This window comes from Sminthopsis crassicaudata, chromosome 4, assembly GCF_048593235.1.
Source record: "Sminthopsis crassicaudata isolate SCR6 chromosome 4, ASM4859323v1, whole genome shotgun sequence".
Classification (NCBI taxonomy): domain Eukaryota; kingdom Metazoa; phylum Chordata; class Mammalia; order Dasyuromorphia; family Dasyuridae; genus Sminthopsis; species Sminthopsis crassicaudata.
The window spans coordinates 411,121,967-411,194,055 of record NC_133620.1 but is presented as its reverse complement, the minus strand read 5'-3'; positions in this window follow the sequence as shown (position 1 = coordinate 411,194,055).

Below are 72,089 nucleotides of genomic sequence, written 5' to 3'. Positions count from 1 at the left end.
GATTTTGACTCCAATGAACAAAATCCAGGAATATATTGGACAGCAGCTGTGACAGCTGACCGACCTATGCTTACTATTTATATAAACGGAATACCATTTGAAGGATTGGTAGACACGGGTGCAGATCGTACAGTTATTAGAGGTGCCAATTGGCCCGTTCACTGGCCAAAGATTAAAGCAGACACCTATATGTCTGGGGTGGGAGGATCAATAGCAGCAGAAGTTAGTGCTAGACCTTTGAGATGGGTATTTGAAGGAGAAACAGGAGCTTTTACTCCTTTTGTGGTTGAAAAAATCCCCATCAATCTGTGGGGAAGAGACATTTTACAGCAGATAGGATTACAAATAAGCACTTCGGCTTTTTAGGCAGGGCTGCTGTTGAAGGCCTACCTGCACTTTCACCAGTTCCTATTCAGTGGAAGACTGATTCACCAGTGTGGGTAGAACAGTGGCCCTTAAGAAGTGATAAAATTCAGGCCTTATTAGACATAGTGCAAGAACAACTTGACCAAGGACACTTGCGGCCTTCTCTAAGTCCTTGGAATTCCCCAGTATTTGTGGTGAAAAAGAAATCTGGAAAATGGAGGATGATAACTGATTTAAGAAGAGTAAATGAACAGATGGAAACTATGGGAACTCTTCAGCCTGGACTTCCATCTCCTACTCAGTTGCCAAGAGAATGGCCTCTATGGGTTATAGACATTAAGGATTGTTTCTATTCTATTCCTCTAGATAAGGAGGATATGAAAAGATTTGCTTTTTCAGTGCCTAGTGTTAATTTGGCTGAGCCTTATAAAAGATATGAATGGACAGTTTTGCCACAGGGAATGAAAAACAGCCCTACTATGTGCCAAATGTATGTTGCAGCTGCTCTTGCTCCAGTAAGAAAAGCCTTTCCAAAAGTAATATTGTTACATTATATGGATGATATTTTGGGATGTGCACCTGAGGAACAAATGTTAGAGGCATGTCTACAAAGGACCATGGAAACATTAAAGTACTACAAACTGCATATAGCTACAGAAAAAATTCAAAGACATGCTCCTTTTCAATATTTAGGATATGAAGTATATCCTAAGGTGCTTACAGTACAAAACCTCTCCTTAAGAACAGAGAAGCTAAACACCTTAAATGACTTCCAGAAATTGATAGGAGATATCCAATGGATGCGTCCCGTGCTAGGCTTGACTACCTGTCAATTGCAACCATTATATGACATTTTAAGGGGAGACAGTGCTTTAAATTCACCACGCCAGCTTACAAAAGAAGCACAAAAGGCTTTGAGAGAAGTTGAACTGGCTTTATCCAATGTGGTTGAAAGAGTCACTCAAAAACCCTTGGAAATATCAGTTTTTGCTACAAAAGAGGCACCCACAGCAGTCCTTCATCAAGGAGACAGAGTGATTGAGTGGGTGAACCTCCCAGCACAACCAGAACAAAGCCTTACACCTTACCCAGTGCTTGTGGCTAGGATTTTATTAAAGGCTATTAAGAGAGTAACACAATTATCTGGGATAAGTCCTGAAAAAATATACACATTCTATACTAACGCACAAATTAATGTATGCTGTGAGACCATCCCAGAATGGCAAATTTTATTGGCCACCGCTCCAAATTTTGCACATGGATCTCCATTAAAGATTACCCGGCTACTACATAATTGGCGATGGATTTTTGAAGAAAAGGTTTCTAAGGTTCCTCTTAAAGGACCAACAATCTTTACAGATGCCTCCAAAGAAAATATTTGTGCCATATACTCTCATGATTTAACCATAAAGAGAGTAATCAGGACTCCTTTTCAATCCACTCAACAGAATGAATTATTTGCTATCATGCTAGCTCTCACTTATTACCCAGGAGACGTAAATATAATTACTGATTCAGCCTATTCAGTAGGTGTAGTACAAAGAATTGCCACAGCCCAAATAAAATTTGCAGCCTCCAATATTTATCAGCTCTTTAAGGAACTTCAAGAGCAAGTGAGAAAACATCCAGGCAAGATTTATATCTTGCATGTCCACTCACATAGTGGACTTCCAGGTCCCATTTTTGATGGAAATTCAAAGGCAGATAGCCTTCTAACCATGTTAGCCAGTAGTCCTTTATTTCAGGAAGCACAAGAATCTCATTCTAAATATCATCAGGCTGCTCGAGCTTTACGTTTACAATTTGGAATCACAAGAGAGGAAGCTAGGAGCATAGTAAAAAGCTGTACAGCTTGTCTTCCTTTCCACGCTCCTACACTCCCTCCAGGGAAGAATCCTCGTGGTTTGAGACCCAATGAAATCTGGCAAATGGATGTGACCCATTATAAATCTTTTGGTCGTCTATCTTTTATTCATGTCGTGGTAGACACCTTTTCAGGATTCACATTTGCAATGCCAGCAGCAAAAGAGACAGCCCGAGTGGTCACTGAATTCCTTATACAAGCTTTTGCAATTATGGGTGTGCCACAAGCAATAAAAACAGACAATGGACCTGCATATACGTCCAAACATTTTACACACTTTTGTGCACAGTATAAGATTTTACATACCACGGGCATACCCTTTAATCCTCAAGGGCAGGCAATAGTAGAGAGAAGAAACAGAGATATTAAGACACTCCTCCAAAAACAAAAGAAAGGGGGAGCCACAGGTAGCCCTAGGGAACTTCTAAATTTAGTTCTCTATACCATTAATTTTCTAATTTTTGACAAAGATGCACTGGCTCCAGCAGACAGGTTTTATAACCCACCAGAAGGGCAGTGTCCAGTGAGAGCATCTCCACTGTCCTTAGATAATCGCCAGGTGATGTGGAGAGATCCAGAAAGTGGTGAATGGAAGGGACCAGATAGGTTAACTGCCTGGGGGAGAGGGTTTGCTTGTATTTCTTCAGCAGGAGAAGGAATCAGATGGGTGCCAACGAGTCATATTCGCCTTGTCCATCAGAGAGAGACAGAAAAAGAGAAAGACCTCAAAATAAAGGAGAAGATCTAAGAAACATCTGACACTGAAAGAGCATGGATAATAAGAAGACTGTTAAAGAACTTTAAAACCAGCAGGAATCATTGGACTTCCTCACACAAGATGAGACTAATGGACAATGGACTTATGGACATTTATAAATTTTCAATTTATGATTATGTTATATACTTCTAGCATGTGTTATGTTACTATGTTACTATATGCTTATGTAATTTATGTAATTATCTGTAATACTTCCCATATTGATGGATTTATGTTTCAAGGTCATTTATGTAATTATCTGTAATACTTCCCATATTGATGGATTTATGTTTCAAGGTCATGACTGTCCTATGTTCTAAATCAAAAGAAAGGGGGAGATGTTAGGATTACTAAGTGAGAACTGAGGTTGTCTGGACAGTGACAAGGTGAGAATTCAGGTTTTCTGGACAATTACAAGGTGAGAACTCAGGTTGACTTGATAGAGGGGGCAAGCTCATTGGCTGGGGTGGTTCTTCCCAGAAGCCCTTGCATTATCCCACGCCCATTCTCTGGGAGAATAAAAGAGAGGACTCTCAGAGAAAGAAGAAGACTCTCTGCATTACATCAGGCCTGACGGAGCTCTCTGCAGGAAGGGAAGTCACTTCTCTGGACAAGAGTTAACAGCAACTGCCTGGAGACAACGGTTCGTTACAGGAAGAAGAATCTGTCTGAGAGATTTGAGTAGACACAGCAGATCTCTTCCCAGAGAGTGATCCGGCAGCTTCTAGAGACTACAGCTCGTTACAGCAGTCCCGCTCAAAGATGGCTCAAGCCACAGGGTCGACTTCTAACTGGACTGAAGAAACAGTGGGATTCAGCATCTTAGGTGAATAGCCTTTTTTGTGCCCACAGTACTTACTTCCTGGCATAAGGAAGGGTTAGAAAAAGTACCATCTGATTCACCCAACTTGTCTTGTTTGTTGTGGCAGGTGAAGATCCTATCTTGTGGTCAAAACACCAAAAACATACAATAACTTTTTCTAAGATGATTACATTCACCATCAGTACATGGAATGTGCACACACTATGTACAATACAAATTTGGCAAATGATGGCCAGCTTGCCAAAGTTGGAGCTAGATACATGTTTTTCTGAAGTGACTGCTGTGTTGAGGAGTGCTGTGAAGCTGGCATAGTTTTGTAATCAAAACTAAGTTATTTGAGAGGATTGGAGAAGATAGTAGAAAATTCCAGGCTCTCCAGATTTTTGCCTCAGATAAGACAAAACTGTGGCTCAGGGCAAGCAGAGAGAGGTTAAAAACAAGTAAGAGTGGCAAAAAACAGTGGTCCTCCTAGGACATTAGGAGATTAATAAAAAGATACCAAGACTGAGGTTTGATGCATATGAAGTGTAAACATCTCCATGTTAATTCTGCTGATATAGCAAGCAGTAAGTTCTGGGATTGGGGAGGTAGATTTGGTCCCAACTACAGGAATTTTCATCTGCCAGACAGCATGGGAAGTCCACATCTAGGGGAAATTAAAGGACCCTCACCTGATAAGGTGACCCATGTAGCCATGATGCTGAAACATGGGCCTAAGTGAGAAGGAAGTAATATACATGAGGTAAGTGCAGAAGCAGGTTGGGGGACATGGTACAAGAGAGAGGTAAAAGGGGTACTTAGCTCAGACAGTGTTGAGGAGTGCCAGTAAGAGAGTCTTAATCACAGCAGACCAGCAATTGAGACCCCCAGTCCTGGCTTAGTAGCAAAGCAGACCATTGGGGGAACTTCCAGTTCCAACACAGAAGGAAAATTTCCAATTTAGTAAATCAGGCAGAGCTACCTCAGGCTGTGAGCAAGGCACCAAACAAAAGAAGCTTTTGTTCTCAAAACCAAGGTTCAGAGCTGCACAAGAAGCTTGGACAGTGCCTCTGTACTCCAGGAGCAGAGTTCAACCATAAAAGTCACAAAGTAGGAGACAAAAAGAAAAAGAAAAAATGAGCAAGAAATAGAAAGGAACCTTAATCACAGAAAGCTATTATGATGACAGAGAACACTCAGATGAGGATGAAATGTCCACAGTAGAAATCTCAAAGAAGGATATGAATTGGTCTCAAGCACAAAGAAGCTGCCCATAAGTGCCCATAAAAGATCTTAAAAGTCAAATAAGAAAGAAGAAAAATTGAAAAAGAAACAAGAGATATAGCTTAGAAAAGGAAGTACAAAAATTGATTGAAGAAAAGAATTCCTTAAAAATTACATTTGGTCATCATTTCTAAAATATATAGAGAATTGGTTCTAATTTATAAGAACATAAGCCATTCTCTAACTGATAAATAGTCAAAGGATATGAACAGACAATTTTCAAATGAAGAAATTAAAGCCATTTCTAGTCATACCAAAAAAATGCTCTAAATCACTGTTGATTAAAAAATGCAAATTAAGACAACTCTCACATCTCTCAGATTTATTAAGATGACAGGAAAAGATAATGATAAATGTTGGAGATGTAGGAAAACTGGTTCACTAATACATCGATGGTATTGTAAACTGATGTACTCCATCTGGAGAGCCATTTGGAACAATGCTCAAAGTGCTATCAAACTGTACATACCCTCTGATCCAGCAGTGTCTGTACTGGGTCTGTATCCTAAAGAAATCATAAAAAAGATAAAAAGACCAAATATGAAAAAATGTAGCAACCCTTTTTGTAGTGGAAAGAAACTGGAAATTGAGTGGATGCTCTTCAGTTGGATAATGACTAAATAAATTATGGTATATGAATGTTATGGAATATTTTTGCTCTATAAGAAATCATGAGCAGAATGACTTCAAAAAGGCCTGGAGAGACTTACATTAAGTGATAGAAGATGAAGCGAGTAGAATCAAGCAATGAGAACACAGCACAAGATTATGTGATGATCAACTCTGATGAACTTGGCTCTTTTCAATAATGAGATGATTCAGGCCAAAGGCCAATTTCAATATACTTGTGATGGAGAGAACCATATGCACCCAGAGAAGGCACTACAGGTACTGAATGTGGACCACAACATTGTATTTTCTCTTTGTTTGTTGTTGTTTGCTTGCATTTTACTTTCTTTCTCATTGACGGAAGTTTCACAACAATGTTTCTTGGGGTTTTCCTTGTGGGATCTCCTTCCAGCAGTATTGATGGATTCTTTAAATCACCTGAATTGATTGTTCTAGTTCTAAATATTCTAATTCTAAAAGAACAATTAATTTCAATACTTTGTAAACGATTTAGAAAAAATAGGTAAAGGAATCCTGCCAAACTCCTTCAATGACACAAGTATGGTACTGATATCTAAACCAGGAAGAGCCAAAATAAAGAATGAAAATTACAGATGAAGTTCCCTAATGAATATTCATGCAAAAATTTTAAATAAAATATTAGCAAAGATATTACAGCAAGTTATTAATAAGATAATACACTATGACCAATTACACCTGGAACACAGGGTTTGTTCAATAACAGAAAAACCATTACCATAATTGACTGTATCAATAACAAAACCAGTAGAAATCATATGATAATCTCAATAGATGCAGAAAAAGCTTTTTATAAAATACTGCACCCCTTCTTATTAAAAACACTAGAGAGCATAGGGATAATTGGAACTTTCCTTAAAATAATAAATAGTATCTATCTAAAACCTAAAGGAAGCATTATTTGTAATGGAGAAAAGTTGTAAGCATTTCCAGTAAGATCAGGAGTGAAACAAGCATGCTCATTGTCACCACTATTATTCAACATTGTACCAGAAATGTTGGCTTGAGTAATAAGAAAAGAAAAAAAATTAAAGGAATTAAAATAGGCAATGAAGAAATAAAACTACCAGTCTTTGCAGATGATATGATGATATATTTAGAAAATCCTATAAAATCATCTAAAAACCTACTGGAAACAATTCACTGTTTTAGGAAAGTTGTAGAATATAAAATAAACCTATACAAGTCATCAGCATTTCTATATGTTACTGACAAAGCCCAGCAGTTAGAGATAGAAAGAGAAATTCCATTTAAAATTATTGTAGACAAAATAAAATACTTGGGGGTTTACCTGCTAAGACAAACTTAGGCACTATATAAACACAATTACAAAACACTTTTCACACAAATAAAACTGGATCTAAACAATTGGAAAAATATCAATTGCTCATGGGTAGGCCAAGCTAATATAATAAAAATTACAATTCTACTAAAATTGGTCTACTTGTTCAGTACCACACCAATCAAAATGCCAAAATATTATTTTATAGAACTAGAAAAATAATAACAAAATTCATTTAGAAGAACAAAACATCAAGAATATTAAGGGAATTAATGAAAAAAAATACAAACGATGGTGGCTTAGCAGTACCAAACCTAAAACTATATTATAAAGTAGCACTCATCAAAACCATTTGGAACTGGCCCAAAAAATAGAATTGTGCACCAATGGAATAGATTAGATACACATGACATACTATTAAAGCTTACAGAAATCTATTATTTGATAAACCCCCAGACTCTAGCTTCTGGAATAAAAACTCACTTTTTTACAAAATTGGTAGGAAAATTGGAAAATAATATGTCAGTAACTTGCCATACCAAAATAAGGTCAAAATGGATACATGATTTGGGCATAAAGGATGACACCATAAACAAATTAGGAGAGCAAGGAATTTACCTATCATATCTTTGGAGAAGGGAGGAATATATGACCAAAGAAAAACTAGATAACATTATGAAAGGCAAAATGGTCATCTTTGATTACATTAAATTAAAAAAAATTACACAAACAAAACCAACAGAAACAAGATTAAAAGAGAAGCTCAAAGCTGGGAAAATTTTATAGCCAGTGTTTCTGATCAAGATCTCATTTCTAAAATATATAAAGAACTTTGTCAAATTTATAATACAAGTCATTGCCCAATTGATAGATAGTCATAGGATATGACCAGACAATTTTCAGATGATGAAATTAAAGTCATATATTAAAAATTAAACAGTTTACATCCCTAGATGGGAAATGATATCTGTATTTCTTGAGACCTGTATCTGTTAGAGGCAATTAGAGGGGGCAGACAGGAAAAAAGGGTGTGAATATAAATGGACTCTGATGTGATGATTTCAAAGAAAAAATCATTGAGGAGTGGAAAAAGATTGTATTGGGAAAAGAGTAAAGGGAGGTAAAATGGGACAAATTAGATCACATGAAGAGGTACAAAAGACCTGTTACAATAGAGGGAAAGAAGGAAGGGGGATGAGTATTGTCTGAAGCCTGATGTTATCAGTTTTGGCTTAAAAAGGGAATAATATATTTTTCTTCCCAATAAGGAAGTAGAAGGATAAATGGGAAAAAGGAAGAGGCTAAATAGGAGGGAAAGCAGAAACAGTAGGAGAAAGAGGTTAGAGAAGGTAATAGTGGTATTAGGAGGGCAGATTAAGGGTAGGGTGGATAAAAAGAAAACACTACCAAAGAGAGTTAGGTGAAAAGAGAACAAAAATCTATATGGGGGAAAATAGGATGAGGTTAATATAAAGTTGATAATCATAATTGTGAATGAGAATGGGATGAACTCTTCCATAAAATGGAAGGGAATAGCAGAGTGGCTTAAAAAATCCTACAATATGTTGGTTACAAGAAATACATTTGAAACAGAGATCTATAGAGAGCAAGAGTAAAAGGCTGGAGCAGAATTTATTTTGCTTTAACCAAAGCAAAAGAAAGCAGGGGCATCAAATCTGATCTCAGATAAAGCAAAAGTGAAAATAGATCTAATTAAAAGACTTAAGGAAGGAAACTATATTTTATTAAAGAATACCATAGACAATGACATAGTATTGATACTAAATGTATATTTATCAAGGGGCACAGCACCCAAATTCTTAGAGAAGTTAAGCCAATAATAGGAATAAATAGCAAAACTATACTAGTGGGGGATCTCAACCTCCTCCTCTCATAATTAGATAAATCTAATCACTAAATAAACAAGAAAGAAATGAGGGAGGTTAATAAAATCTTAGAAAATTTAGATATGATAGACTGCTGAAAAAACTGAATAGGGACAGAAAGGAATATTTCTTTTTGCTCAACAGTACATGGTACCTACACAATAACTGACCATATATTAGGGAACAAAAACCTCACAGCTAAATACAAAAAGGCAGAAATAGTTTTCTTTTCAGACCATGGTGCAATAAAAATTATATTAAATAAAAGGGAAGGGAAAGATAGACTAAAAACCATTTTGAAATTAAATAATCTAATTCTAAAGAATGAATGAGTCAAGAAACAAATAATAAAAACAATCAATAATTTCATCCATTATGACAATAATGAGACAGCAAACCAAAACCTGTGGGATGCAGCCAAAGCAGTTCTTACAGGAAATTTTATATCTCTAAATAGTTATATGAATAAAATAGAAAAAGAGGAGATTAATGAATTGGGCATGCAACTAAAAAATCTAGAAAGAGAACAAATTTAAAACTCTTAATTAAATTCCAAATTAGAAATTCTGAAACTCAAAGGAGAGATTAATAAATGAAACTAAGAAAGCAATTGAACTAAGTAATAAATCTAAGAGTTGGTTTTATGAAAAAACTAAAAAGATAGATAAACCTTTGGTAATTTGATGAGAAAGAGGAAAGAAAACAACTCACCAGCATCAAAAATGAAAAAGCTGAACTTAACACCAATGACAAAGAAATTAAAGCAATAATTAGGAACTATTTTGCCTAGTGGCAGAACATCTGACAATCTTACGGGAATGGATGACTATTTACAAAAATATAAATTGCCCACATTTACAGAAGAGGAAATAAATTACTTAAATAGTCGCATCTTAGAAAAAGTAATAGAAAAAAACCATCAATGAATTTCCTAAGAAAAAAATCTGCAAGGCCAAATGGATTTACAAGTGAATTCTATGAGACATTTAAAGAACAATTAATTCCATAACTATGTAAACTATTTGGAAAAATGGATAAAGAACGAGTCTTGTTAAATTCCTTCTATGACTGATGGTACTGATATCTAAACCAGGAAGATCCAAAGCAGAGAAAGAAAATTACAAAACAATCTCCTTAATGAATATTGATGCAAACATTTTAAATAAAATATTAACAAAGATTACAACAATTTATCAACAAGATAATAATACACTATGACTAAGTAGAATTTATACTTCGAATGTAGGGCTGGTTCCATATCAAGAAAACTATTGCCATAATTGACTGTATCAATAACAAAACCAACAGAAATTATGTGATGAGCTCAATAGATGCAGAAAAAGCTTTTTGACAAAATTCCCATTTCCAATAAAACACTAGAAAGCATAGGAATAAAGAGAGTTTTTCTTAAAATGTTAAGCAGCATCTATCTAAAGCCATCATTAAGCATTATTTGTAAAACGATGCTGGATGCATTCCCAGTGACATTAGGGGTGAAACAAGGATGCCCCTTATTACCATGATTATTCAATATTGTACTAGAAATGTTAGCTTTAGTAATAAAAAAAGAAAAATTAATCAAAGGAATTAGAATAAGCAATGAAGAGATAAAACTATTGCTCTTGCAGATTATGTGATGGTATACTTAGAGTCCTAGGGAAATGTCCAATAAGCCACTTGAAACAATTCACAGCTTTGGCAAAGTTGCAGGATATAAAATAAACCCATACAAATCATCAACATTTCTATATATTACTGACAAAGCTCAGCAGCAAGGGATAGAAAGAGAAATTTCTATTTTAAATAACTCTATACAAAATAAAATATTTGGGTGTCTACCTGCCAAAACAAACATAGGAATTATATGAACACAATTACAAAACACTTTATACATAAATAAAGTTAGATCTAAACAACTGGAAATATATCAATTGCTCATGGGTAGGCTGAGCATTAGCTCATAATAAAAAAATGACAATTCTATCTTAAAAATGAAGTAAAGCAGAGGAATCAGGAGGGATAATAATTAAGAGATACACAAATACAGCAATGATCAAGATTAGAACTTAGAAGAAATCAGGGCTAGTAATCATTAATCTCAAAATTAAAACAGATTTCATAAAAATGTAGAGAAATTACATTATATGCTAGCCGTATCAATCAACATTGTTTTAAACTATTTCAAATAACTAGATAGTATAAAGTTGGGCTATTGCTATGATGTATGAAATGACAAGTTGATGGATTTAGAAAATTATAGAAAGACTTGGACTAATGAAGAATAATGCTATCTATCTTCAGAGAAACAGAGGATAAATAAGCATAATATGGCCTCACACAGATGAATATGAATGTACACATATATATGTGTATTATCATAGATATCTATATGTATGTATGTATAGACATAGCTTTGTATATATACATGTATGTGTATATATATATATATATGTATATATATATATATATATATATAACTACATTGTTGCTTAATTAGAGCTTTCTTAAGGTGGTTGTAATGGGATGGAAAAGGGGAATAATGTGCAAATGTGCACAAAAGAGAACAAAAAAAACATAAGGAAGCAAAGAAAAGATGTTAGACTGAACAAAATATATACAAACTACATACTATTTTATTATATAGGCTTTCTTGAAATGGAGATTTATTTTCTCATTTATGAATCATCTCTTATGTTCTGCTGTATACAAGGCAATATTTTTTCTTTTTCTATTTTGAAATTTAAAAAAAAACCCTAATCCAGTTAACAAGTTTCTATACCTACCTAAATAGATGACAGGCTCATATCAAGAAAATTTTCACTTTCAGGAAAGCTTATGCTATCATCATCAGTGCATATACTCCTACTATAATGAACCCTGATGGGACCAGAGAAAACTAATTATGAAGACCTGGAGACCCTCATCATCAATGTGCTGAAAGGTGATAAGTTTATAATTCTGAGTCCTTTAATGCCAGAGTAGGTATAGATTATGAGAAATGGCAGCAAATTTTTCTGAGGAAAGGAGTCAGAAGCAATGATCACCTTCTACTGAAGATATGTGCACCTCATAACCTCACCACCAACACTATCTTCTGTTTATCTAAATGCAATAAAATTTCAAGGCTGCACCCTCACAGCAAACATTGACATTTAATAGACTATGTTATTGTAAGGAGAAGAGAGAGAGACAGGATGTGAAAATGATGTATGGCACAGAGTGCTGGACCAATCATAGTCTTATTCATTTCAAGTTAAATATTCACATTCAACCAAAGGAAAGACAATTTCAGAAAACTTCATGTCAACAGATTAGAGTACTTCTCTGAGCAGGGACAATTTCTTGCTTAATTGGAGGGAAAACTAAGCTAACATGTTTAGCAGTGTGGTGCAGAAAATGAATGGGCAGCTTTCAGAGATTTGATGAATAGCATCACAATTATGTATATGGTCAGCAAAGTTGTAAACATCAAGATTGATTAGAAAAAATTATAGGAAAATTCAGATGCTACTAAATAACACAAGAACTTCACAGGGTTTATCAGCAGGATAATTTCTCTGTATTTAAGAAGGTAGTACTTAACTCCATCAAAAATGAAGTTCAAGTGGGACTTAAGAGAGATGCAGGATTCCTCGCGCAACAAGAGGGTGGATGAAATTCAGTTTTATGCTGATAGTAACAATCCAAACCCTTTTTATGATGCTTATTTATGGCTCAAAGACCTATGTTGCATCTCAACTACTTGGAGCTAATTTTGCCAGATTGATTAGTGATAAAAACACAGGGAGAGATGGGCTGAACATTTCTAAAATGTTCTCAATAGAATGTCATTAATCAATGATGAAGCCATTGATTGTATACCTCAGGTTTAATTTAAACCTTTTCTAGCTGAACTTTCAACTGAAGAAAAGATTTTGAATGTCATTAGGCTCTTCTCATGTGACAAAATGTCTGGTACTGATTCTATTCCAGGTGAGATTTACAAGGTCCACCACTCATACAAAAACTAATTGAAAATTTCTGGATTTTATTTACCATCTCTATAAAGGAAAAGGAAATAGGTTGTCATGTGAGAAACAAAAATTGGGACACTCTCTCTTAATTACTAATGGCAAGATTCTTGCTAGATTTCTCCTTAATAGGTTGATCCTTTGCCTGATATGTTCATCTACCTGAGAGTCAGTATGGATTTAGAAAAGCTAAGGAACAATCAATATGTTGTTTGTTGCTTGACAAATCCAAGAGAAATGCCAGGAACAGAACAGAAGTCTATACAGAATGTCCATCAATCTAGCTAAGGCCTTTCTCACTGCCAGTAATGAAGACTTATGGGAAATTATGGCAAAATTTGGTTGCATGGAGAAGTTCAGCAGTTTTGTACAGTTTCATGTCAGCATGCTTGCCTAGGCTCTGGATAATGAACAATGTTCTCAAACTTTCCCAATCACTAATGGAGTATAACAGGGCTGTGTTCTTGCTCCCATGCTTTTTAGCATGATGTTTTCAATGATGCTCTAAGACATCTCCAATAAAGATGAAAATGGCATTAGGATCAGCTACTCAATATAGCTCAACCATAGAAAGATAAACAGGGGAAAATATATATATATATATTTAAAGGATAAGCTGTTTACATCCCTTGGTGAGAAAACAATGTCTGTAATTTTTGAGAACTGTATCAATCACTGAGGCAGACAAAGGGGAGCATCACATGGGCTGAGGGTGTGGTTGTGAATGGACACTGATGTGATAACATTAAGGGATAGAAAAAATATATGTACTTGGAAAAAAAAAAAGGAAAGGGGAGATATAATGGGACTCCAAATGGATCAAAAGACCTATTCTAATTTCCCCCCTATTAAGGGGGGAAAGGGAGAAGGGCAAGCATTCTCTGAAACTTGATCTTATCAATTCTGAATCTAAAAGGGAATAACTTAATCATTCAGTTGGGTATAGAAATTTATCTAATCCATAAAGAAAGAGGAGAAAGAGATATTAATGAAATAAAAACTAAGAAAATTATTGAACTAATAAATAAAACTAAGTTGATTTTATGAAAAAACAAAACAAAAGAAAATAGATAAATCTTTGGTTAATCTGACCAGAAAAAGGAAAGAAAAATCCAAATCACCAGCATCAAAAATTAAAGGACTGAACTTACCAACAATGAAAAAGAAATAATAAGGAGCTATTTTGCCCAATTGTATGGCAGCAAGTCTGACACTGTAACTGAAATGGGTGAATATTTACAAAATGATAAATTTAATTTCCCAAGTTAACAGAAAATGAAGTAGAATAATTAAATAGTCCCATGTTAGAAAAAGAAATTGAACAAGTCATTAATGAAGTCTCTAAGAAAAAAATATCCAGGGGCAGATGGATCCACAAGTGAATTCTACCAAACATATAAATAACAATTAATTCCAATACTATGTAAAGTATTTGGAAAAATAGATAAAGGAGTACTACCAAATTCTTTCTATGACACAGATATAGCACTGATACTTAAACTAGGAAGGACCAAAACAAGAGAAAGAAAATTAAAGAGCAATCTCTCTAATGATACTATGTTTATAGATTAAAATTTCTGTTTAGTTCTGTTTTTTTTTTCAATAGAAATGATTGAAAGTCTCTTACTTCATTGAAGATCCATCTCCTTCTCTGAAAGATGATGCTTAATCTTGTTGAGTAGTTAATTATTGGTTGTAACCCCAGGTCCTTTGCCTTCTGGAATATGATATTTCAGGCCCTTTGATCCTTTATTGTAGAAGCTGCCAGGTCCTGGGTAATCCTAACTGTAGCTTCTTGATATTTGAATTGTTTTTGTCTGGCAGTTTGCAATATTTTTTCTTTAAGATTATAGTTTTGGAGTTTTGCAAACAATCTTCCTTGGGGTTTTCCTTGTGAGATCTCTTCCCAAAGGTGATAAATAGATTCTCTCAATAAGTATTTTCCCCTTTGTTTCTAGAATATTGAGGCAGTTTTCCTTAATGACATCTTGTAGAATACTATCAAGTTTCTCTCTCTCTCTCTATATATATTTTTTTCGATAGTTTTTATTTACCAGATATATGCATGGGTAATTTTTACAACCTTGACAATTGCCAAACCTTTTGTTCTAATTTTTCCCCTCCTTTCCCCCCACTCCCGCCAAATGGCAGGTTGACCAATACATGTTAAATATGTTAAAGTATAAATTAAATACAATATATGTATGTCCAAACAGTTGTTTTGCTGTACAAAAAGAATTGGACTTTGAAATAGTGTATTAGCCTGTGAAGGAAATCCAAAATGCAGGTGGACAAAATTAGACGGATTGGGAATTCTATGTAGTGGTTCATAATCATCTCCTAGAGTTCTTTTGCTGGGTGTAGCTGGTTCTGTTCATTACTGCTCCTTTGGAACTGATTTGGTTCATCTCATTGTTGAAAATGTCCACATCCATCAGAATTGGTCATCATATAGTATTGTTGTTGAAGTATACAACGATCTCCTGGTCCTGGTCATTTCACTCAGCATCAATTCATGTAAGTCTCTCCAGGCCTTTCTGAAATCATCCTGTTGGTCATTTCTTACAGAACAATAATATTCCATAATATTCATATACTACAATTTATTCAGCCAATCTCCAATTGATGGACATCCACGTAGCCACCACAAAGAGGGCTGCCACAAACATTCTTGCACATACAGGTCCCTTTCCCTTCTTTAAGATCTCTTTGGGGACCCACATTTAACACCACATACTAAGATTAGATCAAAATGGGTCCAAGATTTAGGCATAAAGAACGAAATCATAAATAAATTGGAGGAACATGGGATGGTTTACCTCTCAGACTTGTGGAGGAGGAAGGAGTTTGTGTCCAAGGGAGAACTAGAGACCATTATTGATCACAAAATAGAACATTTTGATTACACCAAATTAAAAAGTTTCTGCACAAACAAAACTAATGCAAACAAGATTAGAAGGGAAGTAACAAATTGGGAAAAAATTTTTACAGTTAAAGGTTCTGATAAAGGCCTCATCTCCAAAATATACAGAGAATTGACTTTAATTTATAAGAAATCAAGCCATTCTCCAATTGATAAATGGTCAAAGGATATGAACAGACAATTTTCAGATGATGAAATTAAAACTATTTCCACTCATATGAAAGAGTGTTCCAAATCACTACTGATCAGAGAAATGCAAATTAAGACAACTCTGAGGTATCATTACACACCTGTCAGATTGGCTAAGATGACAGGAACAAATAACGATGAATGTTGGAGGGGCTGTGGGAAAACTGGGACACTGATGCATTGTTGGTGGAGTTGTGAAAAATCCAACCATTCTGGAGAGCAATCTGGAATTATGCCCAAAAAGTTATCAAAATGTGCATACCCTTTGACCCAGCCATACTACTACTGGGCTTATACCCCAAAGGAACTACTAGAGAAGGGAAAGGGTCCTGTATGTGCCAAAATGTTTGTGGCAGCCCTTTTCATAGTGGCTAGAAGCTGGAAGATGAATGGATGTCCATCAATTGGAGAAAGGTTGGGTAAACTATGGTATATGAATGTTATGGAATATTATTGTTCTATAAGAAATGACCAACAGAAGAAATACAGAGAGGCTTGGAGAGACTTACATCAACTGATGCTGAGTGAAACGAGCAGAACCAGAAGATCATTATACACTTCAACAATGATACTGTACGAGGATGTATGTTGATGGAAGTGGATTTCTTCAACATAGAGAAGAGCTAATCCAATTCCAGTTGATTAATGATGGACAGAACCAGCTACATCCAGAAAAGGAACACTGGGAAATGAATGTAAACTGTTATTTTTACCTTCTGAATCCAATTCTTCCTGTGCAACAAAAAATTCGGTTCTACACACATATATTGTATCTAAATTATACTGTAATATATTTAATATATATAAGACTGCTTGCCATCTGGGGGAGGGGGTTGGGGGAGGAAGGGAAAAAATCTGAATAGAAGTAAGTGCAAGGGATAATGTACTGTCAAAAATGTTATAATTATAAAATAAAATAAAAAATTAAAAAAAAAAGATCTCTTTGGGATACAAACCCAGTAGCAACACTGCTAGGTCAAAGGGTAGGCACAGTTCTATAACTTTTTGACCATAGTTCCAAACTGCTCTCCAGAATGGTTGGATGTATTCACAATTCCACCAATAATGTATCAGTGTCCCTGTTTCCCCACATCTCCTCCAACATTCTGCATCACCTAGTTAGAATTGGCATTCTAGCCAATCTGACAGGTGTGTAATGGTATCTCAGAGTTGCCTTAATTTGCATTTCTCTGATTAATAATGACTTGGAGCATCTTTTCATATGACTAGAAATAGTTTCAATTTCTTCATCCAAGAATTGTCTATTCATATCCTTCGACTATTTATCAATTGTAGATTGGCTTGATTTCTTATAAATTGAGTCAATTCTCTATATATTTTGGAAATGAGGCCTTTATCTGAACTTTTGACTGTAAAAATATTTTCCCAGTTTATTGTTTCCCTTCTAATCTTATCTGCATTAGTTTTGTTTGTACAAAAACAAGTCTCTCTTTTTGGTCATGGCCTTTAGGTAGGCCAATAAGTTTTAAATTGTCTCTTCTGGATCTATTTTCCAAGTTGGCTATTTTGCCAATTAGGTATTTCACATTTTCTTCCTTTTTTTACATTCTTTTTACTTTAACTGATTCTTGCTGTCTCACAAAGTCATTAGCTTCCATTTGCCCTGTTCTAGTTTTAATGTGATTTTCTTTAATTATCTTTTGTTTTTCTTTTTCCATTTGGTTTATTCTACTGTTTAAGGAGTTATTTTCTTCAGACAATTATAATTACAATGTGGAGAACAATAAATAATTTTGTACATAAAAGATATAGAGAGTGCAATTTGGAAATAATCTCAGGGGAAAGGCACTAGCATGAGTTTGGGGTATTTTGGGGAGGGGGAGAACAATGATCTCTTTATACACTAAGAAATCTGTTCTACAACTGCAGAAAAAACAACACTGAGCCATGTCCACTAAGAAGCATACATGCCATAACTAAAGTTTGATGTCTCTGATTTATGTATTAGAGATGGACTAGATTTACCATGTAAATATGACCAGCATCTGTATAAAATTACTATTGTAGTATCCCTGGAGACAAAAATAAGATGAATAGACATGAATCAAAGCTCATTTCTTCTCATCTATAAGTAAAAGCAGTAGCAACCATCACTTGTCCTTTAGTACGCTATTATCACATGCCTGGATTAAGGAGTACACAATTAGATTATTATTAGCAATACTATTTAAACTGTAACAAGTGCATATTGCAAAGGTTTTCTAAGGATAACAATTATATAAGGGTTGCTAAAATGTTTTTGCTTCTTTGTGGAAATTACATAAAAGCATATTAGGAACAGCAAATAATGTATTGGCTACCCTCCCAAGTGCAAACAGTATTCAAGTATAAGTAAACATTAAATTATTCCTCAAAGCTACCTTCATCCTGTTCACTGCTTCTAGATGCCTTAATGCCATATCCTCTCTCTATGTAGTTGTATTTTTCACAAAGGCTTGATTATTCATAAGAATAATAATAGTTAACAATTACAGAATACTGTAAGGTCTGCAAAGCTCTGTAATATTGATGCACTAGCAGCCTCATTTACGGATACAAAATGGATCTCATAGACATTTATTCTTTTATTCAGTACTGAATGATAAATCAAATTGAATATTTAATTGAGACAAAATAAACAGAGAGGAAATAAGCAACGGACTTCTCAGCATCATCATACAAAAATGGATTCCTTCTCTAACAGATTCATGCATTTGTGGGCAAAGGGGAAAATTCCCAGAAGACTCATAGTTAGAGGTAAGGAGGGATTGGAGGAGCCAATCTCAATTCTAAAACTATAACACTTCTTCATTAGGTTTCAAATATCTGTTCCTGCTGTAATTTCTTGATGTGATACAGTGATGATGCAGTCCAGTGAATTTACTACTCCTTGGTCTTATAGCCTATCTGTCAAGGACCTATTGTCATATTTTCCATCTGCTTCAAATGTAGTGAGTAAAGATCACATGTAAAAGAAAGACAAAATATAGGGGATTGTGGGGGATGAGGTTACCCCTTAACAGAGAAGGATTGAGACAGAAATCTGGAGAGTGAGGAGTCAAGCTGGTGGAAAAGGAAAGGAGTGAACAAATCTTACCTGGGCAATTTTTTTTAAATGGAGGCTCTGGAAGGCATCATGAGCTGAGTCATTTTCTGGGTGAAAAGGCTGCTGGGATGGATGGGTGAAGATATTTTGTATAATGAAAAGATGGCAGTAAAAGGGTGGAAAAATTCTGAGAGTCAGGAATGGACCAGGAGAGAAGTGAGGGTGTACAAATAAGTCTCTTAAAAAACTAGAAATATTGGAGGAAGAAGGGCAGAAATGGTCAAGTCTAACTTTCCTTTAAAGCAATGGTATAATTCAAATAAAAACCGAGACCACTGGTTTACATATAAAGATCTCTGTGGGTCACATATTGACTTAATTTTAAAATGTGATGGTATCTGGTTTTTTATATAGCCGCTCTTTTATTATTATTATTATTATTAATTATTATTTTATAGCTTTTTATTTACAAGATATATTCAGGGTAATTTTTCAGCATTAACCCTTGCAAAACCTTCTGTTCCAACTTTTCCACTCCTTTCCCCCACCTTCTCCCCCAGATGACAGGTAGACCAATATATGTTAACTATGTTAAAGTATATGTTAAATACTACACACACACACACACACACACACACACACACAAACACATACACACACACACACATATATATGTATATATGTATATATACATACAGTTATTTTGCTGCATAAGAAGAATCAGACTTTGAAATAAGGTAAAATTAATCTGAAAAGGAAATCAAAAATGCGAGTGGACAAAAACAGAGGGATTGGAAATGCTATGTAGTGGTTCACACTCAATTCCCAGAGTTCTTTTGCTGGGTGTAGTTGTTTCTCTTCATTATTAAACAAATGGAACTGATTTGGTTCATTTCATTGTTGAAGAGAGCCAAGTCCATCAGAATTGATAATCATATAATATTGTTGTTGAAGTATATTTCACTCAGCATCAGTTCATGTAAGTCTCTCCAAGCCTTTCTGAAATCATCTTTCTGGTTATTTCTTACAGAACAATAATATTCCATAACATTCATACCATTCTTCAATTAATGGGCATCCATTCAATTTCCAGTTTCTAGCCACTACAAAGAGGGCTGCCACAAACATTCTTGCACATACAGGTCCCTTTCCCTTCTTTAAGATCTCTTTGGGATACAAACTCAGTAGCAGCACTGCTGGGTCAAAGGGTATGCACAGTTTGATAACTTTTTGAGCATAGTTCCAAATTGCTCTCCAGAATGTTTGGATGTATTCACAATTCCACCAATAATGTATCAGTGCCCCACTTCCCCACATCCCCTACAACATTCAGGATTATTTTTTTCTGTCATCCTAGCCAATCTGATAGACGTGTAGTGGTATCTCAAAGTTGTCTTAATTTGCATTTCTCTGATTAGTAATGACTTGGAGCATCTTTTCATATGGCTAAAAATAGTTTCAATTTCTTCATCTGAAAATTGTCTGTTCATATCCTTTGACCATTTATCAATTGGAGAATGGCTTGATTCTTTATAAATTGGAGTTAATTCTCTATATATTTTGGAATTGAGGCCTTTATCAGAACCTTTGACAGTAAAGATATTTTCCCAGTTTATTGTTTCCATCTAATCTTGTCTTCATTAGTTTTGTTTGTACAAAGGTTTTTCATTTTGATATAATAACAATCTTCTATTTTGTGATTAATAATGATCTCTAGTTCTCCTCTGGTCATAAATTCCTTCCTCCTCCACAAGTCTGAGAGGTAAACTCTCCTATGTTCTTCTAATTTATTGATAATTTTGACCTTTTTTGATGTATGGTGTTAAGTGTGGGTCAATGCCTAGTTTCTGCCATACTAATTTCCAGTTTTCCCAGAAGTTTTTGTCAAACAGTGAATTTGTATCCCAAAAACTGGGGTCTTTGGGTTTGTCAAACACAAGATTATTAAAGTTATTGACTATTTTGTCCTGTGAACTTAATCTATTCCACTGATTAACTAGTATATTTCTTGGACAATCCCAAGTGGTTTTGGTGATTGCTGTTTTATAATATAGTTTTAGATTTGTTACAGCTGGGCCATCTTAATTTTTTTTCCTTCATTATTTCCCTTGAAATTCTTGACTTTTTGTTGTTCCAGATGAATTTTGTTGTTATTTTTTCTAGGTCAATAAAATAGTTTTTTGGGAGTCTGATTGGTATAGCACTAAATAAATAGATTAGTTTAGGTAGTATTGCCATCTTTATTATATTTGCTCGACCTATCCAAGAGCACTTAATATTTTTCCTATTGGTTAGATCTGACTTTATTTGTGTGGAAAGTATTTTGTAGTTTTTCTCATATATTTCCTGATTTTCCCATGGCAGATAGATTCCCAAATATTTTATACTATTGGCAGTTACTTTAAATGGAATTTCTCTTTGTAACGCTAACTATTGGATTTTGTTAGTGATATATAAGAATGCTGATGACTTATGTGAATTTATTTTGTATCTTGCAACTTTGCTAAAGGTTAGATTATTTTTAATAGCTTTTTAGTAGAATTTCTGGGGTTCTCTAAGTATTTTATCATGTCATCTGCAAAGAGTGATAATTTGGTTCCCTCATTACCTACTCTAATTCCTTTAATCTCTTTCTCAACTCTTATTGCCAAAGCTAGGATTTATAATACAATATTGAATAGTAATGGTGATAGTGAACAACCTTGTTTCACTCCTGATTTTACTGGAAATGGTTCCAGTTTATCCCCATTACATATGATGCTTACTGATGGTTTTAAATAGATGCTACTGATTATTTAAAGGAAAAGTCCATTTATTCCTATATGCTCAAGTGTTTTTAATAGGAGTGGATGTTGGATTTTTATTAATGCTTTTTCTGCATCTATTGAGATGATCATATAGTTTTTGTTAATTTGGTTACGAATATGGTCAATTATGCTAATAGTTTTCCTAATGTTGAAACAGCCCTGCATTTCTGGTATAAATCCTACTTGGTCATGATGTATTATCCTGAGCATTATTTCTGTAATCTTTTTGCTAATATTTTATTTAAGATTTTAGCATCAATATTCATTAGGGAGATTTGTCTATAATTTTCTTTCTCTGTTTTCAACAGACCTGGTTTAGGTATCAGTATTATGTCCATATTATAAAAGGAATTTGATAGAAGTCCTTCATTCCCTATTTTTTCAAAAAAATTTATATAACATTGGAATTAATTGTTCCTTAAATGTTTGGTAGAATTCACATGCAAATCCATCTGGTCCTGGGGATTTTTTCTTAGGGAATTAATTAATAGCTTGTTCTATTTCTTTTTTCTAAAATGGGACTATTTAAATAATTTACTTCCTACTCTGTTAATCTGGGAAGCCTATATTGTTTAAGGTAGTCATCCATTTCACTTAGGTTATCAAATTTATTGGCATAAATTTGGGCAAAGTAACTCCTAATTATTGCTCTAATTTCCTCTTCATTGGTTTAAAGTTCTCCCTTTTCATTTGTAAGACTAACAATTTGATTTTCTTCTTTCCTTTTTCTAATTAGATTTGCCAAATTTTTATCTATTTTATTGTTTTTTTTTCATAAAACCAACTCTTAGTTTTATTTATTAATTCAATATTTTTTTTGCTTTTAATTTTATTAATTTCTTCTTTTAATTTTAGAATTTCAAGTTTAGTATTTGATTGGGGGTTTTTAATTTGCTCTTTTTCTAGCTTTTTAAGTTGCAAACCCAATTCATTGATCTTCTCTTTCTCTATTTTATTCAAGTAAGCCTCTAAAGATATAAAATTTCCCCTTATTACCTATCAAAGCCTGCTTGCTCTGGCCTGCTCCAGCAGATGAGAACAAACCTTTTCTGGCGATCTTCAAGATTATCTTTGGATGGTAATTTGTTGTATTTCAATTTTTTTTTCCCCTGAGGCTGGGGTTAAGTGACTTGCCCGGGTCACACAGCTAGGAAGTGTTAAGTGTCTAAGACCATATTTGAACTCGGGTCCTCCTGAATTCAAGGCTGGTGCTCTATCCACTGCACCACCTAGCTGCCCCCTGTACTTTCAATATTCATGGATTTTACCAATCAAGCACTATTTCTAAAGCTGAATTTGTTAATTAGTAGTGAGGGTAAAAGGGAGCTTATAATGATGCATATGTTTTCTCCACCATCTTGGCTCCACTGATGATATCTGATTTACTTATTTGTTTAATCATTCATTCCTTTATTTGTTTTTGTTTTTTGTTTATTTTTCTTTTTTTATTAATTGAAGCTTTTTACTTTAAAAACATATGCAAGGATTATTTTTCATCATTGGCCCTTACAAAATCTTGCATTCCAATTTCCCTCCTTCCACCCACTCCCTCTCTTAGATATCAAGTAATCCAATATATGTTAAATATAATAAAATATGTGTAAATCCAATATAGACATATGTATTTATCCAATTATTTTGCTGCACAAGAAGAATCAGATAAAAAATGAGAAAGAAAATAAAATTAAAGCAAACAAAAACAAAAGAAATATAAATGCTATGTCGTGATCCACACTCAGTTCCAACAGTCCTCTTTCTAGGCGTAAATGGGTCTCATCATCACAAAATCATTGGAACTGGCCTGAATTATCTCATTCAGGACATGATAAGAACCACGTACATCAGAATTGATAATCTTGCTGTTGCCATGTACAATGATCTGGTTCTGCTCACTTCACTCAGCATCAGTTCACATAAGTCTCTCCAAGTCTCTCTAAAATAACCCTGCTGATCTTTCTTATAGAACAATAATGTTCCATAACATTCATATTGTTTTATTTTTTAATAATTATATTTTAGTGTTTTGGGGGCTATACTTGGGAGTGTTGTGAGCCACATGAAACCTATGGATCACCATGTGTGACACCTTTGCTTTCAGACAAAAGACTTACATATATTGCATACATGATTTTTCTTTCTTTTTTGGGGGGGTAAGAGGCAAGGCAATTGGGGTTAAATGACTTGCCCAGGGTCACACAGCTAATAAGTGTGTCAAAGCCTGCATTTGAAAGCAGGTTCTCTTCACTCCAGGGTCAGTGTTCTTTCCACTGAGCGATCTAGCTGACCCCTTATACATCACTTTTCAAATACTTGAGTTAGCTTTCCCATATATCACCCAATCCCACACCTTGGGCTTCTTCTGCTCCATTTTTCCTCAAGGGTGTATTTAAATCATCTCAATGGATGTCAACTATGAATTATTTTTTAATGCTTTTTGATTTGAATTCAACTTTATTCAATGTGATTAATAGACTTCCTACTTTACATAACTGGACATCAACATACTAAAATTAAGACTACATTCATTAAGACTACATTGAATTTATTGAGATTTTTATATGTTAAGCTTATCTTTCATAAGTATTACATTAATGGGCTATTCTTTTTAATTCAGTTTATGACTTTTTTGTTTTATTGAAAACAGTACATTTAACATCACAATTTCTAAAGTTTATATCTTCTTCTAGAAGTTATCTTAAAATCACTCTAAACAAAAATTCCCTTGTATTATATGATCATGCAAATTTCTTTAACTTGTATGTCCATTTCATTAATGATCAGAGCTTTGTATTGAGATCACCTGGTCTGCCTTCTTGCCTCCCTCCCATGATTCTCTGAGATGTTTTTCTAAAACCTTTAGTTCTGTACTTTGACAATTTTCACATTTTATGGTATTGGTATATTTTGATTTTACAGGATCAAAGACTGCTCTGGTATTCTTTAGTAGTCATTTTGTTCTACTCTTTTATTTTAAAAATGAGGCAACTGAGGCATTCAGGAGTTAAATTGTTTTCCTATGGTTACCTGAATAGTTAGTCACAAAGAAAGAATATGAACTTCATTCCTCTGACTTTAAATCCAGAGTCTCTTCAAGATACCTTACATATATTTCTAGGGTAAGTTGTTTTGTGAATCTTGAAGGTTGATTTGTTTTTTCAAGACTTCCTTGTAGTAGATTTATCTCTATAATTTTTCAAACTCGTTTTGCTTCTTTACTATCTACATCTGCCTTAATAAAGAACACTAAACTGCTGAGCAAATATTTATAAGTATAGAACTCATTGTTCTTAAGGTTGCAAATTTTGCATTCTAGTTTCTCTGATTGTTCCTTGTCCTCACTGAAAAGTCCACTATGTCCTGATTATTTTCACTGAGTAAGTGATTCCTGAACATCTGGCAGCTTGAAATATTTCTTTTCTTGTCAGAGTTTAGAGTTTAACTCTGTTGTGTCTAAATGTGTTAAATCTTAGGTTCTTACTTGCTAGGGTTTTTTTGGAATCTTTGTATCTATTTGTCAAATTTTTTCAAATTGGATTTTTTATAGTTTTTTCTAATATAGTATTAAAACCTTTTAAAATATTTTTTAAACTAAAAGTAATGAATATAAGCATTATAATATACAAAGAGAAAGAAGAGAGGGGGGCATATGGAACTGTGAACTTGTTATATTTAGGTCATTTTTTAAAAAGAATATACTACATTTAAGATAGTAGGAATACTTTGGGTCACTAGGGGATTCTGTAGATAGAGTGATAAACCTGAAGTCAGGAGGACCTGAGTTTAAATATGACCATAGACAGCAACTATCTGAATGATTCTGGGCTAATTATGGAACTGTTTGCTTCAGTTTCCTCATTTGTAAAATGAACTAGAGATGAAAATGGCAAATCAATATTTTTTACAGGAAAGCCTCAAATGGGACCAAGAAGAGTCAGACATGACAAATCAACAACACTAAGAAGGGACAAATTTGATATTTGGCTATGTCCTCTTCTGAACATTTTTTTCTTTTTCCCTTCTCTCTACTTCCTTCTTTCTCTCCCTTCTTCCTTCTCTCCCTCCCTCTTTTCCTTCCTTCCTTCCTTCCTTCTCTCCCTTCCTTCTCTCCCTTCCTTCTCTCCCTTCCTTCCTTCCTTCCTTCCTTCCTTCCTTCCTTCCTTCCTTCCTTCCTTCCTTCCTTCTTTTCTTCCTTCTTTTCTTCCTTCCTTCCTTCCTTCCTTCCTTCCTTCCTTCTTTTCTTCCTTCTTTTCTTCCTTCCTTCCTTCCTTCCTTCCTTCCTTCCTTCCTTCCTTCCTTCCTTCCTTCCTTCCTTCCTTCCTTCCTTCCTTCCTTCCTTCCTTCCTTCCTTCTTTCCTCATTACTTTCTACTCATTTGTAACTTTCTTTCCACTTCTTGCTTTTTTCTATTTCTAAATTTTCTTGAATGGTGTCAATTTAAAATTCATATATGATGATTTTTCCATTAGGTCTGACACTTGAAACTGCACTAGTTTGTACAATTTACTTATTGAGTATTTGTAGTTATTTTTCATTATGTATTATTCCTTTTTTTCCTATAGTAAGCTTATAGGTTTTTATATTCTTCATTATAATCATTCTTTATTATTTATATAGGATCTTTGAAGTCTTTTAAAATTCCTGTTTGGTTGATTCTCACAATTAAAAAAGTCTAAGCCTTTTATAAAGTTTTATACAAAGTTTATACACTTTGGATTTTCACTAAATATTTTTGAATGTGTAAACATGCCCATTTGTAGGTGACTTGAGATATTTTATGATTTTATTTATTTAAATTAATATTACCTCTGGTACTTTAATGCACAAAATATTCAGTATTTCTGCTTACTTTTAAATTTTACTAGATTTTTATTTTCTTATATAAATGTTATGGAATATTATTGTTCTGTAAGAAATGACCCACAGGAGGAATACAGAGAGGCTTGGAGAGACTTACATCAACTGATGCTAAGTGAAACGAGAAGAACCAGAAGATCATTATACGCTTCAACAATGATACTGTATGAGGATACATTCTGATGGAAGTGGATATCTTCAACATAGAGAAGAGCTAATCCAATTCCAATTGATCAATGATGAACAGAATCAGCTACATCCAGAAAAGGAACACTGGGAAATGAGTATAAACTGTGAGCACTGTTTTGTTTTGTTTTGTTTTGTTTTTCTTCCCAGATTATTTTTAGCTTCCGAATACAATTCTTCCTTTGCAACAATAAAGACAACAACAAAATTCGGTTCTGCACATATATATATTGTACCTACTATAAAATATTTAATATGTATGGGAATGCCTGCCATCTAGGGGAGGGGGTTGAGGGAAGGAGGGGGAAAATTTGGAACAGAAGGGAGTACAATGGATAATGTTGAAAAAAAATTACCTATTAATATGAACTGTCAAAGAAAATGTTGTAATTATAAAAATTAATTTAAAAAAAGATTTTTATTTTCTTTTGTACCTGTTTTCCTCCTCTTTGGTCTTTCTGTTTGCTGCATTCTGTGGAGTGTAAAGGAATTTGGCTTCCTTCAATCCTAGCTTAGTCCCTAATTTTCTTTAAAAATATTACTTCATATCCATTAAAATAGTGCTCTGATCAACATTAAAATGAATGGAAACAATAACTTTATTCATCTATTCAATAAATATTTACTGTTTAAATTTATTCATTAAATTCAACAGCAATACGAATCAACGTTTATTAAGTATCTGTTATGTACAAGGCATGGTACTAGACATGACAGGGAACAAAAATCCAAATATCCCTTGTTCTCAAGGACATTACATTCCACAATAAGCTCCAATAAAATGGAATCCCTTAAAGGCAGAAAAGGTTTACTTTTTTGTCTTTGCATATTAAAGGGGAGAAAGTACTAATATAGATATAAGATTTCATTAGAATTGAGAAGAAATTCCCTCTATCAGTGTAGAACAGCATTTATTCCTCAAGACAAGAGTATGAGAATTTTTTATGATCATTAAGAAATTAAATGACTTACTCAGGGATGCACAATCAGTATGTGTTAGAGATGGTTAGTTAGAAGAAGATTCAAGTCTTTTCAAGTCTAAGGATGGCTCTATAACCATTATTACATGTTACCTGGCACATAGAACTTTTGAAGTAAATTGGACTTATGAAGAGAAATAAACATTTAGCACTATTTAAAAACAACCAAGGAACTCAAACAACTTATTATTGAAAAACAATTAGTAACTGGTTACAGATCAGTTGCTTGACTGAATTCAATTAATTTTATGTTGACACTCCACCTAAACTGAAAGAAATCAATATATTTCAGGCATTTCCCCAAAATATTTTCATATTTTCACCAAGGATAGCTTTGACATATGTGTAGATCATTCTCTAAAATATAGCTACAAAAATAAAAACTTTTGCAGCAGTAGTTGGGGATGTCCTTCTTCAACAGAACATTATCTATATTTTCCTCAGTCATTTCCTTACTCATTTGTCTGATCACCCACCTTAAAATATCTGAAAAATAAATTCTTTATAGTACTTCCAAAATGAGTGAGTTATCACATATGCTTTCTGTGTTTACATCATCTGGTTCAACCACTCTTACTGACTTAATCTTCTTAAATGCCATTTTTATTATTTCATATAGAATATAAAGTAATGAGCTGTTAGGGTCCAAATATTGTGGTTTCACTGTCGGCAGATATGAAAACAGATCACCATAAAATGTTGGTGGACCTATTCCATCTCATATCTGCTGACTTAGTTGGGGTTTCTGCCAGGATTTTTGCAAACTCATTTTCCCCTCCACTGCCTTTCACTATTTTGTGAGTTGACACTTTAGTTTTCTGTCATGCTTCCCTGTAATGTTTAACAAATAAGATTTTATTCCAAACTAGGATTGCACATGGCTCTTGTGCCACTGGTTGGCAAAAAAGATCAAGTGTTTCCTGGCTGAAGTAGCTTACGGGTTCTTGTATTCCTCTTTTGGGTAGTCACTTTATATCACTTAAATTTCTTCCAAATGATAATGAAACCAAGGTCTTCACCTTTATTCATTTCTCTTTTCTATCCAACCTTCAAACAGCTGGGAGCTAAACGCAAATGTTGTGGAGAAGACTTCAGCTTTCTATGTAGGTATGAGAATATTGTGAAAGTTGGAACTCTTTAGAGGTGGCCCATGATAAAGAGTACTGGTTTCTCTGACATTGATTTTCATATGGGAATGAAATAGGTGAGTACAAATTATTACAGTAGTCCCTTCTAGCTCTGGAGTTCTGGAGTTCCATGATTTTACAAGGCCATTTTAAAAGAAAATTGTAGATTTTTTTATAGTTTATTTATATATTTATTTCTATATTATCTACATTTCTCCTTCTATTTCTGCTTTTCTACTTCCCAGAAAACCATTCCTAATAACAAAGATTTTTTTTAAGAAAAATAAAAGTTCAGCAAAACTAATCAATATATTGAAAAGAAAATTGGGCTCATGTAGATTGCCTCTCCCACATTTCTATAAAGTACCAAGGAGAAATGTCTTCTAATATTTCATTAATACCAAATTTATTCTTGATTCTTTTTAACATTTAGTTTTATTGTTTTTATGGTTGTTACTTCCATTTACATGGAAAAGTCATTTCTCTCTTCCTCCCTCTCTCTTTCTGTACACGTACACCCCCCCATCCCCCCACACACACAGGAGAGGAGAGGGGAAGGAAAAAGAGAGAGAGAGAGAGAGAGAGAGAGAGAGAGAGAGAGAGAGAGAGAGAGAGAGAGAGAGAGAGAGAGAGAGAGAGAGAGAGAGAGAGAATAAACATTGGGAAAGAACTTGTGCCATTCATGAATCAAGAAGTGTAATGGAAAACACAGTTCTGTATGAGTAGCTACAAATGTTGAAGACTTACGATGTGGCCTCTGATATTTTGGGTGGAAAATCTATGTTAAAGTAGAACAAGGACAAGAATATCACAGAATAAGAAAGCTTTTTAACCATATTCATGTAGTGACAGAAATAAGACCACAAGAGCAATCTAAATGAAACATTAATGCCTAAATAAGTTGTCAGTTATACATATAGTAAATACCATGCAAGATATTGTGTTAGTTGATGGTTAATAAAATAGCTAGCACATTTAGAGAGCTTAAGAATTTGTAGCATGCTTTATATACATTGTTTTATATGACCCTCATAACAACTCTCTGAGGTAGGAGTCATTATTATCCCTAATTTTGCAGTTGAAGAAACTGAGGCTGAGAGAAATTAAATGGCTTGGTCTTGATCACATAGTGAATGTCTGAAGATTTAAAATTAAATCTTAACACATATTTTTAAAAATGACACTTTCCGACTCTCTGAAATTTTTATTAATGTGGCAAATTCTAGTTTATAACTAGACTATAGAGTGGCCCCAGAATTAATTTGCTCTTTTTTTCCCTGCTTAGTCTTGTGATGGTGTTGATTGGACATTGCCACTGAGCTTCTTCATAAGAAGGCTATAGCTGTCCTGTTCAGCCAAATGTTATTGAAAGCCAAAATCATTCTGTTGTATTCCCTCTGTGACTCACATAATCCCCATCTACCTTGCTTTCTTGCAAGAAAGGTACAAACATTTGTTTACTAGGTCTTTTCAATTGCTTCACACAAACTGAGTGCATGATGTTACACAAATTCCCTATTAAAGGCAGTACACTTTGTTTTGGCAGATGCCCTACAGGGTCTCTGTAGCCCCTCCGACATAATCTCATTGGGGGCAGGCAATCAGCTTTGGCCTTGTAAAATTGTTTGTGCATCCCATAGAGACAATCTCTCTTAGCCATTCAGTAATAGGATTGACATTCACACAGCTTTTATTACCCCAACCTCTGGGCGAAACATTTTGCACCAGAGGTAATAGTTGTTCTTTTACAAATAGACTGTGACTGCTTTTTAAATTTATTCAAGAAATACTTAAGTAATTAGGTTCTCCCAAGGTTGAGATAATAAAACTGTGTGATGCTCAAAAAAAAAAAAAAAAAAAAAAAAAAAAAGGAATATGATTGGGCCCCTGTAAAACCTTTACCCTTAAAGTAAAAAAAAATAAGAGTCCATGGTAAATAGCAAATCCTGACACCTCAGGAGAAATCTTTGTTTCAGGAAACTAAAAAGGAAGAAAGAATGCTCTTAAAGTATAAAAATAATGACATACAGCTCTCAGTTGGGTTCTATTTCTAAAGAAGCATTTAGCACAGAGGTGCATTTGGGAATTAAGGGGGTCTTGATAAAATGAGAATAAGCTTTTTCATGGATATTTTGTTTTGAGGGTGGAATGACATGAATTCTCAAGTTTCTCTGTATTATTGTGGATGATTCATAAAACAGATTTACAGAATTTCCCTCAAAAAAGAAAGTTATTTGATTTGTCTTCATCTCAGTCCTTTAATTTTGGAAAACAAATCATTCCATTCAATTCAACATTGCCTAGAGCATAGTAAGCACCTAATAAATATTTGTTGATTAATGGAAAATCTGTATTTGTTTCTTGTTCTGTCTTAGCCACCATTTTTAACTATAATATCAGTGAAGGCAAGGATACTTTAGCCATTTATGTAAATTTTGTTTTCCTTCATGTTCCAGTGTGGAATTCTACTCACACTAGAAAATTAACATGATTATTGAACATATGAATTTCTTAAAAGGCCAATGATAACACCTGACTTGATATTAGAAAGACTTGGGCCTGAATACTACCTCAGATAATCATTTTGTGATTCTGGATATGTTACTTAACATCTCTGAGCCTCAATTTCTTCATCTTTTTAATAGGGAAAATTAGAACACCTACTTTCAGGGTTATGTGAGGATGAAATGAGATTATATATATATATATATGTGAAGATGTTTATTAACTTTGAAATTCTATGTAAATATTAGCTATGTGTTGATTATTTATAAAAAGTGGTGCTAGCCTAGAGGAGATATAAAATTTAGATCATAACTTAGTCCTACTTTCAGGGACCTTATCAATTGTTTTTAAAATTTTAATTTATTTTATTCTGGACTTAGAAATTAAACAAGCATTTCTATAATGTAATAGAATAGAAGAAAAGATGTTTGTACATGAAACTGAAATTTATTAGGTATAATTTGATATTCTTTTAAAATATATAGTAGTTATCATTTAATTTTTTTCCCTCTCCCTCCTCCAATTTCCACCAGATGGCTACCAATGTGTGTGTATTTGTGTGTGTGGTGTGTTTTTGTGTGTGTGTGTGAGTGTGTATGTGTGTAAAACCATTCTACGTCGACTTCTATTTATCAGAACTTTCTTTAGATGCAGATAGCATTTTCCTTTATAGGTCCTTTGTAGTTAATTTGGATATTTATAATAGTCAAAAGGACGTATTCACTCAAATTTGATCTTAAAAATATTGTTGTTATTATATAAAAGGTTCTCTTGGTTATGCTCATTTCACTCTTCATTATGTCATGCAAGTCTATACGTGTTTTCCTAAAATCAGCAACCTCATCATTTCTTATAGCAGAGAAGCATTCAATCACAATTATATACCACAACTTGTTCAGCCATTCCCCAATTGATGGGCTTCCCCACAATTTCCAGTTCTTTGCCACCACAAAGAGAGCTGCTATAAATACAGGTTCTTTCCCTTTTTTCCTAATCATCTTTGGAATCAGATTTAGCAGTGGTATTTATGGGTCAAAAGATATGGGTAGTTTAACAAATCTTTGGGAGTAATTCTAGATTGTTCTCCACAATGGTTGGATTAGTTCACAGTTCTACCAATGATGAATTAATGAACCAATTTTCCCACATCTTTTCCAATATTTGTCACTTTCCCCTTCAATCATTGTAGCCAAACAGATAATATACAGTAATATATCTCAAGATTGTTTTAATTGGCATTTCTCAAATCAATGATTTTAGAGTATTTTTTCATATAGCTGTAAATTATTTTGATTTCTTCATTAGAAAATTTCTTATTCATATATCCTTTGACCATTTATCAATTGGGGAATTATTTTTATTCTTATAGATTTAAGAATTTTTCATATATTTGCAATATGGGACCTTTATCTGAGAATAAATATATGAAGTTTCCCCCCTCCTCTGCCAATTTTGTTTTCCTTCTGATCCTGGCTGCATTAGTTTATTTGTATTATTCTTTTTTGATTTAATATTATCAATATTATCCATTTTACATCTCAAACTATTCTCTATCTCTTGTTTATTCATAAATTGTTTGCCTGGTATCCATAATATATTCCAATATATATATATATGGAATATATCCCAAGTTCTTCAAATTTTCTTGTAATATCTCTATATCTGGGTCATGTATCCATTTTGATCTTATCTTACTAAATGGTGTAAATTTAAGTCTTTATTCATGTATTTACATGAAATACAAGGTTACTATCTGATGTTATATATTTTATTGTACTCTGATCTACTATTTTTTAGTCAATCACAGATAGTTTTGATAATCACAATCATAAAATAGTTCAAGATCTGGTACCATTAAGCCTTCTTCCTTTATGTTTTTTTTTTTAATTCATACTTGGATGTTCTTGACTTTTTGTTCCTACAAATGCATTTTGTTATTGTTTCCAATTCTGTAAAAAAAACCTGCCAATTTAATTGGGATGACGTTGAATATGTAAATTAGTTTAGATAAAATTATATTTTATTATATTTTTTATTTTTTTATTTATATTTAATATATTTTTATTATATTGGCCCTGCTTATTTATGAACAATGAATATTTCTTCACTTATTTAAATCAGATTTTATTTATATAAAAAAGTGTTTTTTTGACAATTTTGTTTATCCAGTTCCTGAGTTTGTTTTCTTAGATATTTTATACTGCCTAATATATTTTAAATGGGGTATCTTTTACTATCTCTTTTTTGTAGGGGTGTGTGTGTGAGAGAGAGAGTGAGTGATATAGGAATGTTAATGATTTATGTGTATTTCCTTTATATCTTGCTATTTTCTTAAATTAATTGTTTCAATTAACTTTTTAGTTGAATCTTTGGAGTTTTCCTCATATATATATATATATATATATATATATATATATATATATATATATATATATAATCATATCATCTGCAAAAAGAGATAGATTTATTGCCTCATTATCTATTTTGATTTTTTTATTCATTTTTCTTCTCTTAATATTAATGCTAAAGTGTTACTACTGGGATTACATTCCAAAGAGATCTTAAAGAATGGAAAGGGACCTGTATGTGCAAGAATGTTTGTGGCAGCCCTCTTTGTAGTGGCCAAAAACTGAAAACTAAGTGGATGTCCATCAATTGGAGAATGGCTGAATAAATTGTGGTATATGACTATTATGGAATATTATTGTTCTGTAAGAAATGATCAACAGGACGATTTCAGAAAGGCCTGGAGAGACTTACATGAACTGATGCTGAGTGAAATGAGCAGGACTAGGAGATCATTATATACTTCAACAACAATACTATATGATGATCAGTTCTGATGGATTTGGTCATTTTCAACAATGAGATGAACCAAATCAGTTCCAATAGAGCAGTAATGAACTGAACCAGCTACACCCAGTGAAAGAACTCTGGGAGATGACTATGAACCACTATATAGAATTCCCATCCCTCTATTTTTGTCTGCCTGAATTTTTTGATTTCCTTCACAGGCTAATTGTACGCTATTTCAAAGTCCAATTCTTTTTGTACAGCAAAACAACTGTTTGGACACATATACATATATTGTATTTAATTTATATTTTAACATATTTAACATGTATTGGTCAACCTGCCCTCTGCAGGGGGGAAGGAGGGGAAAAATGAGAACAAAAGATTTGGCAATTGTCAATGCTGTAAAATTACCCATGCATATATCTGGTAAATAAAAACTATAGTAAAAAATACTAATGCTAGGATTTCCAAAACAATATTGAATAATACAGGTGATCAATGATAGTGGGCATCCTTGTTTCAGATATGATCTTACTGGAAAGGCTTCTAGTTTATCCCCATTATAAATAATGCTTACTGGTGATTTTAGATAAATATTTTTGTCAATTAAAATCCACTTATACTCATACTTTCAAGAATTTTAAAAATAGAAATGAATTCTGTTCTTTTGATAAAATTCACTTGTAAATCCATCTGGTCCTGAAGTATTTTTTGTTTGGAAGCTCATTATAGACAGTTCAATTTCTTTTTTTTTTTAATAGAAACATTGACTATTTCAGGAGTGGAGCCAAGATGGAGGAGAGGAGACACATTTTTATCTGTGTTCTCCCTGATCTCTCTCAGAGCAACAAGGTTTTGATCTGGTTTTGCAGTGACAGAACCCACAAATATTTATGGTGTTACAAATTTCTAGCAGAAGACATTTTGGAAGAACTTCAGAAAAGGTCTGTTTCAATCAGACAGGGAGGGAGGGGATGAGCACAGACACAGGGAAGACTCAGGGCAGTGTGGCATCCCACTATAATGAGAGGAATCTACAATAGTGTTTGCTACTCTGTCCTGGTTGCAAGCCAGTAGATCAGCAGATTAGCTGTAAGACATCCAACACAAATACAAAAGGCAATTAGTGAGCCCCTGAATCCCAGAATAATGCCCTGGCCATGACCACCCAGAACTCACCTAGTGCAGCCACTGTCGCCTATAGAGAAAGCTTGGAAATCTCCTCTTTGCCCTAAAAACAGATCTTAACCATTTAACAATTATCAAAAAAGCAAAAAGAACTCTGATCACAGATTGTTTTTATGGAAAAAGAGAAAAATAGATTTCAAATTGTGAGGACACTAAAAGTAGATCATTTCCAGATGAAGCTCTTACATGTTTTTTTTTTTGGAAGAATTCAAAAAGGATCTTAAAAGAGAGAAGAAAAATGGGGAAAGGAAATGAGAACTTTGCAAGAAGATTTGGAAAAGGAAACACAGAAATTATATGAAGAAAACTTAAAAACTAAACTTAGCAAAATAGAAAAAGCAAATAACTCCTTACAAAATAGACTTGACAAAATGAAAGAAGCATATAACTCCTTACAAATAGGTATGACAAAATGGAAAAAGAAAACAACTCCTTGAAAAACAGAATTTGTGAAATGGAAAAAAATCCATTGAACAAAACAACTATTTAAAAATTCAATTAGTCAAATACAAAAGGAGCCATTTTGGGCATAGTTCCAGATTGCTTTCCAGAATGGTTGGATCATTTCACAGCTCTACCAACAATGCATTAATGTCCCAGTTTTCCCACATCCCCTCCAAAATTTATCATTATATTTTCCTGTCATCTTAGCCAATATGAGGTGTGAAGTGGTATCTCAGAGTTATTTCAATTCAATCTCAAGTTGTTTCTCTAATCAATAGTGATTTAGAACTATAGGTGGCTTTCATTTTGTCATTTGAAAATTGTTTATTCATATCTTTTGACCATTTTGTGTGTTTTTGGGAAATAATATATTTTTAGATTTTAATGTTTAATCCATTCTGCTATGCATTTCTGTTTTATAGCTTAGTTCATCTCCATTTACAAATATTTTAGTGTAGAAACTGCTCAATCTTCTGAAATCCTAATTGTATCTCTACAGAAGTTTAAATGTTTTATTTTTGTTGCTTAAACTATTTTCTCTTTAACCTGGGAATTTTGAAACTTTGCTTTGACATAAGTTTTTCTTCTGGGGTCTATTTCAGGTTGTGGACAATAGATTTTAAAAAAAATTTCTACTTTACCCCTTTGTTCTGGAACTTCAAAACAGTTTTCTTGAATAATTGTTCATAATATTGTCTCCATATTCTTTTTAAATGATAATTTTAGGGTTGTCCAACAGTTGCTATATTTTTTCTCTTTGGTCTCTAGAATATAAGCTATGACCATGACCTTGTGCTGAGCATTGTCTGCATATGTCCTTTCTTCCCCTCCTTATTCAGGGACTACTGGAAGAATTATGTTCACAGCTCTTAACAATCATAAAATTAACCTTTGAAGTGACTTCATTAAAAGCTATATATTACCTCTGTCTAATCCTCATTTTTTATTTAACAAAAGCCTTTCTTATGGAACCTCCTCATTTTAATAACAATCGAATTAGAGGGGAAGTCAATTAGATTGATCCAAAGTTATTTTTTAGCTTGTTTACCAAAATAATTGTGTAATAAAAAGAAAAAATTCAAAAGGAAACCAAAAGTTTATAGAATAGTTTTCATGGTTTGTATCCATCTAAACTTGTCTGCATCACCTTGCCCTTTGCCTCCCTCTGGTTCTCCCTACCAATTTAGTAAATTTTCTACTATCTATGACTTTTGTGAAATTTCTTCAAAAAGGAGTAAAATTCATGGCATGTTTTTGTTCCTTAACTTTTCACTTGCTTAGGCAGCTAGGTGGTACAGTGGAGAGAACATTGGGTCAGAGTGCTTGACTTGGGGTTAGGAAAACCAGAGATCAAATCTGGTCTCAGACACTTACTATAGAACTAAGTTACTTAACTTCTATTTGCCTCAGTTTTCTGAACTACAAAATGGGTATCATAATAGCACCTACCTCCTAAGGTTGTTGTGAGGATCAAATAAAATAATATTTGTAAAGTTCTTAGCACAGTACATGGTGAATAATAGGTATTGTATAAATGCTTATATTCCATTCCCTTAAAGGAATTTTATTTTCCAACAGACCACCCTTCCTCTTTCACTGAAATATTTTTTAAAAAAAGATAGTTCAGCATCTTGGAATGATATTTAAATAAGTATTTAGGGAGCAGACCCTAACTAATCATTTTGGAGAGTTAAAGTAACAAAAAATAATTTGTAGTGTAAGGTGGAAATAGTGGGAAAGAACTATGGGTAGGAAAAAACCTCACACATTCATATACACATATGCCCAGAGATACACATACATACATGTATACAAACATTTATACATAGGGGCAGCTAGGTGGCAGTGGATAGAGCACCAGCCCTGAAGTCAGGAGGACTTGAGTTCAAATATGGCCTCAGACACTTCCCTTTCTGACTGTGTGACCCTGGGAGAGTCACTTAACCCTAATTGCCTCAGGGGAAAAAACATTTATTAAAAAAACATCAAATGCTTCCATCTCCCCACCCCCAGTTCAAGTGATATCACAGAAACAGGCAGATGAAAGACAACTGGATGTGTTTGTGTTAAACAAAGTGTGAAAATACACTTATTCCCTATTGCTTTTGTATAAAGTGTGAAAAGGTTTTCCCTGATGAAATCTGAGGTCAGTTTGCCTTTGGCTGACAAAATATTGACCACAACTTGTGAGGCTTTTGTAGTGCTTGTTCACCATATCTTCACATAACTGGGACAAGAGAAATTTTTTGGTACATGTTCCCTGGTAGTATGGAGGACAGCCATTTGTGATAATGAAACCAGTTTTTAATAAGGCAATCACTTCTTGCCTTCCCTCTCAGGCCCCTCTCTTTCCCTCCCCTACTGGCTGTGGTGTTTAGCATTGGGATTAATCACTCAGGAGGAAATCATAACTGCCCAGAGAGGACCAGGCCCAGAGAATCCAGGGAATTGACCTTTCCAACAGAAGCCTTGTGTCCTGGGGAGCAAGACCTAGCCACAGGGTCACTTCCTTAACATTTAACACCTGAGGGGAGCAGCCTGAGAATGAAAGCAGGTAAGACTATCAAGGATTTGTTACTTAAGCCAAATTCTGTATTCTTTTGCTTAATTTGCTATGATAACTATTTTACAATCTAAACTCTTAAAATGGATGATAATCATAAGTCAGTGTCTTTGCTTTTAACCATTTTCTATTTTTAAAGTCTCAATAGCTTATTAAAAAGTCAGGATGGAGCTTTTGTAATTTTACATAGAGCTTTTCCGCTTTTATCTTTGGTATTAACTTTAACCTCAGCTTTTGCTAGTTTATGATAGGATTGCCCAGATAGCTTTTCCTGAAAAATCTCCCACATTGGTAATTTATTATTTCTTGTGTACTAAGGTAAAGTTTCATTTTCCATGATATTTCTTGGCGTTCACCTTGGCCAATATCTTCTGACTCACTACTTTTTAAAGATGGCGTGTGCTATATACAAGTGTGAGGCTTCTAAAGTAATTCACAAGTGTTTGACTCATTTTAATTCTTAATCTTGTTATAGCAAGAAAACGTTTGAAAATTCTTTACTCCATATGCACAATCAGGATATTTTTGGTAGCAAAATCAAGCTTTTGAAGACATTATCTAGTTCTATTTGAATTTAAGGTTGGGAAAATTAGTTAATCTGATCAGTTAGGCCTTATAGGAATATTCCTATTAAACTTATAATATTCTTTATAGAGCAGCAGGTAGAGGATATGAACAATCAAAAGAAGGAGAAATTGGATTATTTTTGCCTTAAAAATCATAACATACTTTTAAAACATAACTTTAAATTTAAATTTAAATTAAAAACATAATTTTTTTAAACTTGAAGGATCATTGATCAACACAACTAACCACAAGCACATAGCTATTAATCAGAAAGTTATTTTTCCAAGAGTTTTGATTCACAGGCTGAATGAGTATTGGCTGTCATCAAACTGATTTTTGGGTGTTTTGGGCAGTGGTTTAGGAGGGTAGGAAAGGTATATACTTTTATTTGAAAATTTTAAATTCAGTTCAACAAACATTAACCACTTATGAACTATGTGCAAAATATATATATATATATATTTGACTCTATTTGACTCTATTTGACTCTAGGAATAAAGAGAATAAGAAAAAGTCCCTGCCTCCAGAGAACTTTCATTCTACTTGGGGTGGGGATTAAAAATCACCACAGAGTAGGGAATAAGGAATCTGTTCTGCAATCAAGCAGAAAAAAAATCCATTTGTGAGGAGGGAAGCTATAACTTTTGGTCATAGATGTAATAATAAATAGGAATTTGTGTAAATTATATTTAAGTAATATGAATCTCTCTAGGATTGTGGCTAGTCTAGGCAAAAGGCCCTAATGAAGCATGTCCAATTGCCTACAGGAGGCCTGTGTGTCTCTTTCCATATAGATAATGGTAGCCTTCGTTGCAACATCTTTAAAACTGGGAAAACTGAGCTGATCTTTCTTTTTCTGCCATATTATTTTAAGCAGCTCTTATCTATTGTACTCAGCATGGATGCCATGAATTGAAGCAGTGAGTGGATAAGAATTCTCCTTTGCTCTCTCTTTTACTCTGGCTCTGATAAATGGATCTAGAGGTTCTGTTTTTGTTCTATAGTGTCTGTCCTTAATTATAAGTGCCTGGAGGGGATCCTCATGGGACTGAAAGTTTGAGCTTTGGTGACTTTGGAGCCAGAATGATAGACCGGGTGATATAGTCAGCCAGTCTGGCATGGAAACACAGAAAAGTCAGAGTGCCTAGAATTTGAGATTAAGGAGGGAATTGGACTTGGAACTGAGACTGTGCTCTATGGGAATCAAGTTAATCTATGAACCTAATCCTCTTTCCTTCCTCAAAGGCTGAGGTAGTACAGGAAAAAAGAGGTAGAGGATTATACTTCCTGCTATATTGAGGGAGTAAGTTTGGATGTTTGTGGTTATACCTTTTGAAGTAAATATTTCTGTAAAAAACCAATCAGGCTTACTGCTAAATGGAATTGAAGTACAGGAGACCATCTGAGGGAATTGAGGGAATTACAATGTCCTCTGGATTTGTCAGATATTTTTAAAAAGAAGAAACAGTGGAGTGTCATGAGCTATTGTATTACAGAAATAGTATTCTAAAGATGCCTTGAATGGATGTGTAGCTGTCAGAGAGAGAATAAAAATAGTTAACGAGAAACTGAAATCCTGGATAAATTATACCTTAGTCTTATCCCTGCGTATCTAGGTAGCCTGGTGGATAGAGTCCTGAGCCCCAAGTCCTAACAGTGTGATCTTGGGAAAGTCACTTAACCCCATTTGCCCCAGTTTCCCTGTCTGTGAAGTGAGGTGCAAAAGGAAATGGCAAACTATTTGATTCTCTTTGCCAGGAAAACCACATAGTTAGAAAAACTTGGACTTGACTGAAAAATGGCTGAAGAAATGTGGAATATAGGCATTAGGAATATAAACACATGACAGGAACATGACTGAGCAATAGCAAATGGTGATAAATCACATATATCCCATTCTCACTCAGCCACTATCTTAGTTTAGACCCTCATCTCTGACCCAGACTACTGCAATAAACTTCTAATGTATCTCCCACTTTCATGTGCTTCCTCATCAATTCATCCTCCATTCTGATGGCAAAGGAATTGTCCTAAAGTAGAGATCTGACTATTCAGTAATCTCCAGTGATTTTTTAATTCATTACCTTTAGGTTCAAATAGTAACTAATTTGTTATAAAAATTTATAACTTGGTCCCTTCCTTTTCTATCTACTTATACTTCTTTTTCTTCTACGTACTTTATAGTTAAGCGTGTTCCTCTTATATGGTTATCCCTCTTCTATTTCTCTGTCCATACCACTGGTTATTCCCATTACTAAAATGCTCTCATTCTTTTTTTAACTTATAGCTTTTTATTTACAAGATATATGCATGAGTAATTTTTCAACATTGACAATTGCAAAACCTTTGTTCCAATTTTTCTCTCCCTTCCCCCACCCCCTCCCCCAGATGGCAGATTGACCAATACATGTTAAATATGCTAAAGTATAAGTCAAATACAATATATGTATACATGTCCAAACAGTTATTTTGCTGTACAAAAAGACTCAGATTTTGAAATAGTGTACAATTACCTATGAAGGAAATTAAAAATAATGCTCTCATTCTTTACCTTTGCATATTAGAATATTCAGTTCAAATGCCATTTTTTTTTATGAGGGTTTCCCCTCCTACTTCATCCCAGTTTCTGTTGCTTAGTCTTTATATATGAAGAGTATCTTCAGTATGACTTTCATGTCTTGTTTGTACCCATTTTAATATAAGACATATGTAAATTAACATAGTGTGCATATGTGTACATAAATGTTTACATGTGTGTAAGTATATATAGATAGGTATAGAAATAGAGATGGATATGTCTATCTTTCATTAGATTAGAAGGGCTTCAAGGGCAAAGCCTAATTTTTTTCTTTGTTCCTCTTGATCTTAAGACAATTCCTGGGCATATTAAGTACTTAATAAATGCTTATCAATTGAGTGATTGATAGTTGAAATTTTTCTGTTATTTTTTAAGGAATAGTGTACAAAGTAGAGGAATCCAAAGATCAATTTCTAGAAAATATTGTCTAATTGGAAAGAAAGATCATCCCATTCATAGAAAATTTCAGTGTTAAGAAGTTGTTTTCTTACATTGTCTAAATTTTCCTTTTTTGCAGTCTCTACCCATTGCTTATTGTTGTGCTATTTTTTTTACAGAGGTTAAAAGATAGATTTGTCTAACCACAGGCTAGTGAGGTTGACATTGATCCACAAAAAGGAAATGGAACCCATTATGAAGTAGGAGTTTTCAGTACTTTGGAAGACAAAAACAAGTCAGGATGGATTCATTAAGTGCAAGTCATATCAAACTAACTTCATTTTATTTTTGGACAGGGTTTCTAAGCTGGTAGTTGGGGAATTTTTGTATCTGTATTTCAGCAAGACATCTGTCAAGTCACTGTATACTAGAGGATAAAATGGAGACATGTAGCCTCCATAATTATATTGCTAACACAAATTCAAATGTAGTGTAGATAATAACTGACATTTATATAATTTTTTAAGTTTAGAAAACACTTTTTATACTTCTTTGAGCCTCACAACAGAGATATTAATATTACCCAAGATGTTATTATTACCATTTTAGAAATGAACACAATGAGGTTTAGATGAGTTATTAACTTATCCAGAATTTTACAGAAAGTATCACAGGAATAATCTGAGCTGATGTTATCTTGATTCCAAGCTAGAATTCTATCCACTATCCAATAGATAATAGTATCCTAAAATGCTGATAAATCAATTGCATTGAATGGATTGATTGAAGGAGAATTCTTAATATAGAACATATTATTATTGTTACTATTGTAACTCTTCATATCCTTGTGGACCAACTGCCCATGGGATTTTCTTGGCAAAGATACTGAAGTAGTTTGCCATTTCCTTCTTCAAAGCATCAGGACTTTTGTCAGAACTCTTCCTATGACCCCTTAGATGTCATGGTTCATAGTTTAATTGAACTATACTAACCCTTCTGACATGATAAGGCAGTATCCCTAAGGAGGGAGCAGTGCATATTATTCTATTCAATGTTTTTCAATGGTTTATTTAGAGATAGTACACTTAAACCTGTGGATGGGAAGCATGAAAGAAAAGCTAATTCATTATTTGTTAGAAGCAGAATAAAAATATCTATGAAAAGGCTATAATAGTAACTTGATATAAACAATATGACATTTAGTAAGAAATGTGAAGTATGAAAAAAAATCACTTGCAATAAGTTAAAATGTGAGACATAGTTTAAGGTAGTTCATGTAAAATAGGCGGCAGTGTGGAATAATGGAGAGAGTCCTGGATTTGGAATAAGAAAGTTCTGGGTTCAAATCTCCTTCTATCCCCAAGATGTTTACTGACTGTGTGACTTTGAGCTAGACATTTCTCCTTTCTGGACTTAAGGTTTTTTATCTGGAAAATGTGGGGTTGGACTTTATAGCTTAAAATCCCTGCCAAATCTATAATTTTATAACTTGGTGGCTTTAGTGATGGGCATGTAATGCTAAAGAATATTGTGTCAATGTAGGCTGCATCAATGAAAGAAAGTGTTTCATTTAAGGAATAATGTACAAAGTAGAGGAGTCCAAGGATCAATTTCTAGAAAATATTGTTTAATTGTCAACAAAGATTATCCCATTCATAGAAAACTTCAGTGTTAAGAAGTTTTTATAAGAAAGTTTCCCCTCCTACCTCATTCCAACTTTCCTCTGGTTAAACTCTTTCTGGAATAATTTATCCAATTTTTAGCATGCCATTTTAAGGTGTTCATTAATAAAAATTCTATCCTCTTACAAATACTTTTTTTTAATACTTGACACATTCTTTGTATTTGCTTATATGTTCATGTTGTAATCTTTCAGTAAAATAAACAAGCTAAAATCAGGGATTTATAAAATTAAATTAAATTAATTTATTAGAGGATCATTTATATCTTTGTTATCTCTTGCATCTAGTACAGTGCCTTGCATATTGTAGGCACTTAATAAAATTTGTGGATTTGAATTAAAGTTTGGTTTAGAGGAAAATGAACAGGATGATGAGGGGGCTCAAAGTCCTGCTATACCTTGATTGCTTGAAGGACCTGAGAGGAGGTAAACCTTGATCAACCAGAATTTATTAAGAAACTACTAGGTAAAATGTAGGGGCAGCTAGGAGGGGCAGTGGATGGACTGCTGGAGTTGACTACCTGTGTGACTCTAAACAAATCATTTAACTCTATTGCCTCAGTTTCTTCATTTATAAAGTGAACTGGAGAAGGAAATGACAAACCATTCTAATTGCTTTGCCAAGAAAATCCCAAATAGGATCATGAAGTGACCCACAACTGAAAAACAACTAAACAAATGAGGAACATAGGCACTGAGAATATAAAAATATAAATAAGATTGTCACTGCTATGGAGACCTATTCATTCTTTAGGGGAGAAGATGAGAAGAAAACATACATACATAAAAATATATACAAAATAATTTCATGCAAAAGTTAGAGACATTGTTACTTAATTTGTGAAAGGCCAGCATTAGAAGGAACGTGATCACTTGTATCCGTGAATGGAAATTAAAAAGAGGTGACTTTGACTCATGTTAAAAAATTCTTCTAACCAAAATATAGCAGCTTGGTGATAAGAAAGACCGAGTTCATTATTGCCAGAGCTGTTCAAGCAGAGACTGGATGACTCTTTGTGAGGGATGTTATAAGAAATATTCCTGTATAGATAGAGGACTGAATCAGAAGACTCTCAGCTACTTTCTGAACTCCCCTATTGTCTATCCACTTTCTGTGGATTTCTATAAAGTCATTGCAAGCTACTTTGTGGATTATCGGAAGCGCATTAATTTTTCTTTTTTAACCTAGGTTGATTTTTTGAACTTGTGGATTTGCTTTATTCTATCCTCAGTCGGTTGGGATTTTTTGTTTTGTTTTAGAGAATAAAATATAATTTTAATATTGGCACAAGCTAAAGACAATTATGAAAGTAAAATTCTGTGTGGAGGTGGAAGTGGGGGTGGGGTGGGGAGAATCCAAATAAAGCCTTCCAAAAACCAGAGAAAAATAAACTTGGGCTTCCCATTGTTTCAGATGAACAGCCCCCTTTCCTCCCTCCATTAGTGCATATAATCAAGAATTAATTGCTTATACATCTCCATTCATACAGGTTATTAGCATGCTGAATAGCATCAATTTTAGCTGACGTTACAGTTGAGCTCTCATATAAACTCAGCATTTAAATTGCTCACAAATGTCTCCTGACCACTTTGAAACAGCATGTTTAACTCAGTTAAAATTGGAAGCTGGATAAGTGTTAGAAGTTTGAATTTCCTGAAGGAAAAAAAAATCTGGGCCTTCCTCTGAAGTTTTAGATGTAAACCTTTTCCATAAAGAAGCTTACTCTGTCCTTGTTTTTAGTAGTCATGTTGCCCACCCCAGGCATCTTCCACCAGTCTACTTCTGCAGATAATAAGGCAGTCCTACAGGGGGTACTTTTGTTGCTATGTTTCCAGGACCTGTTTCTAGGAGACAGCATAGCCCCGGGGTCTGGGGGAGGCCTGAGAGGGAGAAATCCAAAGCCTTTGCTAACCACTTTGGTGGGCACTTGCTGTGTTGCTTTGGGGAAATTAACCTCTCTAAGTTTCCGTTTTCTTATGCAAAACCAGGAAATGGCATTAGTCTCCTCTCAGATCCAAGTGACCAAGAGAATAGTTTTTTCATTCCTTCAAGGCTCCTTACCCAGAAAGATGCTAGGGGCTCCTCTTTTTTTTTTTCTTTTTCCAAAAGTGCATTCATTCTCTCTCCATCCCTTCTCTTTCCCTCCCCTAGCTCCTTTCCTTGCTCCCTCCAGTCATCTCTACAGAAGAAACCAGCTCTCTCTTTCTTTGGTTATCCTTAATTGACTTCCATATTTTATGCTGCCTGTCGGCCTGGAACAGTCTGCCAATTACTGTACATTAATCCCCTTCTTATCTCTCCTTTCTTAAGAAATTGCTGAAATTTCATCATAGACTCTGTGAGATAGAGCAATCCAGCTGAAAGCAACCTGCCCACAACATATGTTTATTCCTTCTTACACAATAATACATACATCTTGGATTATAAAACCCTTTAGGGTGGATCTCTCCTCCCCCCAATAGTTTAAGAATGTGTATACATTTATGATACTATTTAAATAACAATGATAAGGAATGCTATGAGGCTAGTCTTTGAATATTTTATTTGCTCATTTGGGTATCACAATTTACATAATCAAACTTGCCTCAAAACTTCTCTTATCCTACAAACCACTCTCTCTCCCCTCCTTTATTTCCCCTGATAATTCAGCTATGTTACTTCTAAGCTAACCAACTACAATTAAAGACTTTCATTCTCCTCTAAAGAAATTACTTTCAGCTTTCATTCTCAAAAAGATGCACATGAGTCTCAGTAGCTGAATACGTTCAAACTATGCTGATTTTAGACATCTGAGAAATTCATTCAATCATGTCAAGGATGAGGAATTCTAGAATCTAGAGAAGGAAAAGGTGGGCAGACATTGTCATGATATACTCATAGCTAAAATGGCGCCCTTGTTCCTAAGCACTAACCAGCATCATCACTAATTACTGCTGTGATTAGTAGCAAAGAGTTTGGTCCCAGGAGGCTTGCTTTCCTGAAGAAAATGCACTGCCATATGGTGCAGACATTTTTTTTTCCACAGCTCTCATATGTTACTAAGGAATTTCTCCATTCCCGCAATTGTCTTATCAAACATCTTGTTTGAAATATATTTCAAAGAGGGAGAATTTTCCCATTTGCCAGATATTGACCTTTTATAGACATAGTATGCCATTCTATTAAAGAAAACTACCTCCTTTTCTTATTCTAAAATAGTAGAATAAAATGTGTTAATCAATTAAAGACTAAACTGAAGGGGAAAAAAGGAATGAGATTAAAGCCTCAAGACCTTTTTCCTCAGCATGGAGTCAGACTGACAAATAGAGATTCAGTAATTAATAGAGGTTTTAGTTCTGGGCATTCTGTTGGCAGGAAAATACATTTTCCCCAAACTCTTTCCAACTACATGGGAAATGAAAATTTAGATGACTTCTCTTACATGTTTTCAGTTCATAATTGGGAAAGTGTGCTTTGTATTAAATCTCTTTTAGTATGCATGGTTTTAAAGGCAATATGGCTTAATAGATAAAGGACTGGCATGAAAGCCCAGGAAGGCTTACGTTTGAACTTTGCCTTTTACAATACTATCTGTGAGACTCTGGACAAGTCACTTTCAGTGCTCTAAGCAACATTTGAAGACTATAAATTGCAGTTATGAGTCTGTACTAGTGGAGAAATTTACTTAATACTCCCTATTTAAAACTCCCAGTTTAATTTCTATTAAGAAAATAATCAATTCATATCTTAATTTCAATATATTATAAAATATTACAAGCCTTGAGTCCAATTATAGGCTCCATTGGTTCTTTCTCCATTAATTATTCCAATGTCCATTTAGAATATGTTGTTTTCTGAGACTGTGAGGATTAGGATAATGTCTGATTAGATACCAACTGTGTCCAGATTGTTTGTTTCTATTTTTTTATTAAAGCTTTTTATTTACAAAACATATATGTATGGGTAATTTTTCAACATTGACCCTTGCGAAACTTTCTGTTCCAAATTTTTTCCTCCTTCCCCTACTCTCTCCCCTAGATGGAAGGTAGTCTTCCATGTTAAATATGTTAAAATATATGTTAAATCTGATACATGTGTGTGTATATGCACATATATATATATATGTATACATATATACATATATATTTATTTATTTATACAGTTATCTTGTTGCACAAGAAAAATTGGATCTAGGAAAAAAATCTGAGAAGGAAAACAAAATACAAGCAACATCAAATGAAAGCATGAAAATTTTATGTTGTGGTCTACAGGCCTCTCTCTGTGTGTATATGGCTCTCTTCATCACTGAACAATTGGAACTGGTCTGAATCATCTCATTGTTGAGAAGAGCTACATCTATCAGAATTGATCATTGTATAATCTTGTTGTTGCCATGTATAATAATCTTCTAGTTCTGCTCCTTTCACTTAACATCAGTTCATGTAAGTCTCTCCAGGCCTCTCTGAAATCATCCTACTGATTGTTTCTTACACAACAATAATATTCCACAACATTCATATGCCACAATTTATTCAGCCATTCTCCAATTAATGGGCATCCACCCAGTTTCCAGTTTCTGGCCACTACAAAGAGGGCTACCACAAACATTTTTTGCACATACAGGTCCCTTTCCCTTCTTTAAGATCTCTTTGGGATATAAGCCCAGTAGTAGCACTACTACTAGTACAGTACTACTACTACTACTACTACTACAACACGAGAAACCTCACCCGGCCCGGACACGGAAAGGATTGACAGATTGATAGCTCTTTCTCAATTCAAAGGGTATGCTCAGTATGATAACTTTTTGAGCATAGTTCTAAATTGCTCTCCAGAATGGCTGGATGTATTCACAATTTCATCAACAATGCATCAGTGTCCCAGTTTTCCCACATCCCCTCCAACATTTGTCATTATCTTTTCCTGTCATTTTAGTCCAGATTGTTTGGATTAAACATATAACTACATCATGACAGACATAGAAGAAGCAGAATGTGGACTTTTTGAAGAAGGTAGAGACATATTTAGAGAAACAGAGATAGAGGGACTGAGAAAAGGAGAGAGAGAGAGAGAGAGAGAGAGAGAGAGAGAGAGAGAGAGAGAGAGAGAGAGAGAGAGAGAGAGAGAGAGAGAGAGAGAGAGAGAGAGAGAGAGAGAGAGAGAGAAGGCAACAGAGAAATGATGATCAACATTGTTGAAGAAACCAGGTGTTTCTCCTTAAATTTCCCTTAAATCAGTAGAAAACTCTGAATGTTTTCTTCCCCATCCTCTCCATCACTGTCCTATTTTCACCTTTACTGCAGGAAGAGAATTTGAGTTGGACCATATGAATTAAAGAAATCCACAGGAGACCTGAAGGGACCCTAAAGATGCTGATCTTGATATTCCAGTGTTCTGCAAAGCATTAACAACTCTCTTGGAGAAGCCCAACACTTAGCTTGATGCTTGTCATTTACTGGGGTGACTGTGATGACCTCTTGTACAGCTCTTTCCTTATTTCCCTAGCAAATATTGTGAATGATGACTATCACCCACTCTCAGCCACCCTAGACCCTTTGTGGCAAAAGATGGAGCATATTGAGAGATCTGCTAAATGACCTGATTTTACTTTCTTGGGGCTTGGTGGATCAAAGGAAATAAAAATACATTTTACTTTGAAAGGGTAGGGATTGCCATGGAGTTTAAATTGAGAAATATTCATGGGATAGAAGTGAATTTCTTATTATTTCCATGCCTTTACTAATAAATTAAACGACGATTTAGCCTTGATTTTCAGAAAAACCAGTGGAATTTATGAATCTGGTGGGATTATTATGTAGGAGAATTGAATCACCGAGTGACATTATCTTGATACATACTTTTAAATATAGTAGCCAGGAAATAATTGTAAGGGGAAGAGCCCTGGGAAGTTGACTGTTGCCTATTGCAAAGTTCACAATGATGTGAGAATCAGTTTATTATGTGTGTAACCTTGGGAAAGCTATTTAACTATTCTGTTCCTCAGTGGAAGCTGGATTAGATAACCTTTCAAGTCCCTTCCATTGTGGAATACTAGGACATTCTCTCATCTACAGAGCTAAAAAAAGAAAAAAGAAAAAAAAGAAAAGAAAAATATATATTTTTAACTTGATGAAAGATCTAAAATCTAAAATCAACTATTTTAAAATTCATGGAAAAGAGATGCAAGGTACTGACATATCCCATTAAGTGGAAATTTTTTTCCCCTTGGCCTTTCTCTTTGTATGAGGATTTTGGAACTGACCCTAGGTAAATCTAAAATATGTAAAGTTTTAATTTGGTCTTCTTCCTGTGAATTCTTTTTTTTCATCTCATCCAATACCTTTTCTCCTTTATTATATTCCTCTGCCCAGAGTGTCCAATTTTTTTAATTGTTAGAAGATTCTTAGCCTCTTTTGTCAATAAGATATGGACCCTATAAACTCAGTCCTATTAATATGTTAGCGATTTAACAGCTACTTCTCCCAAGATATCTCCCAAAATAAGTGATAAAGCACAAAAGAATGACTCACTCATAAAACAAACATATTAAGTGCCTACTATGTTTTAAGCACTGTGGTATTTACAAATATTATCTACTTCAAAGTATTCCATTTAAGCTATCAGCTATTGCATTTAAACACAGGCAGACACAGAGAGAAGCAGAGTTACAAAAATTGGCAGATAGAGAAAATGGCAGGGATGAAGAGAGAGATATAGTAGGAAAAAGAGAAACATATAGGAAAATGACCATCAGAATTGCTGAAGACACCAGGATTACTTCCTGCAAGCCTCAATGTTTGGATCTGAAACTTATTCTTCAGATTTCAGAGCCACAAATTCATCTAAATACAGCAGCAAGATACATTTATGTAATAATTTCAGAGATTGTGAGATTTCACTAATAAGGATAATTTTTCAATTAATGGGGCTTTCAATTCATCCATGTTTTCTCATTCTAGAATGTACCTCTTTCCCACTTTCATATTTTAGAATTCTTCCTTTTTTCAATATTTAGGTAAGATTATAAAGATATGATATAAAGATTATAAAGATAAAGATACTTACTTTACCTCCCTAGTTTTTACCATCTTTTCTCTCCTCAGAATTTCTTAAATTTTCAGTCTTTAAAATTTCACTTAAAATTGCAATACACAGTTGCTGGTATAGAGTACACTTTGTAAATGTTTATCATATTGTATCATCTATAATGCTGAACCATTTCAGTGTAAAGGTATAATTTAAGGCCCTTGAAAAAAGAAATTTTTAAAACTTTTGTCTTTACTAGTGCCTTATGGCAATGCCTTGAACATAGTAGGTACTTATTAGAGGTTTGAATTGAATTATGATTATTGAGCATGATCTCCCAAAAATTTCTTTAGAATATATACAAAATGCACTAAAAGACTACTGGGATGGTTTATTTTTTATATCACCTTGAGACCAGTGCAACACTTGGGCTATTATTCATCCTTTACCTGTGCTGCTCCTTGCTTTTCTAATCATGTATTTCCTGGATACCAACCCATATGTCGCTTCTCACATAAAAGCCATCATTGATAACAGGTTACAATTTATTTATGTTCATTATGCTTCTTTGATGTCATTTGGGTCACCTGTAATTTGGACTCTTTGAAGATCGTGGTGTTCCATGAGTAACAGTCTTTAGAAGACCTTTAGAAGAATGTTATAATTTGGGAAAGTAAATTGGCTTCCCATATTAAGGAGCAGTTTGGGATGATTGGAAGTGCTTGGGAATTAGCAATTTCTCAAGGTTATGCTATGTGAATCACTGCCAAATTCTGTTGTAGGATTGGTTAGTGCATAAACACAAAGAGAAATAGTTATTATGGTTACAAAAATGGAATCTGTGGGTGTCATCAGGCAGGAAATGCAATTTACCACAATCAGTTGCCCTAGAAAAGAAGGCCCTGTAGGATATAGGAACCAAGATCCAAAATACTGATTAGAGTACATCTTTGCCTATGAACATGCTGAATGTGTGATAGAATGGAATTATTCATGGGTTAAATTCAGTGCTCACAACAAAATATTTTTTAGTTTATTTTATGCTTCTCTTTAATCTTGTGTTTGGATATCAAATTTTCAGTTCTTGTTTCCTCATCTGGAATGCCCAGAAATCCTCTATTTCATTGAATATCCATTTTTCCCCCTTGTAGGATCATGTTTAGTTTTGCTGGATAATTAATTCTTGATTGTAATTCCAGCTTCTTTGCCTTCTGGAATATCATATTCTACATCTTCCACTCCTATTTAGTGGGAGCTACTAAATTTTGTGTGATCCTGACTATTACTCCAGGATATTTAATTTGTTTTTCTTTCTGATTGTTGGCAGTATTTTCTTCTTGGCATGGGAGCTCTGGAATTTGGCTATAATATTCCTGGGAATTTTTATTTTAATACTTTTTTCAGGGGTGATTGACAGAATCTTTCAATTTCTACTTTGCCCCTACTTTTGATAGTTGAGTCTTTTCCCCATGTATTTTCTTGGGAAATCATGTCTAGGACCATGGCTTTTAGGTACTCTAATAATTCTTATCTCTCCTTGATCTATTTTCCAGTTTGGTTGTTTTGTCTATTAAATATTTTACATTCTTTCTCCTTTTTTCATTCTTTTGACTTTGTTTTATTATATATTGCTATCTTATAATTAGTTTTATCTGACCAATTTAAATTTTAAGGAGTTATTGCCTTCAATGATCTTTTTTTTTAAACCAAATTGTTAATTTTTTTCATAATTTTCTTGTTCTTACTTTTATTGGATTTTAAAAATATATTTGGCACCTTTTTTATTTATCTTTTCTATGAATTTGTTAAGCTTGTGTCCAATCTTCATTATTGTGTTGCTTTATAGATATTTTCATGCTATCGTCTTCTGAGTCTGTGTCTTGAGCTTCCCTATTACCACAAAAGATTTTTATGGTCAGGTTTTTGTTGTTGTTGCTGTAGTTGATTCATTTTCCCAGACCATTTCTTGATTTGGGGCTTTTATTTATAATTAGACTTTTCTCACCTCTGGGAGGATGGCTAGGCTGAGCTTCTTTAATTTGATCTGGGATTCTTGGTACTTCTGAGGTGGTATGATCTGGAGAAAGTTCTGGTCCCTATTCTCTTGATTTGTGCTCTGCTTTTTATCTACCTAGAACTTTGCTCCCTTGTGACTGCAGATCATAACTGCTCTCCTTCACCTTAGAACTTTGACTTGGAATTGGATAAATAGGTGAAGGAGCTGCAAAATGATACTCTTTCATGAGGATGTGCTAGCACCAAATGCTTTGTCTCTTAACCTTTTTTGGGTTCTGAGTACTACTGGTTACATAGCTCTTGCCACTTTCCAGGCCCTACAGCTGTCTCTATCACAGTGTGCTCCCAGCCATCTCTATCCCAGTGTTTATAGAATTCTCTTTTTGTTCTTCTCAACTGTTCTGGGCTAAAAAAAAATTAACCTCTATTTAAAAAAATATCCCACTTAGAATTTGATTTTATGTGGTTTATTTTTTAAATTTTTTCATTTTTTAGTGTTAGAAAAGCTGAGCAGAAATACTCATCTCATTCTGCCATTTTGTTTCTGCCCAACAAAATATTTTTTTAAAAATCAACCTTTTAATTTATCCTCTTCTCTATGTGATTCTGATTCCATTTCCAACTGCTGGGATACTTATAATAGGCTTTGCGGGTTATACATATTTTGAACTGGTATCATTTTCTAAAAAATACACTAGCTGCTAATTGTGTTTTTTTTTTTTTTTTTTTTTGAAATTTTTTATTTTATTTTATAATTATAACATTTTTGGACAGTACATATGCATGGGTAATTTTTTACAACATTATCCCTTGCACTTACTTCTATTCAGATTTTTTCCCTTACTCCCCCAACCCCCTCCCCCAGATGGCAAGCAGTCTTATATATGTTAAATATATTACAGTATAATTTAGATACAATATATGTGTGTAGAACCGAATTTTTTGTTGCACAGGAAGAATTGGATTCAGAAGGTAAAAATAACAGTTTACATTCATTTCCCAGTGTTCCTTTTCTGGATGTAGCTGGTTCTGTCCATCATTAATCAATTGGAATTGGATTAGCTCTTCTCTATGTTGAAGAAATCCACTTCCATCAGCATACATCCTCGTACAGTATCATTGTTGAAGTGTATAATGATCTTCTGGTTCTGCTCGTTTCACTCAGCATCAGTTGATGTAAGTCTCTCCAAGCCTCTCTGTATTTTTCCTGTTGGTCATTTCTTACAGAACAATAATATTCCATAACATTCATATACCATAGTTTACCCAACCATTCTCCAATTGATGGACATCCATTCATCTTCCAGCTTCTAGCCACTATGAAAAGGGCTGCCACAAACATTTTGGCACATACAGGACCCTTTCCCTTCTCTAGTAGTTCCTTGGGGTATAAGCCCAGTAGTAGTATGGCTGGGTCAAAGGGTATGCACATTTTGATAACTTTTTGGGCATAATTCCAGATTGCTCTCCAGAATGGTTGGATTCTTTCACAACTCCACCAACAATGCATCAGTGTCCCAGTTTTCCCACAGCCCCTCCAACCTTCATCGTTATTTGTTCCTGTCATCTTAGCCAATCTGACAGGTGTGTAATGATACCTCAGAGTTGTCTTAATTTGCATTTCTCTGATCAATAGTGATTTGGAACACTCTTTCATATGAGTGGAAATAGTTTTAATTTCATCATCTGAAAATTGTCTGTTCATATCCTTTGACCATTTATCAATTGGAGAATGGCTTGATTTCTTATAAATTAAAGTCAATTCTCTGTATATTTTGGAGATGAGGCCTTTATCAGAACCTTTAACTGTAAAAATTTTTTCCCAATTTGTTACTTCCCTTCTAATCTTGTTTGCATTAGTTTTGTTTGTGCAGAAACTTTTTAATTTGGTGTAATCAAAATGTTCTATTTTGTGATCAATAATGGTCTCTAGTTCTCCCTTGGACACAAACTCCTTCCTCATCCACAAGTCTGAGAGGTAAGCCATCCCATGTTCCTCCAATTTATTTATGATTTCGTTCTTTATGCCTAAATCTTGGACCCATTTTGATCTAATCTTAGTATGTGGTGTTAAATGTGGGTCCATGCCTAGTTTCTGCCATACTAATTTCCAGTTTTCCCAGCAGTTTTTGTCAAATAATGAATTCTTATCCCAAAATTTGGGATCTTTGGGTTTGTCAAAGATTAGATTGCTATTTTTATTCACTGTCTTGTCCTGTGAACCTAACCTATGCCACTGATCAACTAGTCTATTTCTTAGCCAATACCAAATGGTTTTGGTGACTGTTGCTTTATAATATAGCTTTAAATCAGGTACACTTAGACTACCTTCCTCTGACTTTTTTTTCATTAGTTCCCTTGCAATTCTCGACCTTTTATTCTTCCATATGAATTTTGTTGTTATTTTTTCTAGGTCATTAAAATAGTTTCTTGGGAGTCTGATTGGTATAGCACTAAATAAATAGATTAGTTTGGGGAGTATTGTCATCTTTATTATATTCGCTCGGCCTATCCAAGAACATTGAATGTCTTTCCAATTATTTAAATCTGACTTTATTTTTGTGGCAAGTGTTTTGTAATTTTGCTCATATAATTCCTGACTCTCCTTTGGTAGATATATTCCCAAATATTTGATACTATCGACTGTTATTTTGAATGGAATTTCTCTTTGTATCTCTTGCTGTTGGATTGTGTTGGTAATGTATAAAAATCCTGAGGATTTATGTGGATTTATTTTGTATCCTGCGACTTTGCTAAAATTCTGAATTATTTCTAAAGCTGCTAATTGTTGTAAATTGTGTTTGCAAAATCTAAGTAAAATGTCTTCCATTAAAAAAACCAAAATCAATTTATTATCCTGAAAAGGGCACTAAATGGCATATGCATTGAAATTGGAATGAGGAAATTACTCTTGCTGCTGCCTGGCCTCAAATTAAGCTGTTGCCCTTTGCTACAATGGCAGGTGTTGCCCTTAGGTACAGCGATGGCATTCTTAAAAGACCTAAAATAACCCAAGAGCTATATGCATCTCCTAGAAATTTTCTTTTGAAGAATAAAGCTAGTGGCATATGATGAGTTCCAAGAGGATATGTATATATTTCTTACCTATTCCATTTTAAAATGGGATAGCCTTTTTATTTAACCTTGAGAAGCAAGAAATCTCTTTGTCCTGAGGGACCTAGGTCAGCATCTGATTACACATGCAACATGTCGTTTAACTATTAATGTGGAGCAGAGCCATGCTGTCAAGTATCTCCAAGTTCAAGGGAGTTTTAACTACTTCCCTCTCTAAGTCAGCTTAACTAAACTCCATAATATTCCTCCCCATCTACACACCTTCACTGAACACTGAACTCCACAAATGATCATCATATTATCACCTCCTTTTTATGCGCACTGTATTTTTTATTAATACAGCCCCAAATCCCATCATTTCTTTAAACCCTGCCATGTCTTAATCTGAGCTTACCTTTTATCCCCATTTCTAAGATCTTTTCATATTAACCCATCATACATATCAGATTTTTAGTTTTTTAAAACTAAAACTTTCAGTTGCCCCTAATTTAATAATTGTCAAGATCTGGGCGTTATCATATCTGATTCTTTAACCCAGTCTATTAAGAAAGGCAACCTAGTGTCCAGAGCACTAGACTTATTAAGGTCAGAAAGGAGTTTGAGTACAGCTTCTTGAGGTTTAATAGTTATGTGAATATAAGCAAATCTTCTCTGAGCCTTATTTTCCTTATATATTTAGCTAGACTCTGGAACATTTTTCTGATCTATTTGTGCACCAGCAGGTTGGATTCCAAAGCTCTACTGGCTACATCTCCCCTCTCAGAGTTCATGGGGGAACTCCTGAAAGATAATGGAGTTTTTCTGATGTTTTTGTTTGAAGCCCCCATGCTGGCATGTTCTTTCCAATAAAGATGTTATTGATTACTACCTCAAAATCATTTATGAGTTGATATCTTCTCAATGGCTTTGATAAGCAAAAGACACTGATTAGATTTTAAAAAATGTTTTTCATCGATTTGCTTTTACAAATGGACATTTACAGAAAATCTTAGATGTAGAAGAGTCAAACTACAAACCCTCCTCCCTTCTTTCCAAATACCATACCCTTGGTTTATAGGAAAAGAAGGCTCAGACTTAAGGTAGTTGCTATCAAACATTATAAACCTTACTAGGCTCACTTCCAAATGCAATATAAAGAATCAATGAATCACTCTGTTGTTTAGAGGAAGGGGTTTCTAAGTCAGTCTTCTGCTGATCTGAGTCCATCAGATTATTCCTCAGAGTTGTATTGGTGCCAGGTTTTGATGATTGTAAACTTGTATAAACTTCCCAGTTCTTTTATTTGTAGTAGCTATTCCACTCTTTTGAAGCTCATGATGTCATAAACTAGTTCATTTCATTTGCATTGCCCATTCCCCTAAGAGTAGGAAAAAATTAAACAGAACAAAGACAGAAAAATGGCAGTTCCTTGTACTCAAGGCTTCATGTCATTGTAGGTGGGCATGGTAGGCTGCTAGTCTATTCCCCTCCCTACCCTAAGCTTTCAGCAGTCTTTGATTTGATCACCAGGAAAGAGAGAGATCAAATTGACTAGTTATTGACTTTTGTATGCATACTTAGTTCTGGCTCAGCAGTCAATCAAAAGGCATTTCTTTAGAACTCAATAAGAGAACAGGATATTCACAGAATTCTGGACATGTTCTTAAGTAGCAAGCCAAGGCCCTGCATTCTACATCATCCACAATTCTCACCATCCCCTCATGGGAATTACCAGCAAGTAGAGCCTTTTGGGGATGTTCCTAGGACTTCTTTTAACATGTGTATGATGATAATAACATCTGTAGTTTTACCCACCTATTGTGTGAGCAGTATCTCCCTTCACACAGTTTAGTCTAGTTTTTCCTTAAAATTATGTTGAGAGAACAAGGCAATAGTGCTCAACTCCAGGTCCCGGAAGCAGCTAAAGGATCATTCTTTGAACAGGGAGGGTGGAATTGGGGGTGGGGAATCACTCAGCCCTGTTATAAGGAGGATGTTCAAGCCCTGCACAGAACAGCATTCCTTGGTCCTGTATAAGGTGAAAGTTGTCAGTCCAGCATGAGGGCAGAGGTGGTTTGTGGGGAGAGAATAGCAGTGCTTAGGGTCTAACATAATATATGAGGAAAGTTCAACGCCTCAGCTGATTGGGCTGGCATTGAGAAGGCTCCTCTACATTGTTGCAATGTAATAGCTAGTAGTCAATAGACAATTCTTTCTCAGGGAAATCTTAGAGGATCAAGAAATGGAGTTATTAGTAGGTAGCTTTCTTTCTCACAAAAGAATTAGGGAAGAGACATTCCTTCTAAAGAGAATTTTTTTTATTAATTCCTTCTTTCCCATTCCTGCATACTTCATGGAGTGTCAAAGAAGAATAAGTTTCTTTTTGGTGGATCAGGGAACACTAAATGGGTGGTGGTACAGGACAATTCTTATTATCAATGCTGATTGATCCCAAATTGAATGCAAGAGAGTAATAATAATATAGCTATCTTAATTACAGATGAGCATGTCCATGAAGATTGGTGACTGTGAGAAATGTTATCATTTGGTCCTGATGTTCCTGGAGCTGCTCCTGCTCCTCTGGATGGTTTTACTTTTGCAGAACCACTGTTAACTCCAGAGATTCAGCATCACTCATCACATGAATGAACATATGAATGAGTGACTAAATGTATTTAAAAAAAAAGAAAGAAAGAAAAGAAAAAAGCCTTAAGTGCTTCAATATGTGCAGAGCACTGTGCTGAGCCTGAGGATACAAATAATTAAAAATGCAAAAAACTATCTAAGCTCAGAGCTCTATAAAAATAGGCAGCAGGCCAGATTTATAACATGGATCAAGATTGCCAAAACCTAGGTTAGGGAATATTAGCTATTTTTCCTTACTTTGAGTCATCTGTGAATTTGATGAGCATGTCTTTTGTCATGAGAGCATAGATTTAGAGAAAGAAGAGACCTTAGAAACTATCAAATCCAACCCTCTCATTTTATAGATGAGGAAACCAAGACTGAGACATATTAAATGACTTGCCGAAGTGATTTCATTAAATTCAGTGATATAAAAGATGAAATAAAATAGAGCCAAGCAAAAATCCTTTAGCACTCCACCTGGGAGCTCCATCGAGGATGACACTCATTCCTTAATTCTCAATCTATCCTTACCACTTGTGAGACAAAGTAATTCATCTATAACTTAAAATCTTTGCGTGTTTGAGTCTCAAAGAGACTGAATTAATAGCCCATGATCACATAGTCAGAAATGGGATTTTAACCTAACTCTTCTCGACTCCAAGTTCAGCTCACCTCATATCTATTATGTCTATCTCATAGATTTTCAGAAATGTATTTGCCAATGCCATTTATCTATATTTCTGGTTATTCAGTGTGTTTCAAATACAATTAAGTATGTGACCATACAGCTTACACTTTTGTTCACCAAAATCCATGCATGTCTAAGGCATTTTCCAGATCTTCCAGGTTAACAACTCTGTCGAAATGAAGGGAATGTGGTCTAATAAGATGTCTTCCTACTGAACTCATGCTAGCTCATTGAAATATCTACTTTCCTTTCTAGGTGGTATTATAGATAAATATTATCTATTTAATAAGCTGTTCTAGAATTTTGCCTGGAATCAATTTACCAGCAGATTTTGTATGCTCTGGACAATTGACTAACCTCTTAGTATCCCAAGCAACTTTTAAAAACTCAGCATAGACGCTGATCTTCATTGTTAAGGGAAATTTCGTCATAAGGAGTTTACCACATTAATGACTATACAAGTCTCTGCCAAAAAAATCCCAAACTTTCAGATATCATAAATGCTGATGATGCAAAGATAAAAATGAAATAGTCCTTGCCCACAAAAGAACTTATGTCTACTCAATTTCATTCTATAGAACTTCATTCTTTTTTTTTTTTTTAAACAACAATAAATTTCCATTTCAGGAAAGTATATGTAATAATAGAAGGCATTGTATTCACCATTATCCACCTTTTCTTTGCTTCCTTGTGGGTTTTCTTTTCTTTTAGAATTTCATTCTTAATAATATCCTTTCCTTCTTGAACTGAACTTCCTCTGAAATTTCAAGACATACAACAAGTTATCACGAGGATATTACACCATATCCAAGTAGGATTTATACCAGAAATGCAGGACTGGTTCAATATTAGGAAAACTAGTAGTATAATTGACTATATCAATAATCAAATTAATGGAAATCATATGATTATCTCAATAAATGCAGAAAAATTATCTGACAAAATCCAATACCCATTCCTATTAAAAACACTAGAGAGCATAGAAATAAATGTAGTTTTCCTTAAAATGACCAGTAGCATCTATTTAAAAACAATCAACAATCATCATATGTAATGAGGAAGATTAGAAACATTCCCAGTAAGATCAGGGTTGAAACAATGTTGTTCACCATTAATATTATTATTCAATATTGTGTTAGAAATGATAGCTTTGGCAATAAGAGAAGGAAAAAAATGAAGAATTAAAGTAGTTAATGAGGAAACCAAATTATCACTCTTTGAAGATGATATGATGGTATATTTAGAGAATAGAGGATCAACTAAAAAACTTCTAGAAACAACTCACAACTTTAGAAAAGTTGTAGGATACAAAATAAATACATAAAAGTCACCAGCATTTCTGTATGTTACTAACAAAGAGATACAAAAATAAATGAAATTTAAAATAACCCTAGATAATACAAAATATTTGGGAGTCTACCTGCCAAGACAAATTCAGGAACTATATGAAGACAATTACAAAACACTTTCTACACAAATAAAGCCAGATCTAATCAATTGAAAGAATATGAAGTGCTCATGGATAGGCCAAGATAATATAATAAAAATGACAATTCTACCTAAATTAATCTATTTATTCATTGCCATATCAATCAAATTTCCCAAAAATCACTTTATAGAGCTAGAAAAAATAATAACAAAGTTCATCTGGAAAAACAAAAAAGCCAAAAATTTCAAGGGAAATAAATAAAAATGCAAATGAAGGTCCCACATGTGCAAAAATGTTTATAGCAGCCCTTTTTCTAGTGTCAAGAAATGGGTAAGTCAGTGGATGCCCATCAGTTGGAGAATGGCTGAATAAGTTATGATATATGAATATATGAATCATATATGGAATATTATTATTCTGTAAGAAACAATATGATATATGGAATATTATTATTCTGTAAGAAACAATCAAGTAGGATGATTTCAGAAAGGCCTGGAGATAGCTGTATAAACTGATGTAAAGTAAACAGAACCAAGAGAACATTGTACACAGCAACAATAAGATTATGTGATGATCAATTCTGATAGATGTGGCTCTTTTCAACAGGAAGTTGATTTAGGCCAGTTCCAATAGACATGATGGAGAGAGCCATCTGCTTGTTTGCTTGCTTTTTGTTTTCTTTCTATTTTTTTTCCCTTTTTGATCTGATTTTTCTTGTGCAGCAAGATAATTGTGATAATTGTGAAAATATGTATAGAAGAATTGCACATGTTTAATATACATTGGATTACTTGTTGTATAAGGGAGAGAGTAGGGAAAAAGGAGGGAGAAAAATTTTGGAACACAAGATTTTGCAAGGATGAATAGTAAAAACTATATATGCATTATATATATGCATATATATATATATACATACATATATATATATATATATAGTTAAAGCTTTTTATTTTCAAAACATATACATGGATAATTTTTTTAACATTGACCCTTATAAAATCTTGTGTTTCAAATTTTCCTTTCTTTCCCCCCACTTCCTTCCCTAGATAGCAAGTAATCCAATATACGTTAAGCATGTTAAAATATATGTTAAATGCAATATATGAATACATATTTATATATATATATAATCTTGCTGAACATGAAAAATCAGATCAAAAAGGAAAAAAATGAGAAAGAAAACAAAATGCAAGTGAACAATAAAAGGAATGAAAAATGCTATATTGTGATCCACACTCAGTCCTCTCTCTGGGTGTAGATTTTATGCATATATTTTGAAAATAAAAAGCTTTTAAAAAATAAATTTCAAGCCAGAAGATTATGCCTATTTGTTTTCTTATGGTTTTGAAATCCTCTCACCTGAAGTCTAATATTCACATCATAAGATACCTAGAATTATTCTTGTTTGACTCTCATGAAATCTGAGATAGTATAATCATTTTCCTCTAAGCTTCCTGTCATTTCTACTTAATCTACCAATTCTTTATTTGTCAGAATAAAGTATTTCTAAATGATCAATTATATGAATAGAACAATTTAAGAATTCATCAAATGATTAGCTTTTAGTACAAGGATAAGTCTAATAGATATTCAGAAATTGCAAATACTCAATGACAAGTTCAGCCTGACTGTCAGTTTTAGGATTTGTGTTAGTAACTTGATAACCATTTATTCCACCTGGACAATCATTTCATGGTAGACTTTCTTTTTTCATTTTCTATGCAAAGTTTATTGGGATTGCTAGAGTCACTGAGAAGAACCAAGCCTTTCATAGTTGATCATCACACAATCTTGCTGTTACTGTGTACAATGGATATTACTGGTTCATATCAGCTCATGTAAATCTTTCCAAGCCTTTCTAAAATCAGCTTGTTTGTCATTTTTTATAGAACAATAATGTGCCATTGCCTTCATATACCACACTGTAATTAGTCATTCTCCAGTTGATAGGTATCTACTCATTTTCCAATTCTTTGCTACATGATAAACTTCCAAATTAATTTCTCCTTCCCTTTGCATTGTCCAAATGCCCTCTTACTTGTTTTCTACTCCTTTCAGGTTTGTGGATTTCCACAAAGGTGTAAATAATATTGACAAATACTACCTTCCATATTCTAGTCATTTTTACCAATTCTTAGTGATACTCATGAGATTTTGTTGATGTTCTTAAGTTATCATGTTCATTTGATTTATCTTCAGCCCATTATTATATTCATATACGAAGCCCTTTCTTTCCAGGTATTTTATCTTGTGAATTTCTGGATTCCTCCACTGTTACTCACATTCCTGTTGTATCTATTATTCTCCATGGTGTCTGATTTTGTAATTTTACTTGGGTACTTTTCTTTTTGCTCTTCCAATTTCAGTTTAAAGCCTTTTTGATCAGATCAGCTTTGGCTATGATTCCTGTATCATACCTAGAAAGTGAAATCTTATTCTCCAACATCAACTGAATCACCTAAATTGATTAGCAAGCAGAGGGAATGGCATCTTTTGGGGGGCTCTGCATCACATTCCAAATATACAAACCAGGGAAACTATCCTTCTTGATTGACCATGTCATTGTGTGGACATGAGGGACTTCCGACTGCCTCTTCATTCCTCCAAAAAGAAAGAGTTAACTCCTACAGACACTTCCAATTCATACCATATCATAGGTTCACACTCTGACTTGGAGGAATTGTTCTGCCTTTGTACCTCAGTCAGCTGATATAGAAAATGGAGTATTTTTTTCCGATCCAAAATAACTGCCAATATGAACAAATCTAAAGATCTGATAACCTCAAGTTTTCCTCTTCTATGGGCAAATGTTATTTTAATTTAATCTAAACTAGTAGTGTGGTAGAGAAAAATGTTTCAAACTCTTGAAGACTTAAATTCAAATTCTGCCTCTCAGACTTACTAAGAAAGTGATGATCTTGGGCAGATCATAGAGCTTCTCTGAGCCTCAGTTTCTTTATAAAGTGTGGATGATAATAGCTACTTGTATCACAAGATTGTTTAGATGAATAAATGATCTCATGTACATTAAAAACTTTGGAAACCATGAAACATTTTATAAAGCCAGCTGTTAGTAAATTTTTATGTATCATAGAAATGTGAATAGTGTAAAAGCAAAGCAAACTATGGTAATAAAAAAAGCTTTGTTTGTTTTTTAGTATAAGAAATATAGAAATTAGACAGGAATATTCCTTTGTAAAAAATATTTTTGTTAATTTGTTGGATCCTATTTTAGAAAGAGAGTTGTTAATTTTTTTTTGCCAAACTTTACTACTTTACTAATTTTACTTTATAAACCAGTGCAACTCAGTTTCCTCATCTATAAAATGAGGGGGCTGGATGACATGACTACAGAGGTTACTTGCATCTCTAAATCTATGGTTCTATTATCCATTTAGTTTCGATTATCTCTGGGGTTCTTCACATTTTTTGTATTATGGCTCTCTTTGACAGTATAGTAAAACCTGTGAAGCCCTTTTCAGAATAATATTTTTAATATATAAAATAAAATATGTAGGAAAACAAAAGAAACCAATTATAGTGATATATAGTTATCAAAATATTTTAGAACAAATTGACAGTTTAAAAAATAGTTTATGTAAATTATTTTATGACTAAGACCTTGGAGAAATTTGACTGAAGCTTGAAGGAAGAATGAAATAGACATTTTTTGATACTTTTTTTTTAAATTTAGAATTTGAGGAGATATTGAAATTAAGGGAAAAGTCTCCCTTGTTAAATCTTTCAAGTTGCTGATTTTGAATCATCTTACTGAATGGTTTCCTCAATATTTCAACCTGAACAAATCATGCTTGGAGGTGGGTTGCAATTTAGAATTTTGGGCTACTTAGAGCAAGCCTGGCTCCCCCTCAAGTTGTTTCATTCTTCCTGGCTATATGCCCAGATCACATGAATGAAAGGACACTTGTCTCCTTTCCTTTTTTCTTTCAAACCCCACCCTCCATTCAGTAGGAACAATTAATACATCAGGTATTCATGATGAAAGCTACAAGGGGCAAAAAATGACTGCTGGACTTCAATGCTTATTCTAATTTTCTACCTGAAAAAATAGAAATCCCTCTAAAAACTTAAATTAGACCATCTCTATCCGACAGATCAGGCTCTGAAAATTAGGCAAAAGTAGGATAGGGTGTAGAATTGGGTCATGGCACAGCATCTGTGAGTTGGGAAAGACTGATTGCTCAGTTCAAGTTTTAGCTTTAAATCTTTTTTGTGGCTCCTTAGCCTGGCAGGTGGCTCCCCCAGGGACTAATCTGGGACCATTCAGTCATGCAGAGTTACTAATCCCTGGAGGTTAATGGTTTAGATGGAACTGATTGTTGTAGTCCAGCAGCCAGAGTGGCACTGGTGATGGAGAACCAACAATCAAGTCAAATGGAAAGAGAAAGGGAAGGGAAGGGAGGGGTGTGAGGGAGACAGTCTTGCAGCAGCTTCAAGACCTTTCTGGATAAGTATGACTGAGGAGTTCTCTTCCAAAAGTTAAGGTGACCTTTGACATTTGCACCTGGGAGAGGGGAAAGAACTCATATTAACAGCTCCTTCTTGTTACCCATTTATTTTATTTTATTTTATTTTATATCCATAAGGACACTAAGGAGAATGAAGGCTAGTTAATTAGGTGACAGTTTAAAAAATCTAATAGAAGAAATAAAAGATTTCTCCAGAATGTAATTATTTGTTTGCTGCCAATGGTGGTCTTATTTTTAATGTGATTATCAAATAAATTGTTCTGTAGTAACCAATGAGGAAATTTTAATAAGAGGACCATAAGATCAGAGACTTAAAGCATGCCATCCAGCCTAATAATTTTAAGCTTTTTTGAAACCTATGTAACCCTTCTAAGAAGAATATTTTTAAATGTATAAAATTAAATGCACAGCATTACAAAGGAAACCAATTATGTTGAAATATATTTGTCAAAATATTTTTAAAGCTCATGGGCCCCAGGTAAAGAACTCCTGATCTAGTTTCCCAGAAATTTAAAAATATTACTGACAGTCGTTCATCAAATTACATCCAACAAATCTGGGAGCCAAGGATGTGGGCTCATTTGCACCAGGTGGTATTCCAAATGTTATATAGTTAGTCAATGTCAGAAGCTAAATTCGAACCCTGTAACTTATAAACATTTAATTTTCTTAGTTATAAAAGCATTTCTGGCAAAAGATCCAGTATTAAACCAGCATCTATCTTTTCTTTGAGCATGTTTCCACCAGTCATTTGTCTCCCTTAACTAATCCTGACTAGCAAATGTCCAATAGCTAATAGTGTTTATAAAGACAAAGTAAATATTTTAAATATAGAAAGGCAAACAGACTTTCTGGTGCCTAAAAAAGAAGACTTCAAATTCTTGTGAAGGATCTTATGGAGCAAAAAGGAGATTTAGGATTAGCACTTTGAAGTCTGTGGTCTGGAAAGTTTTAAGCACACAGTTTTGATATACAAAATCCTCATACCCCATTGACTCAAACATTTTAGTCCCGGAGACCTGGGCCCTTTCTTTCTAAGATTTTGCCTCTGTCCGTTCACCCTCCCATGTGGCTTCTTACAGCTTTCATATCTCCAGTTCCATGTGTCTTCAACTTGTCCGGGTTTCCTGGTCTGAGTAAACTGACTTTTAGAGGTCACACAGAGGTATGGCTTATCATTCTTCCTTCTATCTCATTGCTTTCTCTCTTACTCAAAAAACTAGTTCACACTTCATAAAGGATCCTGCCCAGCTCCTCTTCTGTGAGTAAGTCTGTGAAAGACTATTTCCCTTATATACTGTTTTTTTCTGGGACTTTAACTTCCTACATCTCCAAGACTAGTTCAGTAATTATTGGTTTGACATTCAAGCTTCCTGAGCCTTCTTGACTTCTGATTGGATGTTGAGGTAATTAATCCTCAATTATTTATCACTTCCTTTCCCTTAAGAAGAAAAAACAAATCACTGTCCTTTTTTTTATTATAGCTTTTTATTTACAAGATATATAGCATGGGTAATTTTTCAGCATTGACAATTGCAAAACCTTTTGTTCCAACTTTTTCCCTCCTTTTCCCCACCCACTTCCCCAGATGGCAGGTTGACCATAAATGTGTTAAAGTATAAGTTAAATACAATATATAAATATATACATGTCCATACAGTATTTTGCTGTACAAAAAGAATCAGACTTTGAAATAGTGTACAATTAGCCTGTGAAGGAAATCCAAAGTGCAGGTGGACAAAAATAGAGGGATTGGGAATTCTATGTAGTGGTTCATAGTCATCTCCCAGAGTTCTTTTGCTGGGTGTAGCTGGTTCAATTTATTACTGCTCTATTGGAACTGATTTGGTTCATCTCATTGTTGAAGAGGGTCACGTCCATAAGAATTGATCATCATATAGTATTGTTGTTGAAGTATAGAATGATCTCCTGGTCCTGCTCATTTAACTCAGCATCAGTTCATGTAAGTCTCTCCAGGCCTTTCTGAAATCATCCTGTTGGATGAACAGGACAATAATATTCTATAATATTATCCTCAGCATTTTAATACATTACCAACACAATCCAACAGCAAGAGATACAAAGAGAAATTCCATTCAAAATAACGGTCGATAGTATAAAATATTTGGGAATATATCTACCAAAGGAGAGTCAGGAATTATATGAGCAAAATTACAAAACACTTGCCACAAAAATAAAGTCAGATTTAAATAATTGGAAAGACATTCAGTGCTCTTGGATAGGCCGAGCGAATATAATAAAGATGACAATACTCCCTAAAGTAATCTATTTATTTAGTGCTATACCAATCAGATTTCCAAGAAACTATTTAAATAACCTAGAAAAAATAACAACAGAACAAAAAGGTCGAGAATTTCAAGGGAAGTAATGAAAAAAAATTAAGTGAAGATGGTCTAGCTGTACCTGATCTAGAACTATATTATAAAGCAACAGTCACCAAAACCATTTGGTATTGGCTAAGAAATAGACTAGTTGATCAGTGGCATAGGTTAGGTTCACAGGCAAGATAGTGAATAAAAATAGCAATCTAGTGTTTGACAAACCCAAAGATCCCAAATTTTGGGATAAGAATTCATTATTTGACAAAAACTGCTGGGAAAACTGGAAATTAGTATGGCAGAAACTAGGCATGGACCCACATTTAACACCACATACTAAGATTAGATCAAAATGGGTCCAAGATTTAGGCATAAAGAACGAAATCATAAATAAATTGGAGGAACATGGGATGGTTTACCTCTCAGACTTGTGGAGGAGGAAGGAGTTTGTGTCCAAGGGAGAACCAGAGACCATTATTGATCACAAAATAGAAAATTTTGATTACACCAAATTAAAAAGTTTCTGCACAAACAAAACTAATGCAAACAAGATTAGAAGGGAAGTAACAAATTGGGAAAACATTTTTACATTTAAAGGTTCTGATAAAGGCCTCATCTCCAAAATATACAGAGAATTGACTTTAATTTATAAGAAATCAAGCCATTCTCCAATTGATAAATGGTCAAAGGATATGAACAGACAATTTTCAGATGATGAAATTAAAACTATTTCCACTCACATGAAAGAGTGTTCCAAATAACTATTGATCAGAGAAATGCAAATTAAGACAACTCTGAGATATCATTACATACCTGTAAGATTGGCTAAGATGACAGGAACAAATAACGATGAATGTTGGAGGGGATGTGGGAAAATTGGGACACTGATGCATTGTTGGTGGAGTTGTGAAAGAATCCAACCATTCTGGAGAGCAATCTGGAATTATGCCCAAAAAGTTATCAAAATGTGCATACCCTTTGACCCAGCCATACTACTACTGGGCTTATATCCCAAGGAAATACAAAAGAAGGGAAAGGGACCTGTATGTGCCAAAATGTTTGTGGCAGCCCTTTTCATAGTGGCTAGAAGCTGGAAGATGAATGGATGTCCATCAATTGGAGAATGGTTGGGTAAATTATGGTATATGAAGGTTATGGAATATTATTGTTCTGCAAGAAATGACCAACAGGAGAAATACAGAGAGGCTTGGAGAGACTTATATCAACTGATGCAAAGTGAAACGAGCAGAACCAGAAGATCATTATACACTTCAACAATGATACTGTACAAGGATGTATTCTGATGGAAGTGGATATCTTCAACATAGAGAAGAGCTAATCCAATTCCAATTGATTAATGATGGACAGAATCAGCTACATCCAGAAAAGGAACACTGGGAAATGAGTGTAAACTGTTATTTTTACCTTCTGAATCCAATTCTTCCTGTGCAACAAGAAATTCGGTTCTACACACATTTATTGTATCTAGAATATACTGTAATATATTTAACATGTATAAGACTGCTTGCCATCTGGGGGAGGGGGTTGGGGGAGGAAGGGAAAAAATCTGAATAGAAGTAAGTGCAAGGGATAATGTTGTGAAAAATTACCCATGCATATGTACTGTCAAAAAAAAGTTATAATTATAAAATAAAACAAAAATTAAATAAAAAAAGAGAAAGAAATAGAAAAAAAAAGAAAGAAAAGTGGCTGGCCTAATCATAACTTTGGATTTGAACCCTATCTTTAATACACAAGCTATATGACCTACTAGCTCTATGACTACAAGGCTTCTAATTAAAAAGAACATTTTTGAGACTCAGTTTCCTCCTCTGAGCTTAATGACACCACAGATCTCATAATTATTATGAGATTCAAATGAGATTTTATATAGATATACTTGAAGTATGTTTCTATATACATATAAATATATACATATATATATATATACATACATACATACATACACACATATGTGTATTATATACCTTGAAGAACTTTTAATATGTTCTAAAATCATTAGGAATGTTCAGGAAATACTAAAGGGCAAAGAAAGCTTTTTACTTATTTAAAAACACAATAAAACATCATTCCTAAAGTATATAAAGAAAAGCCAGCATGATGCAGAGGGAAGACGTCTGGATTTGGAATCAGGGGACCCTGGATTTAATTCTAGTCCTTCCTATCGCTATTTATGTCATTATGGACAAGTCATTGCCTCAGTTGCTTATTCTTTCTTGTATCCTATATAAGACTATGCATTTATCCCTATTGAATTTCATCTTATTAGATCCAATCAATCAAGAGTTGTGAAGAGTTTATGACTTAAAATTGGCTCTAGAAAGAGGCTAAGTATTTTTCATGCTAGGATGATAAGTAACTTTCCCCCAGACATATTAAATGATGTACAAAATGATTTTTAAAAATCCACAATATAACATCGTACTGCCACATTCAAGTTCCTCAACCTATTTGGATTCACCACTGATTTAACCTCACTGCTCATGATCCCCTACTTCCTTTTGATTCTCTCCTTTTCTCTAGCAAGAGTTATGTGACTTCATCAAAAATCAAAAGGATATTCACTTAGAATACAAAGTCAATGACTGCAGTACCCCTACAAGCATACAAGCAAAAAATTATGTGAATTGAAACCAAGATTTCTTAATTTAGAGTCTATTTCTATATACTTGTGTATGCATATTAATATATTTTGGTTCCCTCCTACAAAACTAAATGAAAGAATGAATAGAGTTCTCGTGAACTGGGTAGAGAAGTCAGGAAGACCTGAATGCAAATCTAGTCTCAGACATTTGCTATGTGATTCTAGACAATTCTCTTAACTTCTGTCTGCTTCAATTTTCCTGATCTATGAAATGGGGATAATAACAGAACTTACCTTCCAGGGATACTGTTAGGATCAAATGATCTAATATTTTAAAGCACTTTCCCTCCTTTCTAAAAAAAAAAAAAGACCACAAGGTCAATATCAAGGGATTAGATCAAGCAACAAATATTATAATTACGAATATCTTAAAAATACATCCTTTCACCCTTTAGTCTCAGGAGAGTATGAGGTCACTCACTTATCTCACAGTGGAATTTTATCAACACAATGCTGAAAGTTATGGGATCAGTGTAACTGACTGGGCCAATTTCCTTATTGAATCAAAGAGAAGTACATAAAGTGGAAAACAGATTTTACTTTTGCAATTCTTTTATGGGGACTTGCTCCTCTATCATTTTAGAAAAATTATTAAACCTTGAAGTGAGTTTTGCTATATCAATTAAGTTTTTTTTAACTTGACATTCTCCAAATGTAAGTAAAGTTTGCAAGATTAAGGTTCTTCTGAATCTATAGATTATTTAAATAATAATTTACCTCCTAATGTGAGAATTGCTTGTTAACTGCCACTCATTTATGCTAGCATATGAGGATATTTCAGTAGGCTTTAGAAATGGTTTTGTAAGGGCTTTTATGTTCCCCTAATAAGAAATTCTAAGCATGACTCAAACTCGGACTACAATATATCAGCACAGAAGTAGAGCATCCCAGATACCACTTAGTAGCCATTTAAAAATGTCTTCTTTCTCCCTCCTCCTTTTTCCTTAGTTTAGTTCCTTAGAAATCAAACCTTTTAAAGGAAGCTATCCAGGCAGAAGGGAGAGAAAAGGCTGGCTAAAGAGGGGGCAGAGTAATAGCTGCATGAGCAGAAAGGAGAGTAGATCAGCAAAGGAAATCACAGGAAAAAGGAATGGGAGAGGAAAAGGAGACTCACAATGGGCAAAAAGTCAGAAGACAGAGGAGAGATAGAGATTTGAAAAGTCATGCTGAACACTGAAAAGATGGAAGGAAAATGGAATAAGGAAATAAATTGTCTTAAAGAGGAATTTGCTGCTATTTTCTTTAAAAGTTTAATTGAAGTCTTCAAAAGACCATGACATTTCCAAGCTAGAAGGTTTTGTTAAAAAGAACAAATTGTGAATATGGTGTGTGTGTGTGTGTGTGTGTGTGTGTGTGTGTGTGTGTGTATGTGTGTATGTGAGGAGAGAGAGAGAGAGAGAGAGAGAGAGAGAGAGAGAGAGAGAGAGAGAGAGAGAGAGAAGGGGGGGAGGGAGAAACACTTTTATTATTTTTCAGGAGATAAGAAAGAATCACAGAAACTCATAATTACAAGGGACCCTAAAGGTCATTTATTTCAAACAGGACACAAGCAGGAAATTACTCTATGCCATCTGTGACAAGTGGAGATTCAGCTCTTGTTAGAAAGCTTCTAATGCGGAAGGAGAAGTGGAGAGAATGCCAGCTCTGGAATCAAGAAGACTCTTCCTGAGTTCAAATATGGCCTCAGGCAATTACTACCTGTGTTACCCTGGGGAAGTCATTAACCCTGTTTGCCTCAGTTTCCTCATCTGTATTATGATCTGGAAAAGGAAATTTCAAACCACTCTTTGCTATCTTTGCTAAGAAAACCCCAGATGGATCTCAGAAAGTTATTCATAATTGATTGTATAATATTGCTATTACTATGTACACTACTCACTTCATCTTGCATCAGTTCATGTAAGTCTTTCCAGGTTTTTCTAAAATCATTCTGCTCATCATTTCTTGTAGCACAGTAATATTTCATCACAATCATATTCCAATAGCATGTTCAACTATTTTCTAGTTGATGAATATCTCAATTTTCAATGCTTTGCCACAACACAAAGAGCTGCTATAAATAC